At 38.2% G+C, this 58,417-nt stretch overlaps 2 protein-coding genes across 2 annotated transcripts; one reads left to right on the top strand and one right to left on the bottom strand.

The window, feature by feature from the left end:
- The first annotated feature begins 1,704 nt into the window (after nt 1-1,704).
- LOC145798852 ((E,E)-alpha-farnesene synthase-like) lies at nt 1,705-3,458 on the top strand. Its single transcript, XM_082888061.1, has 2 exons — nt 1,705-2,282; nt 2,973-3,458. The coding sequence occupies exons 1-2, from the start codon at nt 2,013-2,015 to the stop codon at nt 3,267-3,269; spliced, it is 567 nt and encodes a 188-aa protein (XP_082744187.1). The 5' UTR covers nt 1,705-2,012; the 3' UTR covers nt 3,270-3,458.
- A 25,376-nt stretch (nt 3,459-28,834) lies between these two features.
- On the bottom strand, nt 28,835-31,160 carry LOC145799910 (uncharacterized). The gene is made up of 3 exons (XM_082889558.1): nt 29,980-31,160; nt 29,225-29,880; nt 28,835-29,182 (listed from the first exon to the last, which is right to left on the bottom strand). Exons 1-3 carry the CDS (start codon nt 30,176-30,178, stop codon nt 28,835-28,837), a joined length of 1,203 nt encoding a protein of 400 aa, XP_082745684.1. The 5' UTR covers nt 30,179-31,160.
- Between the last annotated feature and the right edge of the window lie 27,257 nt (nt 31,161-58,417).

Genomic DNA, 58,417 nt, shown 5'->3' with positions numbered 1-58,417 from the left:
AAACATATTTTTTACCCAAACAAACAGAGCGTTAAAAAGGAAAATTGAATGTCTCCTATGGCAAAGCTACATCCTCTCTCGGCCACTTCTTATTCATGTACTTGTGTATTCATTTTGTACTCCTCAAATGTGTTTCTTAAATTAATAATATTCTCTCTATTACTCATCAAAAATAAATAAATAAATAAATAAAAATTGGCTGCCAAGTTTATAGAATTAAACAAAGTGGTGACATGTTTTGTGTGGATATTAATAAAAGGACTAAATTTTACAATATTTTCTTACTATTGAAGTATGCTTTGCTTCATATTTTAAAATTTATTTATTATATAACACATAATAAAGTAAAATTTGTTAGCCTGTATCATAGTGCAATTGTTGGATAAATATTTTGAAATTAAATTTAGCGACTGCTAATTTGTGGACGAGAGAGACATAAATTATCACATTGGTTTGAAAAATTAGGTGAATGCCTAATCAATGGTATATTTTAGAATTTGCTCTCCATTATTTTTATATTTTAAAAAAATGCTCATCACATTCAAAGAGGCTTAATCAAAAGATATTTTAATAACAAACAAATACCATAATCTGATTCATTAGTGTGTAATATCTTGATTGTATATCATTAACTGACAGAGATTTCAAAAGTATCATTTCTAATTTATAAGGCTAGTACCATAAGCATTGGTTGTAGCATTCAACTAGTCAATGAACAGATTGTAATTGGAGTTATATCTACCTACATAACAAAACAACTCAACTCATCGCAGCTTCTTCTCAATGGCTTCGTTGAAATGGCAATCAAAATATAGCAGTGAGCTCCCAAACTTCAAATTGATGCAAACTTGCAGGACCTGCATAGAATAGGCCAAACTCTCAAATAGATTACCAATTAAAAATTATCCAATGATAGATTAATTTAATAGATTGCAATTTAATGTGTCAATTGTAGTATCTACAGCAATCACACATAAATCATAGTACACAAAGCAACCCAAAATTCACTATCAATATTCAAGAGTGAACAAAGATTAAACTAAATCAACTTGCTACAAAAATTTGAAAATAATTACTCCTAGATAGACACAGTATGTATTGATGTTGTGAAAACAAGATGAAGAATGGTTGCCTATTTACTCCTCAACTCAGTCATCAAAGCAATTTTGAGGCCAATTGAAAATTAGTAATCTATTTAATTTCCAGACCTAATCTCAAAAACTTTCCTGCATTAGAATTTAGATACATGGACACATTTATGGTGCTTGCTTTGTTTCTGAAGCCTCTCATGTAATCAAAGATATTAGTCAAACCCAGAGAAAAGCCATATCATTGTAAATATTTTCAGCTTCCTCTTGTTTCAATGTTATACATAATCAACAATATATTGATAATGAACAGACTGATATCACAATCCAGAATGGTCAAGTAATATAAGCAAAAGTCAACCAACAATATAGTGCTTTAATTATTAATTCCAAATATAAAAAAAGCAACAATGTTGAGTAGGTTCTCAACAATATTGATTGAAATTCAGCAATTAACAATCATGGGTATGTCAAAGCAAACAATTAGCATTTGAAGAATAAACAAACCTTGATTTTGTCTCTAAAAATTTATCTTTAAAATCTTAATTTCTTGTAGTGACCCAAAGGTCGAGCAAGAATTTTTTGTTTTAATTTAAAAACCGAACAAAATAAACTAATAATTAAAGTCCGTATGGCCCATCTTAATTACAAGAATATAAATATGAAGAAAAAATATCAATTAAATTAATATATAAATATAAAATAGTCTTGGTTGACATTTTGCTTTGCACCTTGAAGTGTCTACACCTACCATTGCCACCATTGCTACCACAACTACTACCACCCCCGGCTCTCTAAACACCACTTCTGTCACAACCACTGTCATCTCATTTTCAAGCTCGCAAAAAATTAATAACATTCTGTGTGGAAGTCATATTTTGGGAAAATATTTTTCTACAAAGCAAATCGAGTTTGAGTTTGTCAATGAAAACCCTTGTTCAGTGGGCAGACTTTTGCAAAGCATTACTTGTGGAAGCAAGGTGGTACAACAAGAGTTACACACCAACCCTAGACGAGTATCTTGAAAATGGGTTGGTTTCATCATCTGGGCCTGTTCTTTCTCTGCTTGCATTTTTCTCTGTTATGGAAGAGACAACAAGAGAAGAGCTTGTAGATCTTTTGGCAAAGAGTGATGTTCTTGTGCATTGTACATCAATGATCATTCGACTTTGCAATGACCTTGGAACTTCTGCGGTAATTATTCTCTTCATTAATATCTACTCGAAAACTATTTTAATGCAAAAATGAAAATGATATTTGAATCTTTCATTCTTTTGTTTTTGAAAAAACAAGAAAAATAAAAATAGAACCAAACAAGCCCCATGGAACTGTTTGGCTACAATTTTGTTTGTTTTGTTTTGTTCTGTTTATTTATTGATTTTTTGGTGTATTTGTTTACAATTTTTTATGAACACATACTTGTTCAATATATTGTTTCTGAAAGAAAAAAAAAATAATTGAAAACAATCGAGTTTCAAGAAACACGTTTCTTTGAAATTCAAAAAAATTTTTGCAACAAAAAATTGAACTTGGTGGGTATTTTCAAACTTTTAATTGTTTTCTTTATGAAAATACAAAGAATTAAAAAAGAAATTCATATTTAAGTACAATCCATATCAACATGGTAAATTGAATTTTAATTTCTTGCCCAAAATACAAATTTTGGGCTCTGAGTGAAATTGTTTCTTTTATAAGGAACTCACCATCTAATACATATGATCACCTATGTTTCTACGTGGTTAATCACATGATCACTATCTAACACAAAACATTTTTAGATTTTTATTCTTTTCCTGCACTTTTTCACCTCTTTCACCATAAATAAACTCCGTTTTTTTAGGATATTAGTGCCATGCTTTTTGAACATTATCGATTTAACTGCAGGCAGAACTGGAGAGAGGAGATGCTCCATCATCAATCCTTTGTTTCATGAGAGAAGCCAATGTCTCAGAGGAGATAGCCAGGAAGAAGATTAGAACCACAATAAAGGATACATGGAACAAAATTAACCATGAATTCATCACCCAATCTCCTTTTTTGCAACCATTTGTCAAATACACTGTCAACACAGCTAGAGTGGCTCATTTTATTTACCAACATGGAGATGGTTTTGGTAATCAAGACCGCGAGACTCGAGCCCAAGTCCTCTCTATGCTTATCGAGCCTCTCAAGATCAATTGAAATGTCGGTTTTCAGAGTAATTGCTCAACAGTTTCAGAGTACCAACTCAATATTTTAAGCAATTTAATGGTGCTTGTTTAAGTAGAATAATCAGCTTCTTTCTAGTTTGGGTATAGACTGGAGAGGTTCAGTTCAACCTATCGGACCCTCCACAGGTCTCACCAAATAATTTGAGTCTTTTTAGAGTAATTATTGAGTAGTTTTGAATTTTCAGTATAGTTTGAGTGTGTTTATTTAGTTTAAATTAATGACAGATGTGTGTATGTTTGCATAATAAATAAACATTGTGCTCCTGTCCAAAAAAAATAAACATTGTGTTCGATTCTATAATTTAATTACGTCCTAATAAAAAAAAAAACTAATATCATGCACATGTGGAAATTAAAGGAAAATAGGTTATCTCTTACATCAATAATATTCTCTCTTTTGCCAATAAAAATAATTAAAAATTGAGAAAAGTTTGATACACACAATTTCCTCCCCATGATTTTCACAAATGAGGTGGCGATATACTGCAAGTTCTATACCAATTAGAATGTAGGTCAACTTTCAAAATTTTACTTGTCACCTCATTTGTTAGGATTGTGAGGGAGGAACTTATGTGAATGTACCAAATTTAAAAAATTAAACAAAGTGGTGAAAGTGTTGTTTTGTTTGGATATTAATAAAAGGACTAAATATTACAATATTTTCTTACTCACTGGTATGTCACTTATCAGATTATTGAAATTTTGCTTCAAATTTCAAATTCATTTATTACATAACACATCACTTAGTAAGAATAAAGTAAAATCCGTTCACATGTATGACTTCTTTTTTTTCTAATAAGAACATGCATTGGGCAACTGTTGAATAACTATTTTGCTATTGTAAATAAGAGAGAAAATAAATTATCACATTGGTCAAAAAAATTACGTGAATGCCTAATCAATGGTATTTCTTATAATTTGCTCACCATTATTTTTATTCTTTAACCATATAAACATATAATTCATTATTATTAGTTGAGCACACCAAACCAAAGCAGTGTAATTTACTCATCTTTGGTTATTGGTTTGAAGCATCGTTCTAGTAGAATTGGCAAAACAGCGACAGATGGGCCAAATTAGAAAAATAAAAAAATAATAATAAATTATTTTTCCTGTATAGAGTACAAAATATCAGGTTGTCCTGATTAAACATTGCTGTAACTTTATATGAAAAATTATGGTTCAATCGTTAAGGAATGGATCAATGGTTAAATGTTCTATTTCTTTTTGCGTCTTGAGTTTAGGCTCAATAATAATTACTTAATATGATATATGTAGAACAAAGAGATTATAGTATTCGAGAAAGTCAATCCGTACTCTTTTTAAAGTAAAATTGAAGAGATTATGGAAGAGATTATAGTATTCGAGAAAGTCAATCCGTACTCTTTTTAAAGTAAAATTGAAGAGATTATGGTACTCGAGAAAGTCGATCCATACTCTTTCTAAAATGAAATTAATGAAAAAATAAACAAAAGAATACAAGATGAATCTCATTTACTAAGGTGCCGTTTGGTAACACTTACGTTTTCAGTTTTCTGTTTATATTTATAAAAATTTAAAAAACTCAAATAAAAACTTGTTTGGTAAAATATTTGATTTATAAATCAGTGGTCTCAGTTTATAAATTTGGCCAAAAAATGAAAACACAAAAAATGTGTTTCTGTTTTGAATTTTGAGTTTTTTTTTTTTTTATCACCCAACACTAGCCACCACCCGTCACCATTTTCCACCACCGTCTTCCGGCACCACCACCCACCAGCCACCACCCGCCACCACCACCCACCAGCCACCCACTCGCCACCACCACCCACCCCTCGCCGCCGCCGCCGCCGCCGCCACCACCACCACCACCATCACCCACCACCCACCTGCCACCCACCTGCCACTACCACCTACTACTTGCCACCGTCACCCACCCAACCACCACCACCACCACCACCACCACCCGCCATCCGCCACCCACTTGCCACCACTACCCACCACCTGCCACTACCACCGCCACAACCACCTACCACCTGCCACCGTCACCTACCCAACCACCCGCCATCCGCCACCCACCTGCCACCACCACCCACCATCACCACCATCCACTCGCTACCACCCACCACTCGCCACCGTCACCCACCCACCCACTACCACCATTCACCCGCCATCCGCCATCTACTTGCCACCACCACCCGTCACTACTACCATCACCACTCACTCGCTACCACCCACTACCCGCTACCGTCACCCACCCACCCACTACCACCACCCGCTACCTACCCGCCACCACCACCCATCCGTTATCCGCCACTCACTTGCCACCACCACCAACCACCCGTCACCACCACCACCACCCACTCGCTACCACCCACCACCGTCACCCACCCACCCACCCACCCACCAGCACCACCCGCCACCGCCACCACCTACTCGCTACCACCCCCCACCACCCGCCATCCACTACCCACCTGCCACCACCACCAACCACCCACTACCATGACCACCACCCACCACCATCACCCACCCAACCACCACCACCACCCACCCGCCACTACCCACCACCACCAGCTACCCACCACCCACCGTCACCACTTTCCACCACCGTCTTCCGCCGCCACTTGCCACCACTTGCCATTTCTCACTCTTTTTTATATTTTAAATTTTTTAAAAACATTTTGTCAATTACCAAACGCGTTTGTAGTTTATGTTTTTTTAAAAATAAACAAAAAATAAACAAAAACCAGTTTATAAAATTTTTGTAAATATAAACTGAAAACGTAAACGTTACCAAATACACCCTAAGGCTTTGGTTTAAGGATTTGGAAAAAGATTTAAAAATTGAAAGGAGAAAGATAGGTGAAATATAAATAAAATGTACCTATATTTCACTTAATTTCACACATTTTTCCTTTCTTCTTTTTTTTTTTTTTCTAATTCTGTCTTCAAATTTATAAATCAAACACAGGCTAAATATATGGACTAGGGTTTTGGATAAGGCGGATCAAGCCCCCACTAGCCAACCCAAAACTAAGTCCAGGATCAGTACAGCCCATTAACTGACCAACCGATCCAATTACTATATATATTGGGCTAATGAGGTCGTTGACAACTAAAAATTTCATACACAAACAAAAGGCCTTTTAAATAAGATTGGATTCGCTTTGGTTTAAATTTGGATATGAAAAAATTTGTGAGATTCTTAAAGTTTACAACCAGTCTCATTTTGATAATTTAAATAATTTATTTTGTAAAATCCTAAGTGTTTATCATTTGGAAAAAACAAAAAAAAATTAGTCCGATAACTGTAACATTTTTATTTGATTATGTTTTTCTTTGAAAAAATAGACAACAAGTATATATGTTTTAGAAAATAGATCATTCATATTTTTGAGACAAACATAATGAAATGAAAAAACTAACACATTATAATATATTTTTTCCCCTTACTCATTCTAAGCTAGATCTAAAAGTAAAAGAAAAGAAAATCACCCTACGCTCCGCGATGGGACTTGAACTTACAACATTTACTATAAGAATTGGAAGGCATATCACAATGACACAAAATCAAGGATTATTTACTTGAATTTGAATCTTGCTCGTACTATTGTTGTTTTCCTTTCTTATTGTTTTTTTTATCGATTGTAAAAATAAGTGATGATTATTGCAGACAACATAATAATTAAATAAGAATATAAGAATGATAATTGTAAAGAAAATTAAAAATTAATTAAAACACAATAACAAATTGCATCTAATGTCATTTTGTTTTTTGGGTTCCTCTTTAGTAGAGAAGTCAAAAGGTTTAAATTTTGAGTTTTCAATTCATCAGGTGACTGTGTTTCTCACCAGGAGGTCCTCCATAGATTTTATACATATATTTATTGAGTAAATTACACTATGAAAAATGTTAAAGATACAAAAAAAATTATCAAAATTTTTATTGAATATTTTATATGAGTGTGTAACCTACACTATGTGGGTCCCACTTTCATATGATACATTTGATAAAAAAAATTTTGATAAATTTTAGAGTATCTAACATTGTTCATACTATTGGTCCACTAACTTGAGTAAAGTTTCACTTTGATATTTGTAGTTTTAATTTGAACAATTTGAACCTTCCACTTTTTATTTTGTTACAATGTGATCTTTTTGTTACGTGTCATCAAGATTTTCAAAGGAGAAACACTACGTGCAAAACTAAGGTGACAAAAGTGGTATTCAAAAGAAACTATAAGGATCACTGGTATAATTTATTAATTATACTGGTGATCCTTATAATTTGCTTTGAATTCCATTTTAGTTTTCTAATTATGCATGTGATCTTTCTCCATTCAAAAGTTTTAACAGGAAATGATAGATAAACTACATTGCAACAAAATTAAAAATTAGGGTTCAAATTGAAATTATGAAAATTAAAATGATACGTCACTTAAATTACAGAAACTACTGATATAATTTATCCTAAATTTATTTTCTCCCTTGGTATGTATGGTTTTTTTTATTTTTAGAATAAAAAAATATAGCTTATAATAAATTTATGTTTTTCTATTATTTCTCAAACATCCAATATAAATGTAGTGGATCATATTATTAAAATTAATCACAATATATATATATATATATGACATGACATATCCGTATAACAAAATGAGGGTATTTGTTTGGATTTTTTTTAGTCAACTTATAACTTATACTTTGGAAAAGCTATTTTAGACTGTTTGGTTAAACTTATGTTAAACAGTTTTTTATTTTAACAATTTATTTTTAATTCAAAAAAGTTGATTCTGAGAAGCTTCTCATCTCTTGCTTCTGATTATCAACTTCTGCTGTGGACATGTTAATTTATGATTATACTTTTAGATTTTGTTATTTTTTATTTTTTTAGAAAATAAAAAAAGACTCAAATAGACTATAGATTATTATTATTATTATTATTATTATTATTATTATTATTATTATTATTATTTATGAGAAATGTAAACGAATAGTGAATAACAAAAAATAAAAGTTAATTGAAAAAGTTACTTCACAATTTATTTAACAAACATTATTCAACAACTGAAATTTATAATTCAATAGTTACACCAAACAGATTAAGCTTCTGATTAAATTTATAATTTACAATTAATTAAATTATAATTTATAATATATTTTAACAGTCACACCAAACGAGACCAATTACTCCTAAAGAACCCAATTTGACCGAATTCGCATGACCGTGTTTCTAGCTGAGTCATCCTAGGCGGACCATCGGCCCACAAGAACAGCCTCACTTGATATTTTTACAGTTCTATTCCAGCTCAACTCGTTTATTTATAAAATATTAATTATCATTTTATATTATTTTAATTTTGCAATAAAGTATATATACTTTTTCTAAAGTTTAAATTAAAACAGTTGTTAAAATTTATATTTATTTTATCATTGAATTTTATTAACATTTTAAATTTAAATGATAAATAAAAAGATCTAAATAGTTTAATATCCATTCAAGCTAAAATAAAATAAAATAAATAAATAATGGCTCATATCTATTAGGTTAAGTGGGTAAATTTATAATTTTAATAATTTTTAAAATTGAATTTAAAATGATTAGATTAGATCTGATGTCAAGCTAAGCTAAATTTGGAAGGACACATATCAGCTTATTATATAATATAAATCCAGCCCTTGCTTTGTCCACCCTAATTGATCCCCCATAAATTATGTACATAAATTTATCCTCTCTCTTGCTGTGTAATTTTTAATTTTTTAAGGTGAAGAAAATGCAATCTATGTTGTTTTTTGGCAATTAGTTTTTTTAGTTGGCTTTTCGGTTTTTTTTTTTTTCACTAAGAAGTTCATTTATGTTGGCTTTTTTAATTTTATAAGAGAAAAAATGAAATGATTATGATTTGAATATGACATTTTATTTTGTTAACTTTTTAGTCTATTTTGTCTTAGTGACTAATTTAGCCCCAACTTTTTTTGCCAAACAAAGTCGTAGGGAAGAACTCTTTTAGCCTGACTTTTTGGCTAATTTAGCTTGACTAAATTAACTCTGTTTGAGAAAACTTTTTAAACTTTGATTTTTTTCTGAGAGGAAATGTGAAATGATTTATTTTGGGAATATGGTTAAAAGCAACTTTTTGGCCTTTTTAGTTGTGTCCCCTCCCTACTTTTTGGCATTTTTTTTTTTTAAATAAAGTTAAAAAAGGGCAAATTATATTAAACCTACTCAAACTATTGACCATTTACACTTTATCCCTCTAATGTTTAAACCCAACAATTACCTCCCAAACTATTTAAATTTGAACATTAAATCATTCTGTTAGTCATCTGTTAGATATTTAGATAAAAAATTATCAAGTGTTATGCACATAATGATTATATTAAATTTTATGACCAAATTGTCCCATTTTATCTTTTGTAAGAATTTAATATAATCATCATATGTACAGCAATTGACAATTTTTCATTCAAATATCTAACAAATGACTAACAGAAGAACTTATTGTTCAACATTAGGGTGTAAACATTATCCACCACACCAGTTTCTTGAATCAGGATCTTCTTTTACTCTCTCTCTCTTTGCTTTCCTACTTGCTGGGCCATTGGACTTACTTTTGGGCCCAATTTTGATGATCCGAACCATTTACATTTTAAAATTTGTTGAGTATATCATACCTGTAAAAAATCAGGTTAATCGATATCAGAAAACATATGTTTAGAAAACTATTTATTAAATTTTAAAAAAAATTGGCTTTTAGTTCGATGATCCTAACACGTAGTTTTTGATATCCGATCAACTTAAATTTTTACAAGTATAATATACTTAACAAATTTTAAAATGTAAACAGTTAAAATAGGCCCAATAGCCCAACAAGTAAGAACGTAAGAAAAGAAAGCAAATAGAAAATCTTGATTCAAGAAACTGGTGTGATGGATAATCAATAAAAATCAAGATCATCTCCTTTCTCTCCTTGCTTTCTTATTTGCTGGGCGATTGAGCCTAATGTCTACAACCTAGATATTCTTAGGGATAGTTTGGGAAGAGGTTAAAAAAATTAATTTTTTGATTTTTTAATTTTTTTTAGTCAAAAAAGTCATTTTTTTACCTCAAAGAACCTAATTTTTTGCCAAAATAGCCACTAAAAAAATCAAAAAATTTAAAAATTATTTTTTTATCAACTTTTCAAAACACCCCTTAATAGACTTTTTGACAATTGAGTCCCTTGAGTTTAGTACGTCTAAAATTGCTGATGCAACACCTTTATTCATTTAAAATGTGGTTTGTGTTTCATCTCTTGCCACGTGGGATGCTAAGCATAACCTTAGGGCCCCGTTTGTTTGGGTTATGGAGAGGGGATTGAGTTTGATAGTGAGGAGTAGATTGAGAATGGGGTGTTTATTTTAAGAGATAGTGAGGGGACTAGTAATCCCTTGGTATTAGTAAGAAGGAGGAAGGAGGATTGGTAAGAAGGAGATAGAGATAGTATTGGAAAAATAGTGAGGGGATTAGAAATTTTTTTATTTTTTTTAGTTTTTATATATTGGGAATTTTTTTTAAATATAATGTTTATTATTTTTATTTTTTTAGTTATTTTATTATTTTATATAAAAATAATTTAACAATTCCTCACTATTAATCCCCTCACTATTAATCCCTCACTATCAATCCTCTCCATTCTATCTCCCAAAACAAACAGGCCTAGATGTTCTCCTATAGGAAGCGGGGTCACTGTAGTGATGCCCAGTGTTGTGTTTCCTATTGTGTCTAAAACAATACAGTTTTGGCTTTTTTTTTTTTCTTTTTTTTTCTGTATTTTTATTATGTTTTTTGGAATGATAAATTACACTTCCTTTTTTTTTTTTTTTTTAATTTAGGGTTTAGGGTTTAGGTTTAATTCTTAAAATTTATTTTTATTTTTTATTTTAGAGTTTAGGGTTTAAACTTTAGGATTTAGAGTTTAATTTTTAAAATTTATTTATTTTTATTTTTAGGATTTAGAATTAAATTCTTAAAATTTATTATTATTATTTTTATTTTAGGGTTTAGAGTTTAGGATTTAATTCTTAAATTTTTTTATTTTATTTTAGGGTTTAGGGTTTAATTCTTAATTTTTTTTTTCAATTTTAGGGTTTAGGGTTTAATTCTTAAAATTTATTTTTTTTTATTTTAGGGTTTAGGATTTAATTCTTAAAATTTATTTATTTTTTATTTTAGGGGTTTTATGATTAAAATTTTAAATTTTGTTTTTTTATTTTAGAATTTAGGGCTTAGGACAAAGTGTACTTTATCACGCCAAAAAAAACATAGTGTGAACATGAAAAAAAAAAAAAAAAAACACCTAAAACTGAGCCGTTTTAGGCACAGTAGGGAACACAGTAAATGTGTCCGTTTTTCTAAAAATTGTGCATTTGAAAAACAACGTGTATCCCATGATTTGGATTGGATGTCGACACTGTTGTTCATCATGAATTTTATTTGATGATTTAAATTGTTCATTTTGTCAGGTTATTCGTATATATCATCAGAAAAATGTTTGGTAGCTTGAATTTGTGTGACCCAAATGACTCGAATGTCTCAAAATAACATGATTTTGAGACATTTGAGCCTGTAGACACCCCATTTTTAACCGACCTTAAGACTCAGACGTCACCAACTGAGCGCTCGGTGATGTTGCATATTATGCTCGTTTTGAGGTTGCGGAGTCTCGGCTACGAGCCTTGCCTCCGGATTTCGAAACTCTTTTGTGCTTTGTCTCGGTTTGCGAACCAGGTCTTGTTTTCTTTTCCCGAAGGGAGGGAGAGGTCTCGTAGACCATCTCTCAGTGGCCGTAGGTTACGTTTCATGGTCGTAGGCCATTTTTCCCGTTTGGAGCCTAGTTTTCGATTTTCGAAGCCGTCGGCCGTGTGCCTCGGTTCGAGACCGCTTAACTACCTCCGTTTGCTCCGGTTTTTGGCACACACCTTGCTTCTTCCCTTTTAAGGGACACTGTGGCCTAGGAGACCACCTTCGCGGTCATACGCCACTTCTGATGCCTAAAAGTCTACTTTCGGGGCCCCGAACCGCGCGTTTTGGCCCCCGAACCTACGTTTTGCATCCGTCTTGGTCCATTTTTGGTAGGGACCCTATTTTCATTGCTAGGGAGGTGGTAGGATGGTGGGAGGCCACCTTTTCCCCTGAAAAACCATTTTTCTCTTTTTCTCTCTCCAAAAGCCAGTTTTTCTGACAGAAAGCTAGTTTTTCTCACTTTTAAGCCACAATTTCTGGCTTTTCATACCACCATTGTGTTGTGCTCATCTGGGAGGCCACCAATATGGGTAGGCCGACTAGTATTTCCACTTGACCTTTTTGAACCCCCTTTAAAAAGCTGGTTTTTCTCTTTCTTGGGTCACATTTTCTGGTTTTTAACCACACAGCTGTATTCTACTCATCTGGGAGGCCACCTTTCTGGGTAGGCCGACCAGCAATTTTGCTTGACTCTTTTGACCCCTGGTTGGCCGACCAGGGGGGAGTGGCCGGCTGGCCACCTTAGCTGGTCGGCCAGCTTTCTGCTTTTTGCTCTTCTCAAGTGCAACACAGCTATGCCAACTGTGAAGCATTTGACCCACTGTCTGAGGGTTTTGTCCTTGTTTTGGTCCTTAAAAGGGGGTTTTGACCCCTTTGCTTGGTTGGTAGGAGGAGTTTGACCCTTTTGGTCAAGTTTCTTGAGGAAGCTTGTCTAGCTTCTTCACGAAGCTTGACCCCTTTTGTCAAGCTTCTTTTAGAAGCTTTGAACCTCTCTCTTGGCTTCTCCAAGAAGCCTTACTTCTCTCCCTATATATAACCAACCCTCCATCTCATTTTGCAAGGGTCAGACATTTTGGTTAAGGCATACATACTCCATCCTCCATAGCCTTCTTCTCCAAGCTCCAAACCTTAATATTCTTGGCCATTTTACACTACACCTCTAAGCCTAACACCTTCACCATCCATTCTAGCACCTTGGAACTCATTTTCAGAGGTTCAAAGCTCACCAACTTGGTCCAGAAGCTGCTGGAGGTTGGCTCTACAAGGGCAAGTCTTCATTTCCCCCTTTCTAGCCTTATTTTGCTTCATTACTTAGCCCCATTTGCAAGCATTTCTGGGCCTCAACCTAAACTGTAAAGTGTCTTATTTTGAGCTCCTCGTCGACTTTGTTTAAGGACACTTTGCTGTTTGAGGTCATCTACTTCCCCTTACCTTCTATCTCTCTTTTAGGGCTTTTTTTGCATCATATTTTAGACTTACTTGTGGACATTTTTGAGATTTTTCATAAACTGAAAAAGATCTTGTTTTAATCTCCTCTTCAAGTTTGGTTAAGGTCTCTTTTTTGTTTGGGGTCATCTTCCCCCTATGCATGCTTCATCTCTTCATGATTAGGGCTATACATTAGAGCACTTGCATTGGCCATGGTTTGGCCTCTTAGCCACTGAAATTCAGTGGATTTTCAGTGGCTTAGATGCATTTTTGAGAGCCAAAATCAGAGGGGAGTGACCCCCTCTCTCCTTGTCTTGTTTGGTGGTCTTGTTGGCCTTCCAAAGAGACCCTTTTTTGCATGCTTTGAAGTAATGTTCCAGGCCTCATTCTGAGGGATTTTAGGTCTGCCTTATCTCTCTCCAAGGCCCTTTTGACCATATTTTATGTCCCTCATGCATTTGTGGAACAACCCTCTTCAAGGCCTTTCAAGAGGACCTTTCATTGTATGCTTTATTGATTAATTTTAGGCCCTTTTTGGTGAGTTTTAGGGCCGTCATAACTCATTTCCAGAGGTGGTTTTTCCATGTTACATGTCTATCTTGTATGTGCTTAATAACCTCTTGTATGGCCCTCTAAAGGAACTCATCATTTTTGCATGCATTGGTTGCATTTCTATGGTCATTTGGGCATATTTTGATATGTTTTATTCACTGTTTTTGGCTGGTTTGATGAGTTCTCATACGCTTCATATACATGCCATGTAAACCATGCTTGCTAGCCAAATTTGCATGCTATTTTAGTCCATCATGTTAGCACTTTTTGGCCATGCTTTAAACTAGAAATATGCATGTTTTGGGACTGCCTTGGCTCTATCTTTGTACTTCATGGCCAAATAATGCTTGCTTTGCATAGTTATAATTCAATACATGTGCCTAGCTTTGAGTTTCGGGGCTTATTTCATGCATCGGGTGCCATATTTCCATGTTTCGGGACCATTTAGTATCATGTTTCAGTGCTGGAAATTACATGTTTGTATGCCATCTTTCATCCCTTACCATGCTTTGGTAGAGTGACATTTTATGCCTTAGATTCGGTCCTCGGTATACGTACACGTGTGCACGCATTTCGGTTCTCTCATTTCCATCACATGGTCACTGATGTGAGTGTGGCTGAGGTCCACTCATGTCAGTGTAAGTCCATCGTGCATTGTGTATGTCATTTCGGTCCATAGCATTGCATATGCTAGGTCGCATGTTAGAGCATTGTGTATGTCCTTTCATAGCATTGTGTATGCTAGGTTGTATGTTAGTCGCATTGTGTATGCCATCTCATTTGCATTGTGTTTGGGATAGGAATTAGCCCAAGCACGGGAAACGAGGGACGTTTCGTGCTCCGAGTGACGGAACGTGTCTTAATTCCCGGTTGCCGACACTCCGGATTATCCATAATGGAGTTTAGGTCTTGTTGCGTTTTCGTGTGCATTCATTTCACATCGAGTCGTGTAATTCGACTCCTCGGCCATCATGCATCGAGATGCGTGATTGGTGGCACGAGGATCGAGGACTACACTCCCTGAAGAGTAGTCATGCATACATATGTGAAAATATTTTGCCATGCCCCTTTCTTGATCTCTGTTGCAGCAAATCAGAAATCAACAGCCTTCTGGAGCTTCGCACAGCATTCTGGGATTAAGTGTAAACAGAGGCGAATCGGGGCATCGCGATAGATTTCCGCACCAGGCAACTCAAGCATGCATCTTTCATCATTCGGAACAGAGCTGAGGCGGTCTGTAAGCTTGCATGCTAGTTTATCCACCTTTCTAGTTAATTTGTTAATTAATTAGGATTTTATAATTATTTATTCGGACTGTATTATTCTTTCGGGCCCTCGAACTGGGGCATCGTAATGGATTTCTGCGCAAGGCAACTCAAGCATGCATCATTCATCATTTGGAACAGAGCTGAGGTGGTCCATGGATTTGCGTGCTAATTTACTTGCTTTCCTAGATTAATTTGTTAATTAATTAGGATTTTATATTTACTTGGACTATACTATTTATTCGGACTGTATATTATTTATTCGGACTCTCCGAGCGAGGGCACAATTGTAATAAGTGTACGTGCGTGTGATGTATGTCTTCCAACCTCACGTCTTTCTCCCTTTTATTTACCAGCTTATGATGGTTAGATTAGGGCATGTTTCAATTAGCATACAATATGATAGCATGTTTGCATTCATTCATCTGTCTTGCATACACCGGGCTCGGTGCATCATACTAACCGCATTTGTATTTCAATTCCGAGTTGAATACTTGTTAGTTGTAGCATTTCACATGCCATCTTTAGAATAGCCGAGCCTATCTTAGTTGCATTTTGCATGTGTTGCATTAGGCATTTCTGTATAGTTAGGATCATGCATGGATTTCTAACATAGCTTTTGTTTTGGCTTGGAGTACTTGGTAAGTTTTATGTTTTAGCATCCTTGCATGCGTGTGAGTGACTGCCATGATAGCATGCTTACATTGAGGCTATTTGCTTATGTGATATACCTGCCTGAATACCTGTGGGTGAAGGTTGGGTTATTTGGATTGGAACAATTCATCAATTGTGAGTTTTAAGCCCACTTGAGAATGGAAAATCATCATGTTTTTCTAAGCCCACCTGAGGGTGGCATATCCACATTTTAGCCTACTTGCGAGTAGCAAACCATTTTTCGAAACAAATATGAAATGTTTCGTTCCAATTCAGGCGATCCAGTCTATACTTGTATGCTGTGAGTATCACATAGTAAATCTAGGCTAATAACCGGAATAAGAACGCATAATGTTTTCAAAACTAGATATCATGGTTAGTAGAGGCCGATCTTTGATCGGGCGAGTGGGGGTGCTCACGAAGTGACCTTCCCCAATCGTACCCAAGTTCCCGAGCCGAGGCAACTTTGGTGATGACGGACACGTGGCCTTAGGCAACGAGTCAGGGTTTCCTAAATTTTCCAAAATAAAATATTTAGGTGGCGACTCTGTATTTGGCAAAGCAGTCCATGTTTGGCACTTCTTTCAAAAAAATCTGTTTTCAAAAACGATTTGCCGGATTTGGACTCTTTGATGATTCATCAGTCTTGCATTGCACTCTGCGAGATTAGATACCGGACCGTGACAATTTGAGTCCGAACTGTAGTGAGGCCCAAGGGCGCGCCTACAGAGCCATGAAAATTCGAGCTACCAAGCATTGTTGATATCATTATCACAAAAAATTAAATCAATCTGATATCTGTAATTTATTTAATTTATCGCATTTATTAGTAACAATATGGATGTAATACAATCTTAATTAGGTAGGGTGTTTCATTAATTTACCATACTTATTGTCTTTTATTTTATTTTTATAATCATTTCGAAGACTAAATACATTTCATTTAAATACTTTAGAGACTTAATAAATGTGAAACTTACGTATAGGTCTTAATAGGTGGGTTTGTTGTCTAATAGGTCTTGTGAGAATTAATGGCGTCTTTCATCAAACACTATTAACAAATATCACTAATTATTAATTTTCAACAATAATTTAAAAATTTTATCACAAAAAATGTTACTAATTATGAGTTTTAACGCCAATTTAAAAAAATTGTTACAAAAGAACACCACTAATTTTCAACTTTCAGCTATACTTTAAAAAATTTGTCACAGAAAAGTGACTAATTTTAAGTTTTAGATACATTTTATAAAAATCGTGACAAAAAAATTAATAATTGATAATTTATAATGATATACACAAAGAATTATCAATATATATATATATATATATATATTTTTGACAACGATTTTATGATTCAACTTTGCTAGGGATACCTAGTAAACTCTCACCTCTACCACCCCTACACACATGTGGGGGTTGGTCATTGGCTCAAAAAAGAAAAAAAAAAAAAAGGAGGGCAAATTACATATACCTCTCTCGAGTTTTAGCAAAATTAAAGATATTTCTTGAGATTTGAGAAATTATAGATACCCCTGACGGTACTATTTGCATAACAAATTAGAGGGTAAATTATTATGAAAATATAAATCTCATTGGACAATTTGTTATAAAAATATAAACCTCAAGAGGATATCTATAATTAGAATATCTATAATTTAATTAAATCTCAAATAAAATATATATAATTTGTCAAAAAAAAAAGAAAAAAATTATCCAATCAGAATCCACTGAAGGTCTTGGGGGAACCCCAGTGGGGACTGCCTCTTTGTCCTTTATGATTAATAGCCTTTTTGATTATCTTTTACTAGTGGTCTTAGCCTGGTCATCTTAAGTACACCTATGATTGATAGTCCTTTATTAGTCGTGCTACAGACTCGCACAACCACCATACATTTGTCACACATTTGTCACAGAGAGGAGGAGAGAGTGAGGGAGAAAAAAATAAAATTAAAAATAAAAATAATGAATGGACCAATCAATTGGGGGTCATGGGGTCACAAAGTTTACGAGTCTCAACCATTTTTGTTATGATTAATAGCCTTTATGGTTATCTTACATCAATATTTCTCACAAATGTAGACACAAATTATTCACAGAAAAATAAAAACACTTCACAAGAACCAATGGAATATTCACATGAAAAGAAATTATTATTAGTTTTGATTTTCTGGATTAAATTTTTATTTTTCATATTTTTTTTATTTTTAGTGAATATTTTTAAAATTTTAATTTTTTTACTTAATATTTGTGAAAAAATATTTTAAAAAATTAATAAATATACAAAAATATGAAAAATATATTGAGTTTTTTTTTTTATATTTTTGGTATTTAGTGAATCTATTAAATATTTTTTTCACAAAAAATATATATTTTTAAATATATTTATGTTAAGTGTGTCTAAAAATTAAAAAATTGCTTAAAATATTAAAAACAATTAGTAAAAACACAAATACGAAAAACGAGAAATTAGAATTTTCTGAAAAATATTTTCAAAAAACTAAAACCAAACATGTTGAAATATCTATTTTTTATTTCTTTTAATCAAAATAGTTTCTATTTAAAAAAATAGAAAATACATTCTAAAGAAAAAAAGAAGAGCAAATTGCACTAACAGTCCCTATAATTTGAAATTCGTGTCACTTTGGTCCCTGACTTTTCAATTGTGACACATTTGACCCTGAATTTTGAATCTTGTTTCAAATAAGGACAATTGAAGATACCATTGTTTAATTTCAAGGGCAAAATCGTCAATTTAATAAAATATAAACTAATTTGACAAAAATAAATGTCAAAAAAATATTTTTAATTTTTAAAAAATTATTTTTATCCATCAATGATAAAATTATGTAAAATTGATAAAAATTACATAATTAATTTTTAAAAATTAATTTTACATGATCATCATCCAAACACATAATAAAAATTAATTTGGTAAATAAATAAATAAATGTCTAAAAGATTTATTAATTTTACATAATTTTATTTTTAGTGGGTACAAATAATTTTAAAAAATTCAAAAATATTTGTTTGGCATTTATTTTTGTCAAATTAATTTATATTTTATCAAATTGACGATTTTACCCTTGAAAAATCTAATAATATTTTCAATTGTCTTTATTTAGAACAAGATTCAAATTTCAGGGTCAAATGTGTTACAATTGAAAAGTCAAGTATCAAAGTGACATAAGTCTCAAACTATAGTGACTATTAGTGTAATTCACCCAAGAAAAAAACAACCAGAGTTAGCTCTAGGCCTGCTGTGCCACCCTTAACGAGACTTAAGGTGAAATTTCAAATTGCAACAGGGGGATCTTCTATATTTAAATTTTAATTAATTTTTTCATTTAAAATTTAATTTTCTATTATAAAATTTGTTAAATTTATTTACAACCTTTACTATTGGAGTTTTAGTCACGGATTTAATATTATTATTAATTTTTTGCTCAGCTTTTGTGTAATGAGAATTTTTTCTAAACCTTTAGATACATGACGTGGCGTTAGCTGTGATTATCTAATTAATTTAATTTTTTATAAATATAATATATTTAACAAATTTTAAAACAAAAATAATTTAAAATATCGAAATTAAACTTAAAAGTAAGTTCAATAACCCAATAAATAAAAAAGTAAAAAGAGATTAAGAGAGGATCCTGATTCCCATTCTCCATTGCCTATTGATTGAAAGACACTTATGTGGCAAATTTCCATTGGCCATTGGTGGAGCCACTCCGTCTATTCGTTATCCACCACGCCAGTTGAAGGATCCTGATTCTTCTTGTGCCGATGTGCCTGTTTGGCAGAACTTAAAAGCAGTTTATTTCAGCTTTCAGTTTAATTTAAGTTATTTTGATGTGTTTGGTTTAACTTATAACTTATAACTTATAACTTTTTAGAAGTCAGAAATCAGCTTATTCTTTGAGTGGGGCAGGAGATGCTTAATTTATAAGTCAGAAATCAGCTTATGTTCATAGTTATAAACTATAAGCTGTTTAGGCATAAGTTATAAGCACTTTCCCACAGTTCTACCAAACAGAAAAAATGTTTACAACCTTGATATTAGTAGACTTTTTGACAATTGAGACCCTTGAATTTAGTACATCTAAAATTGTTGATGCAATACCTTTATTCATTTAAAGTGTGGTTTGTATTTCTTCTCTTGCCACGTGGGATGCTCTGATGCATAACCTAAGATGTTTTTCTAATTTATGATTTGAAATTTATATAGAGATTATAAAAAAGATGGAGAGTGATTTAAAAATTTATAATAAATAAATAAATTAGTGTACTTATAGTGTATTGTCAAATAACTCTTAAAATTGTGCATTTGAAAAGCGACATGTATCTCATGATTTGGATTGGATGCCGTTGTTCATCATATATTTTATTTGATGATTTAAATTATTTATTTTGTCACGCTTTTTATATATATCATTAAAGAAATATTTGACAGCTTAAATTTGTGTAGCTTAAATGACTTAAATATATTAAAATGACGTCGTTTTACTCCAAAACGACGTCGTTTTGAGATATTCGAGTCATTTAAGTTATGAAAATTCAGGCTACCAAGTATTGTTAATATCATTATCACAAAAAATTAAATCAATCTGATATTCGTAACTTATTTAATTTATCGCGTTTATTAGTAACAAAATGAATGTAATACAATCTTAATTAGGTAAGGTCTTTCTTTAATTTACCATAGTTATTGACTTTTATTTTATTTTTATATTCATTTCGAAGACTAAATAGGTTTCAATTAAATACTTTAGAGACTTAATAGATATGTGGCTTACGTGTAGGTCTTAATAAGTGGATTTATTGTCTAATAAGTGATGTGAGAATTAATAGTGTTCTTCATCAAATACTATTAACAAACATCACTAATTATTAATTTTTAATGATAATTTAAAAAATTTGTCATAAAAAGTGTTATTAACTGGAATTTCACCTTCAGTCTAAAACTCATAATTAGTAACACTTTTTATGACAAATTTGAAATTTCACCTTGTGTTTTCGTGTTCTTTTTTTTTTTTTTTTTTTTTTTTTTGATTTTCTAGCTCATTAGAGTTGGTTTAGTAGTGTAAAATTAGTGGTACCAATCATTGCTGTTATGATTAGAGAAATGTCTCAGACCCCTAATCCAAGAGCACTAATAGCTCTAATGTTGGTATGGGTCTCATATGATGGGATGTTTTGCTCAAGTTCTTTTTTTTTTTTTTTCCCAACTCATTAGAGCTGGTTTAGTGGTGCAAAATTAGTGGTACCAATCACTGCTGTTATGATTAGAGAAATGTCTCATACCTCTAATCTAAGAGCACTAATAGCTCTAATGTTGGTATGGGTCCTATATGATGGGATGTTTTACTCTTTTGTTTTTTTTGTTTTTTTTTTGAATTTTCCAACTTATTAAAGCTGGTTTACTGGTGCAAAATTAGTGGTACTAATCACTGTTGTTATGATTAATAACCTTTTTGATTAGAAAAAAGTTCGGAAAGCTCTATATTAAAAACTCTAATAGCTCTAATTGATGTATAAGTCTCATGTAATGTGATGTTTTGATTTTAATTTTTTTTAATTCTTTTATATCATTAATATTCTTTTAAAACTCGCAAATTAGTCAGAGGTATGATTTCTGTTTTGATTATCTTTCACTAGTGGTCCTAGTCTGGTCATCTTTTAAGTGTACCTATGATTGATAGCCTTTTATGATTAATAGCCTTTTTGGTTGCCTTCCATATTTCTCACAAAAGTAGACACAAACTAATCCTAGAAAAATTAGCGGTAACATGTGCGATGCACGAAAAAATAAACTATATACATTTTGTGTAATATATAAATTATTTTAATCTTGAATTATATTTTAATAGCAGCAAGCCATGATATTAGGCCATCTTGATTGATGTTAACAATAATTAATCTACAAAATTTCACAATAAAAATTTGATATACATAAAAAATTGTTAATTATAAAGATTGTTAGGATAATAGTATTACAATCACTTGCTAACATAAATAATTTGTATCAGACTATAGTGTCATGCAAAAAAAAAAAAAAAAAAAACAAAAACAAAAAAAAAACAAAAACAAAAACAAAAACAAAGCATTAAAAGAAATAAATTATATAAGTTATCATAAATTTACTTATTTTAAATCAATGATTTATATTATTATTGTGGGACCAAATTATGAATAAATCTCAACTTTTAATTATAATTTGTAAGTAATCATTCTCCATAACTTGAATAATACTTGCATAGTTTCTACAACATTTAAAAAAAAAATCAAGATAAGAATTTTGTAGGATTATAAAAATTATATATGAAAATAGTTTAATCCATTTTATTTGTAAAAAAAAAATGATGACAAATTATTTGAATTGTATTTGAAGAAATATAACAAATGATAGCTTTAATCATTATATACCCCAAAAAAAAAATTATATAGGTTACTCAACAACAAAATGGTCGAATATAACTAAAGTCATGAATATTGAATTAAATCATATGGACTCTAAATTGATAATATAATCTAATAAATCAACTAATAATAAAAGAGAGATATCAACAAAAAGTAGACACAAACTAATCATAGAAAAATAAGGACACTTTGCAAAAACAAATGAAATATTCTTAAGAAAAATATGTTTGATTTAAAGTTTCGAATTAAGTTTTTTATTTTTTTATTTTTAGTAAATATTTGTAAAATTTAAATATTTTTTATATTTTTTTATATGTATCTTATTTAGATGTATTTAAAAAATAAAATATTTGTAAAAAATATATTTTAAAAATTTAATAAATACAAAAAATACTGAATTTTTATTTTTATTTTTCTTGATATTTAGCGAAATTTTTTTAAAAAAATTATAAAAAATATACTTTTTAAATATATTTATATTAGATGTGTTTAACAATTAAAAAAATTGTTTAAAATATTAAAAAATAGTAAAAAATAAAAAAATACGAAAAATAAGAAATTAGAATTTTTTGAAAAATATTTTCAAAAAACTAAAACTAAACAAGTTAAAATATCTATTTTTTATTTCGCTTAATCAAAATAGTTTCTATTTAAAAAAATAAAAAATACATTCTAAAGAAAAAAAGAAGGGCGACTGACCCAAAGGTCCAAGCCCAACATATCATACCCCATTTAGACCCAAAACAAATTTAATACTCCATTAAGTCCTCAAATTAAAAATAAGACGAAAATACTCACAATATATCATCCAATTTACACGCGCGCAACCATCTCCCACGTCCCCATCATCTCAGTCCGAACACTACACTGTCACGTCTCCGCCACTCGAAATCGACTCCTCAGTCCTCCATCTCTCTTCCGTTCAACTCCATCCCCTCTGAAACCCTAACCCTAACCAGAAAACGTAACCGTTCATCTTCATCACCCACAATCATCTCAGTCTGATCAGTACACTGTTACATCTCCGCCGCTCGAAATCGCATTCTCAATCCTCCATCTCTCCTCCGTTCGACTCCATTCTCTTTGAAACCCTACCCTAACCACAAAACCAAACCGTTCATCTTCAACACAACACCAAGCCGTTCATATTCTCCAATCGGCGACTCTCAACAACACGAAGAACTATCACCACTCTGAAGAGATTTCATAGTTCCTGACTTCCGATTCACAAAAATAGGGAAAAAAAGTAACATCTCTCTTTACCTATTCATTATTTTTCATTCACATTTGTACATCATTCTTTCATATTTCTTATATACACATTTTACATACTTCCAAATGTACAAACCCTCTTTTCATATATATATAGTCCCCTGTTTTTCAACATTCTAAACACTGTTTTTACACATAAATCCCTGTTTTTACACATTCAACACCTTATTCTTATTCTTGTTGTTCAATATTGGCTTCTCTTATTCTTATTTTTGAATTTTTAATCTTCTTGTTGTTATTGTTGCTTTTTACAAAATACAATGGGCTGTTCCTATTGTTCATACTGTTTCCTTATAAAAACTGCAACATCATAGTGTTTCATTTCATCACTATACAAATAACATATCTAAATTTATTAAAACTGCAAATGAAACTGCAAAATTACACAATTTAACCACTACTCAAAACAAATAGCTAACTTATTATAAAGTGCAAATCAAACTGTCAAATTATACAGTTTCCTAACTGTTACCAACAAAATACATATAACTTCATATTAAACTGCATATAAAACTTCAAAATTATACAGTTTTGTCATTATATTACTCATACCCTGCTGTCACTTTCATTTTTTCAGAAACAGCTATTGGAAAATATTGGAAGAAACAAACCCGTATGCCCACAAATCCAATCAGGGATTTAACCATCTCCCCTTTTGAAAGTCCATCTCCTGTATCCACTAAAATGCCACTACCATCTCCCCATCCACAAAAAACCAAACCACCACACCCAAAAACAACCAAACCCAACAGACCCCACCAAAAAACCCACAAAACAACCACACCACCTACAAGAAAAAGCCCAAGAACTACACCACAGACCCCACCCACCCAACAAACACCAACCACACCTCCAACCCCAACAAAAACAAACAAAAGAAAGCCAACAAAAAACCAAGAAGCTCCTCTAACCAAAAAAAGAAAGCTCCAAGAAAGCCAATCAACTCCCAAAACAAAAACCAAGGCATCAAAAGAAAAAAAAGCAGAAGTCCCTGCAAAGAGAGTCCAACAATTTAATTATCGTTCCAACATCGGAACGTTAATCAAACTGTTGAAGGGGGTCAAATTCACAAAAGCCCAACAGACAGAGCTGCAAAAAACCCCATTTTGGCCCCTTATAAATGCTCTCTCCTCAACACAACTGAAGGCCTCTTGGTGCAGATGCTACAATTCCATTGTAGCAGAAATGACAACACTCTACAACAAAAGAAAAAGATCATTTGTACTTGGCAAAAAGGAAATGAAACTCAGAAGCAGTGATGTCAAGCTCATTTTTGGTATCAACTGTGGAGAAGACAGCATCATCACCAAATCCTATGCAAGACCAAAGGATTTTGAGCTTCCATTTTACAAACGAAGATGCAAATCAGTCAAGAGATTGGATGGCAAGTCTTTGACCAAAATGTTTCAACAAACAAAAAAAGGAACATCAACCAATGATCGTCAAGATCTTGCAAGGGTAATCACCTTTTACTTGTGCTTGAAACTTCTCATGCCCACAACAGGCCATACACTCAGTTGGAGTTTCCTCAACTATGTTGACAATCTCAACAACATCAAGAAATACAATTGGGTTGAGGCAATAAAAGACACACTGATGAATTCAATAGCAAATGCAAACAACAACCCAAGGCATGTCACTGGATGCGTCATGTTACTCTTGGTAAACACATTACTCAACTACTTCCCACAAAAATATCAGACATCCACATATTTCTAACTATCTAACTTTTTTTTTTATTTTATTTATTTATTTTTTTTACAGTACTGGTACTGTGAGCACAGTAAACTCCTCCGACCATCCAACAAAGAAGGCTTCCCAAGGTTTATGAAATGGAACCTTGGCAAAATGTACTCCAAGTGGAAACACATCAGCCTTGCTTACTTTGAAAAGGTATTCAAACTCTTCTATACTATCCTAGCACAAATCTATTCAACACTCCTTTCATATTCATTGTAGTACAAATCATATTATGAAACTGTGAAAATTTTCAGTTTCAAAGCACACACTTCTTTAACATCACTCATGTTATGAAACTGTAACATTTTTCAGTTTCATAAAACATATTTCGACACTTAACCCACATTACTCACAGTACAACTCATCTTATGAAACTGACCAAATTTACAGTATTACTGATATATGCCACATTGTTCCAATGCAGGTTAACCAAAGTGCTTTAACCCCAACTGAACAAGAAATACAGTTATTGCATATCAATCAAAGCACATCAACAGACTCTTCAGCAAAGAAACAAGACCACAAAAAGGATAATAAGCAAAAAAAGAAAACAAAAGCAACAAAAAAAAGAACACTTCTACACAGTGATGAGGATGACTTTCTCGAAGAAGAACATCATTCAGAATCAAAATCACAATCAGAACAAGAAGAACAACAAAAAAAAAAAAGAAAAAAAAAAGAAAGCAAAAAACACAAGAAGAACCAGAAAGTGATGAACAAGAAGAAAAGAGTGATGATGAAAAAAATCAAGTGACTGATGAAGAAAAAACTGATGAAGAAGAAACTGAAGAAGAAGAAGAAACTGAAACTGAAGAAGAAGAACAAGAACAAGAACAAGAACAAGAACAAGAACAAGAACAAGAAGAAGAAGAAGACCTTGATGAAGAACAAGACCAACAAGAAGAACAAGAAGAACAACAAACAAACCAACACGAAGAAGTCAATGAACAAGAACTGACAAACCAACAAGAAGAACTGCAAGAGAAATCTGACATATTTCATGCACAAGGTAAACTATTGTCTAATACTAAAGCATACTGCAAAATTTCATTAAACTAACCAAAACACAATCCAACATTTTTATAGGTCATGACCAGCCACAAACACCAACCAAAGAGGACGACAAGGACAAGCTCATATCAGCCCTGAGAGCACAAATGCAAGAAATGGAACAAAAATTCATGGCTGAATTGCGTAAAAAAGAAGATCAATTGAAGGAAATGTCCACCAAAAAAACTGGCAGTCCCCAACAAAGATCCATGGTCAAGAGAATCAAACAAAAATCAAGAAAACAAGCACATGACCCAGATTTTGAATACCAACCAATGACCAAACCCAAAGAAGATGCAAGAAACAAAACACAAACTGCTGCTGATGTACCCAAACCAACACAGGGTACCGATGACGAAAAAGAGAAGAAGAATGACAACAAAAAAGAGGGTGCTCATGAAGCAGTTGCTGCTGAAACAAACCCAAAAGAGCATGCCAATCAAAAGAAGACAAAACTTCAGGTATTGGAAAGTGATGATGATTTCCAGGAAGAATCAATCCCAAACAAGCCACTCACCATTTCATGCCGCAAAACAAACAAGGTTTGGCATAGCCTATCCAAAAAAGACCAAAACCAAATTCAACTCATCAACAACACACAATCAAGTGCTTGTGTCTGGTCTGGCAGCGAAAATGAAAACTGCGTATACTTTTCAGATATATGCAGATTGACCAACAGGGAACCCTTATATGGGAATGTAGGTCTCCAACTGCACAATTTTACAGTTTCTGTACATATTCAATAACCTATTCCACAAACCTAACACATTCTCATGTATAACATGTTTCAGGTCATTGATGCCTTCTCAGAAAAGCAATTGGCACTCCAACCAACCGTTGAAGAATTTGAGAAAAACGATCTAGTCTTTGCAAGCAATCCATACGCAGGAAGATCTTATGTTTTCTCAACACTCATCAATGTAAGCAAAACTTAAACATACCTTACAACTGCAAAATTTTCTACTTTCTCAACATGTATTACTACATAGTTTTATAACATATTTCAAACATATATATAACTTACAGACTCCACTACAAAACCAAGATCAAGCACTGAGAGAAAAACTGATGGACAGCCATTTTCCAGAAGCAATGAAAAACAGATATATCCATTTCCCAATCAACCACGACAACCATTGGACAATTGTGGTCTTTGACAATGCTGATGGAATTTGGAGACACTATGACTCTTTGAGACCAGCAAAAGATTGCCACAACAAACACTTTGAAATTGCAAAGCAAATTGTAAGTTAAAATAAAATTCCATACTTAGTTCCATTCCTTTACAAACATCTCAACTTATCACTATAACTAACAAAAACACCCACTAACTATTTTGTAGCAACAACATCAACTGAGATGGAATAAAGCATTACTCAGCAAACAGGGAAACATGTTTTTATCTCAAGAGTGCGAGACAGAAATTGCATCAATTGAGGAATGCCCACAACAAACCCCACACTCGTAAGATACAAAATCCATAAACTAATCTTCCAATATGCTAAATTTTGCAGTTTCACCTAACTAATTAACTTCATCTCAAACACTGCAGGAATGATTGTGCAATTGCCGTCTGCAATGTTATCAACCAATATCTCAACTAGCAACCTGTGCAGAAAAAACTTCGTCCAACTGAGTGGGTCAAATTTCGAGCACAAATCATCAATCAATTCCTCAATGATGAGAACCAATCCTGGAAACTCGAGCACTACCAAATGTTGACAAAACATACCAAACTATAGAAACAATGAACAAACTTCTTGACAATACAAATATTCAAGGGAACATATCTTTGAACCTTTTTTTTATTTTTCTTTTTTAACACATGTGACAAGTACTTTATATACTTTTGGGAATGATCTTTTTCTGGTTATTATGGTTATGGTGAAAATGATTGATGTTGTTGTTGCTCTTCTTCTTCTTATTATTATTGTGGTTCTTCTTCTGATTGTTTGTCTACTTGTTTGTGGTTGCATATATTTTCATACAGTAAATGTTGTTTCTAATAATTCTTCAAACTGCAAAATTTTTCAGTTTCATCAGCTTGTTTCTAATAATTTTTAAAACTGTAAAATTATGCGGTTTCATCAGGTTGTTTCTAATAATTCTTAAAACTGTAAAATTATACAGTTTTCTCGCTATGAAATATGAACTGCATTTCCATATTATACTGTTTCAATAAGAAATTTTCAACAACCTTCTCTGCATTCCATAAAAATAAAAAACAAAACCAGACTGTTACAAAACAACTTCAATAAGTAAAAAACACATCAACAAACAAAAAACAATTCAACCAACTTTATTCATTACTTCCATAATATCAAGTATCACATTTTTTATTATCATAATTCCTCAAATTCAAATACAAATCCAAAAGAATAGATTGTGGCCTCAAATAGTAGCCTTGCACGTCTTCTTATTGTGATTCCCATATTTCAAGCACCTCCCACACTTGATTTGCTTCACATTCTCACCCCTAGAAGGTATCCTCTTCTTCTTGTTCCGCCCGGGCTGCTTCTTCGTTATAGGAGGTTTGATAACCGAACTACTGGCACCATCAAAGTCAAATCTCTCACTTGAAGGCACTGGATAAACAGATTCCTTGTATGACTCTCTAAAACAATCTACATGAAAAAAAGGATCAATGAAACCATACACATCTCTACCACTACTACGCAAAGCATGCACAGCATGACAACAAGGAAAACCATTCAATTGCCATTCATGGCAAGAACAAGTCTGTCTACCAATATCAACATAAAAAGAAATAGAAGAATGAACCTCAAGCATAGTATCACTAGCAACAATCACATCCCAAGACTTAGCTAGCTCCAAAGAGTCCACCAACTTCTTTTCCATAACTGGACACAATTTCGTAGTCCATCTTCTAGATTCAGCTCTTCTATCCGACAATTGAGTCATGATTTGAACCCTAATCATATCAACCATACAAGTAATAGGCAACTCACGAGCCCCACCAATCCAATTATTGTAAGACTCGGCAGCATTAGATGACATCTCACCATATTGTTTCTCTCTAAAAAATGCATTGGCCCACTTATCATTTTGCAAACCATCTAACATACTATCAACTCTACCATTCCCGGCAATACGCCTCAATTTCTCCATATAATGTTGGAAAGAAGCAACCGTTGGCGCATAAGCACATTTAACTAATATTTTCATCAAACACAGCTTATAGTTAGTACGAAGTCCCACCAATTTGTCAATCAAATTTCTCTTCAAATGATTCAAGCAATAAGCATGATGTGCATTGGGGAAAACCACTGAAAGAGCGTCTAGCAATCCATGTTGACGGTCCGACACAAAAGTCAATCTCCGGTCTGAACCAACAGCCTTCAACAACTGACTTAAGAACCACATCCAATTATCTTGATTTTCAGCGTCAACAATCGCAAAAGCCAAAGGAAACAAACCTGCAAACAAAACCACATGAAACTGCAAAAATTAGCAGACTCACAATACAATAACACACTGACAAACTAAACCAATACTAACTGCAAATAAATACATACCTTGATTACCATCCTTTGATGTTGCTGCAAGCAAATGCCCCTTGTAACGCCCCTTCAAAAATGTACCATCAACAAACAACAACGGACGACAAAATTGAAAGCCATACAAACATCCATGAAATGCCACAAACAACCTCCGAAAACACCCACTACTTTCATCCACATCTAATTCAAACACACTTCCCGGATTTGTTCTCATAGCCGTCTCAAGGTACCATCGAAGCTGGTCAAAAGAAGTTGCAAAATCACCAAACAACCCACCTCTTGCCTTATCAACTCCTAACCATGCAACCCGATAAGAAACATCTATACCATATTGCTTCTTCAATTTTTTTTTTAACTTCAATAGGACGAGTCAACGGATTATCACTAATATCATTTTGCACAATATCAGACACAAGTCTAGAACCAACCATTTTGCTACAAGATCTACGAGCAACAACCCCACAAGTATGCACATTATCCAACTTCATTATAAAAAAAACACCAGAATCCATCAACACCCTTCCATGCACAAACCATTTACAACCCGTAGACGACTTCATCATACATTCAGCGGTTACTCTTGTTCATCGTTCTTCAAATAATTCACTGCAAAACCACACTGAACTGCATACTTAGCCAATGCAATGCGGAACCCCGGCACTCCACCTTCAAATTCTTGACCAACACTATGTATAATCCCCTTCCAACTAGCAGACAACAAAACTCTCTCTGGTTCTGGATAAAAACTACGCAACAAACCACCAACATCATCACAATCATTCACAAAAGAACTCTCACAAGTTACAGAATCAATCCTACAAGAATTACCATCATCAACCTCCACAACTCTCTTATCTCCCACAATAACATCAACAACATGACAACCACTACCACCTACCATTGACAGCATATTCCCCAAATCATCATCACATTCAACAAAACAATTAGAATATCCAGGAACAGAGAAAAACAAACAAAAGTTACCAACACTCAACTCCTTGAACTTCGCACATATTTTCTCAACAACTTCATCATAACTACATCCGTCACTAATCTTAATAGCAGCACAACAATTACTGTATTTGCACATTAACATGAAACACCGCTCCATACTACAAAATCACAAACCAACAAACAATTGTTCACAGATTCCAAACTGCAAAATTATTCAGTTACAACATATCAATACCAACAGTGCACAATTTACAATTCCAAACTACAAAATTATACACTTACAACATATCAGTATCAAAACACCAGAATTCACAATTCCAAAATATAACTTCAAAACACATTACACTATACGACAAACAAAATCAACAAAATCAAAATCAAACAAACAAAATTCGCCAAACACAAACCACATATCACGCAAATTTGCTTATCTATATATACATACATATATATCGACAAATACAAACCACATACACACACACACACACATATATATATATACATATATATGTATATCTATGTATCAACAGATACATACATACACATACATATATCTATCACCAGAGAGAGAGAGAGAGAGAGAGAAAGAGAGAGACAACGTACGCAGATATCGCCTGTACACAGAGATTCAAATCGCACAACCAGATCCACCTCACAGCACAATGAGATCGACCACACAGCACAATGAGATCGCCACAACGAAGAGAAATCGAGATCGCGGAGACGAAGATTTGATTTCCTTTTTTTCAACGGAGCAAAAATTTGATTTTTCACGTACATATAGATCTCAAAATAAAGGGTAATACAGTCATTTAAAAATATGAAAATAAAAAACGGGACCTCTGGGTACAAAACTTAAAAAACTGTGGACATATTGATCTATTAAAAATAAATTGGGATTAGAAGGGAAATAGATCCCCTACATAGGACTACATGGTAATTTTCCCAAAAAAGAACAACCAGAGTTAGCTCTAGGCCTGAGCAACCCTTAACGAGACCGAAGGTGAAATTCCAAATTGCAACAGGGGGATCTTTTATATTTAAATATTAATTAATTTTCTTAAATTTTATTTAAAATTTATTTTACTATATAATAAATAAAATTAATTAGATTTATTTACAACCTTTACTATTGGAGTTTTAGTCAAGGATTTATTATTATTATTAATTTTTTGCTCAGCTTTTGTATAATGAGAATTTTTTTCTAAACCTCTATTTTTTATTTATAGGAATAAGGTTGTTAATGAATGATGTCGACAAAAAAAAAATAGTTATTAAAAGAGAAAATTATTAAAAAGTTCAAAAGGTAAGCAGGGTATAAGATATTAGGTCTAGTTAATCGTGGACAAATATCGGGCCGAGTCAACACTACATAATAAGGGATTTTGTGTTTGTTCAAACCCGGTTCGGCCCTAACATCGAGCCTCTATATCTACCTAAGCCTAGTCTAAAAAATAATTATAAATCTCAAGTCCACCAATCGGACTATATGTTAGAAAAATATTTAAAATACTTCATATTAAATTCAATCGTACATTATATTTCTTTTTAGTAAATATATTAGTATCATGATAAATTGAAAGATTTTGTGCATAAATTGAAGAATTTTTTTAAATAAATTTAATCACACATCACCATAAATATGAGTTTTAATAAAATTAACAAAGATAGAGTCTAGATCCCAATATATATATATATATATTATTTAATGTTTTATAAATAAATAATTAGTGGGTCAAATCGGGCTAGACTGAGTTGAAAGTAATAATTCAAACCCAACCCATTAATATTTTAGGTTGAAAATATTGGCCTAACCCAACTCTATGGGCTAAAACAACCTTCCCAAGTCTTAGAAAAATGGGGCTGAGCTAAGTGGGTTGGGCAGGCCAACGGCCCAATGTCCACCCCTAGGTCTAGCGGATATTTTTTGCTCGTGAGAGGTTAAACATTTGTGAAATAGTTTGGTAAGAATTCTTTTTGTTGGTTTTGGAGGATATTTTGTTTCAATTTTACCCTATAATTTATCTATTGACTTTTTTCTATCTGTTGACTTTTCGTTGACTATCTATTCAAATTTTTTCCTATCTATTCAAATTTATATCTCTCTATTCAATTTTTTCCATTATCTATTTAATTGTTTTTTACCTATCTGTTCAATATTCTTAATCTTTTCAGTTCAAATTTTGTTCTTATTTGTCAAACCAACTCTATCTATTGTCAAAATATTTTTTTTTATCTTTTAATTTTGTATCTACTTGTTAAACCTACTTTATTTTTTGAGGGGGGAGAGGTCAAATTGGAGGTTAGCAAAGTCCCCTTCTACAGCTGCCAAGTCATCTATCCTCTGACCAGATTCATCCCCCTGTATCACACAAAGCTCTGCTCCTGCCGGCAATTCCACATTTGGCCCAACCTGGCCCACTGATAGAATGTAGTGATTCGGACTGTAAACCTCCTCAGCAAAACTCCCAGATTCCTCGGATTCTGACTCAACAATCCCATTCTGCCTTGAAATGTCCCATGTTCTGTCTTCGACAGTCACCACCATTGGTTCGAGTTGGGTTCTGGAGATGTCCAACATGCACAAGTCAGTGCTGTCAGGAAGGAACACCTCCGGCTCGGGTAGGTGGGACGGGATGATATATATGCTAGGATCGTAAGATACGATCCCAATCTGGATAAAGTTGATACGTTTGGGGGGTGGAGCTTGGTTGTGCAGTGGGAGAGGGTTTGTTGTGACATTGGGTTTTTCGGGAGGCACAATCACCTGCTTGCCAACGAGATCTTGAATCTCATGATGCAATCTAAAACATTGGTCAGTGTCGTGACCATGTTGTTGGTGATATGCGCAATATTTTGCTGGGTTATGAGAGGGAGGGAGTGTGTAGACACCCCATTTTTGACCGACCTTGAGACTCAGACGTCACCAGTTGAGCACTTGGTGATATTGCATAATGTGCTCGTTCAGAAGTTTCAGAGTCTTGGCTGCGAGCCCCGCCTCCGGATTTCCGAACCCTCTTCTGTGCCTTGTCTCGGTTTGCGAACCAGATTCGGTTTTCTCTGTTTCTTTTCCTGAGGGAAGGGAGAGGTCCCGTAGACTATCTCTTAGTGCCCGTGGGCTACATTTGGTGGCCGTAGGCCATTTTTTTTTTTTTTTCTTCCCATATTTATCTAGCATTGTTATGCTCATTTGTTGCATTGTTATGCATATTTATCTAGCATTGTTATGCTCATTTGTTGCATTGTTATGCATATTTATCTAGCATTGTTATGCTCACTTGTTGCATTGTTATGCATATTTATCTAGCATTTTTATGCTCATTTGTTGCATTATTATGCATATTTATCTAGCATTGTTATGCTCATTGTTGCATTATTAAGCACCCACTTCACTAGCATTGTTATATCCATTGCATTGATTATGCACATCTATCTCGCATTATTATGCTCAATTACTTGCATTTTTATGCACCAGTTCACTTGCAATTATCTTTCTTTCTCCTCGCGCCTGCGACGGGTTAGACCTTCTTCGGTTAAAAGCATTCGGAAGAAGTCCCAATGCTCACACCATTCTGAAACGCCGGGATACGTCCCTATGTTTCTCCCTCTTCGGTTAAAAGCATTCGGAAGAAGTCCCAATGCTCACACCATTCTGAAACGCCGGGATACGTCCCTATGTTTCTCCCTCTTCGGTTAAAAGCATTCGGAAGAAGTCCCAATGCTCACACCATTCTGAAACGCCGGGATACGTCCCTATGTTTCTCCCTCTTCGGTTAAAAGCATTCGGAAGAAGTCCCAATCCTCACACCATTCTGAAACACCGGGATACGTCCCTATGTTTCTCCCTCTTCGGTTAAAAGCATTCGGAAGAAGTCCCAATGCTCACACCATTTTGAAACGCCGGGATACGTCCTTATGTTTCTCCCTCTTCGGTTAAAAGCATTCGGAAGAAGTCCCAATGCTCACACCATTCTGAAACGCCGGGATACGTCCCTATGTTCTCCTCATCGTCCTTAAAAATCTTGGGATACGTCCCTACACCTCTGGGATACGTCCCTAAACACCGAGTTACAGCTTGCTGCATTTGCATGATCATTGAGTTATGTTCGGCTTCTTGCATATCTTTTGCATTTTGCCCCCCCTTGCCTGCGGGCATGCCTGCGGGCACATCTATGTTTATCTTGTATGTTTGTCTAAGTCTTCGGCCTTGTCAAAAATGGGTCGTCTCTGGGCTTTGACATTCACTCCCGTCACTTGTGACTTCCGAGTTCTGTCAAAGAGGGGCAACTGTAGACACCCCATTTTTGACCGACCTTGAGACTCAGACGTCACCAGTTGAGCACTTGGTGATATTGCATAATGTGCTCGTTCAGAAGTTTCAGAGTCTTGGCTGCGAGCCCCGCCTCCGGATTTCCGAACCCTCTTCTGTGCCTTGTCTCGGTTTGCGAACCAGATTCGGTTTTCTCTGTTTCTTTTCCTGAGGGAAGGGAGAGGTCCCGTAGACTATCTCTTAGTGCCCGTGGGCTACATTTGGTGGCCGTAGGCCATTTTTTTTTTTTTTCTTCCCATTTCGGAGCCCGATTTTCGGTTTTCGGAGCCGTCAGGCCGTGTGCCTCGGTTCGGGACCGCCTAACCATCTCCGTTTGCTCTGATTTTTGGCATACATCTTATTTTCATCCCTTTTGAGGGACACTGGGGGCTGAGAAACCCACTTCGAGGTCGAATACCATTTTCGGTGCTTAACAACCCATTTTCGGGACCCCGAACTGCGTGTTTTGGCCCCGGAACATTCGTTTTGCAACGGTTTTCGTTCATTTTTGGCAGGTACCTCTGTTTTATCACAAGGAAGGTCACTGAAGGGTGGGAGGCCAGCAATTGTTGCAGCAACCAGTTATCTCTCCTCCCGAGCCTCCCGGCGCCCGTTTTTCGCACTTCCGGGCTAATGTTGAATACCTTGGAGCTAGTGTTGCCAACTTTGAACCACATATCTGTGATCTACACACTTGGGAGGCCCCTAAAAGTTCATGGCCGGCCATTAAGGTCACCTGACCCTTTTGACCCCTTTCTTCCGGGCTAATGTTGAACCTCTTGGACCTTTTTTCTTGAACTTTGAACCACATATCTGTGATGTACACACCTGAGAGGCCCCTAAAAGTTCATGGCCGGCCAGTAAGTCAACTTGACCCTTTTGACCCCCTCTTTCCGAGCCATTGTTGAACCCCTTGGGCCCACTTTCTTGGAATTTCAATTACATGGTTGTGTTGTACACACATAGGGCTACCTCCCCAATACCTGGCCGGCCAGAAAAGCTGGTTGACCCTTTTGACCCCTAGCCGGCCGACTAGGGGGTGTGGCCGGCCGGCCACCTCCAGCCAAAGTGAGCGGCCGGCCGTGCTCTCCTCACTGTACCCTTTCCAGCTGTGGGGCAATATCCCCCAGATATTTTCTGTATCCGGGGGATATTTTGGGAGAGAGTTTTGCTCTCCAATTCACCCCCCTTTTACACCCCTTTCTTGACCTTATAACCAGCTGAGGGTCTTCTTCATGAGGGTTAGAAAAACTCTCCTTCAAGCTTCCATAGCCAACTCCATCTTCTTCCTTCTCAATTCTTCAAAAAACCCTAAGCCCCTAACCACCATTTCTTCTACACCACCAAGCTCTACCACCACCATCTCATTTCCAGCAACAAGGAAGGATTCTTGAAGGCTAAGGAGGCTGCAAATCCATCCAAGAAGCAACAAAAGTGTGATTCTTCAAGGGTAAGTAGTACTTTTACCCTTTTGACCCTTTTTCTTGATCTATTTCTAAGCCCCACTTCTTTTTGGTTTCAAGCTCCGGCCCTAACTGAAAAGGGCCATATTTTGAGCTCATCTTCACTTCTCATTAAGGGCTCAACCCTTTTTGAGCCCTCCATAATACACTTGCTTCATTGACCCTCTTGTATGTCATGATTTTGCATGCTATTTTTGGCCCATGAGCAATTTATTTTCGAGCATGTTGTAAACTGATATAAGGCTTATTTTGAGCCCCTCTTCAACATTTGAGAAGGTCTCAACATTTTTTGGTGTCTCTATGTGTCACTTGTAGTTATATCCCTTATTTGGCCCCATTTTTGCATAAATTAGTAGCCCTCTTTGCTTCTGTTTTTGGACCTTGGTCCGAACTGAAAATGGCCTTCTTTTGGCCTATACTTCATGTTTCATTCACACTTTTTTTCTGTTTGGTGATTATTTTGTATACTTCATGTTTTAGCACCTTTTGAGCCTCATTTTGCATCATATTTTTAGCATGTTTGTATACTGATTTTGAGGCTGCCATATACTGTAAATGTTCATATTTTTGGTCCATCTTCAGTGTTGTAGAAGGAAATTTTTCAGTTTGGGTTTTGCTTATACCACTTGCTTCACTACCCCTCTTTTGGCCCCTATTCTTGCATGCTATTTTCTCCATACCTATACTTGCTTTTTGGCCATGTTTATAACTGGAAAAGTGCTTATTTTGGGACTGTCTAGCTTCTGTCTTTGCATTGCATGTCCATGTTGTGCATGTTTAGTATGGCTATAGGCCATTTCGGATGCCTAATGTTGCATTTCGGGTCATTTCCTTGCATTTCATGTCATTTCGCTTCATTTCGGGACTGTTTTCCCCCATATTTTGTTGCTGAAATTCCATTAGCATGCTTGCATATCATTTTTGCCATGTTTCATTGCATTTTATCATTGCCTCGGTTTGCGTGCCCGTGTGCACGCATTTCGAGGCACTCCGTTTTTATCCGCTGGCATCCGATGTGAGTGTGGCTGAGGCTCACTCATGTTGGTATAAACCCACTTGTCATTTCCATGCCATTTCATTGCATTTTATCACTGCCTCGGTTTGCGTGCCCGTGTGCACGCATTTCGAGGCACTTCATTTTCATCCGCCGACATCTTATGTGAGTGTGGCTGAGGCTCACTCATGTTAGTATAAGTCCATATTGCATTCTGTATGTCATATGCATTACGTATGCATTGCCTCGGTTTGCGTGCCCGTGTGCACGCATTTCGAGGCACTTCATTTTCCGCCATTGGCATCCGATGTGAGTGTGGCTGAGGCTCACTCATGTTGGTATAAGCCCATTTGTCATTTCCATGTCACTTTAGCACCGCCTCAGTTTGCGTGCCCGTGTGCACGTACTTCGAGGCATCTCATCTTCATTGCATCTGTCATCGCCTCGGTTTGCGTGCCCGTGTGCACGTACTTCGAGGCATCTCATTTTCATTGTTCTGTCATCGCCTCGGTTTGAGTGCCCGTGTGCACGTACTTCGAGGCATCTCATTTTCATTGCATTCCGTCATTTTCTCGGTTTGCGTGCCCGAGTGCACGTATTTCGAGGCCTATCATTCCATAGCATTGTGTATGTTAGGATTGTATATTAGTTGCATTTCATGCATATCATGCATATTGCATCATGTCCGGAATAGGAGTTAGCCCAGGCACGGGAAACGAGGTACATTTCGTACTCCGAGTGACGGAATGTGTCTCAATTCCCCAGTCACCGACACTCCGGATTATCCATGATGGAGTTAGGTTTTAGCTGTAGTTTCATGTGCATTCATCCTATATTGAGTGGTGCATTTCGATTCCTCGGCCATCATGCCTCGGTATGCGTGATTGGTGGCACGAGGATCGAAACATGCATATATATGTGCAAATACATTGCTGTGCCCCTTTCCTGCTCTCTGTCGCAGCAAAATCAGGAATCAGCAATTTTTCGGGATTCGGCACGCATTTCGAGGATAACTGCTAAACAGAGGCTAATTGGGGCATTCCGGTGGATTTCCGCGCAAGACGATCCGGACATGCATCATCCATCAGAAGCAAGACAGCCCCTGGCTTGCACGCCAGTTTATTTGTTTTCTAGTTAATTCATTAATTAATTAGAATTCTGTAATATTTTGGACTGTAATATTCTTTTATTTGGGGACTGTAATATTTGGACTGTATTATTTATTTGGACCCTCCGAGCGAGGGCACAACTGTAATAAGTGTGGGTGAGTGTGATGTATGTCTTCCAACCCCACGTCTTTCTCCCTTTTATTTATCCGCTTTTGATGGTTAGATTAGGGCATATTTTAATTAGCATAAAGTATGACAGCATGTTTGCATCATTCATCTGTATTGCATGCATCGGGCTCGGCGCATCATACTAACTGCATTGTACTTTCAATACCAAGTTGAATACATGTTAGTTGTAGCATTTCATATGCCATCTCAGAATAGCCGAGCCTACTATAGTTGCATTTTGCATGTGTTGCATTAGGCATTTCTGTACACTTAGGATCATGCATGATTTCTAATATAGTTTCTATTTTGGCTTGGAGTACTCGGTGAGTTTTATGCTTTAGCATCCTTGCATGTGTGTGAGTGAATGCCATGATAGCATGCTTACCATGAGGCTATGTGCTTATCTGATATATCTGCCTGAATGCCTGTGGGTGAAGGTTGGGTTATCTGAATTGGAATGAATCATCAAAATGTTTCAAGCCTACCTACGGGTAGCAAACCATTTTCAAAAGCAAACATGAAATGTTTTGTTCCAATTCGGGCGACCCGGTCTATACTTATATGCTGTGAGCATCACATAGTAACCTAGGCTAATAACCGGAATAAGAACTCACAATGTTTTTCAAAAATTGATATCATGGTTAGTAGAGGCCGGTCTATGACCGGGCGAGCGGGGGTGCTCACGAAGTGACCTTCCCCAATCGTACCCAAGTTCCCGAGCCGAGGCAACTTTGGTGATGACGGACACGTGGCCTTTTGGCACCGAGTCAGGGTTTCCTAAATTTCCCAAAATAAAATATTTAGGTGGCGACTCTGTATCTGGCAAAGCAGTCCATGTTTGGCACTTCTTTCAAAAATCAGTTTTCCTAAAACGATTTGCCGGATTTGGACTCTTTGGTTCAGATTTAGAACCGTGACAACAAAAGTCGAGTCCGAGCTGTAGCGAGGTCCCCCGCGGGCTTGTTACAGTTTCTGGCGACTCCACTGGGGATTTAGAGAACTTGACTCGAACTCTTGATATCTGTTTTTGACTACACTTGTGTGTTTCTTTGCATTGCATTTGCATTGGTGCGCCTAGGACACCGTGTTTGCCATCTGCTATTCCTGAACGGTTTGCCAGAGGCTTGTCTTGTCAAGGCATGACCATAAGGCTGACCGGTTGTGGGCTCTGCCAGTATGGGAACACAAACCCCGGTTTTACTGGGGCACCCTCTTTGACCATTCGACCTAGTGCATATTCGGATCCATAGTGACCATTCCAAATTAGGACAGGTTGCTTACCCGTTTATAGGTTGTTTGAAGCCGCTGTGTGCGTAATGAAACCCTAGCTCCTGACAAAATAGGACAGGGAAACCCTACCCCAACATAGGGGTGTTTTGGCTCTCACTTATCTGTTATGTGCTTTAGAGTGCGTCTCTACAGGAATGCATGTATCAGTATATGAGTTTGGGCATCAGGCCTGCGGGCACCAGTTTGCGAATTTTGGCATCAGGCCTGCGGGCATTACTATCAGTGTTTGGGAGTCAGCTTTACCCGTGGGTTTCAGACTCAGATTTTGAGGCCGAATTTTGGGCAGAATTCAGTAGAGGGCACACTCATTCAACTATGCTCGTATCTGTTCAGGTGAAATCAGGCTGAGGTGCTGTCTGTTTTCTCTTTTGCTAGGTAGTCTTGGAACTGTCGCTTCAGAAGGCTCCGATATCCCCCGAGGTTCATCGAACTTGTGCTTATAGACTTTGTCAGGTCAGAGATTCAGTTCAAGGGTAATCAGTGTTCTTTCGCTGAGGCAAGGTAAAGAAAAGCCGGTCAGGGCTCATATGTTCATCTAATCCGTCAGTCGCCAGTCACATCACCTTTGTTCAGACTCAACAGGCCATGATGGCACAAGGTTCGGAGGAGTTTGCGGCTATGACAGCAGCGCTAAATCAGGGAACTACCATGCAGGCTGAGACCAGTATTGAAACGCAGCGCCCATCTGAGGCATCTGCCTCACATCCAGCTTTGGGACCCCAGCCGAACTTTGATCCAATTCCACCAGTTGAAGACTTGCAGTGTCTGAATCCTCGAGAAGGCTTGGCTCAAGCTCAGGTGCTCAGACCCCTGGTGCAGCCTAATGAGAAAACTCAACCCTTTAATGTTGATGAGTTCAATCCGACTGCAGTGAAAATTGCAAACCTTGAGAAGCAATTCAAAAGGGCACAGGGCCTTAACTCCATTCCTGGCATTGAGGATGGGCACACCGAGGCTTCCATCCGGCTCCCAGACAGATTCAAAATGCCATATATCGACCGTTTCGACGGGTCTGGAGATCCAATGGTACATATCCGACTTTTCTTGGATGTCCTAAAACCGATGGGTCTGACTAAGCCACAAAAACTCTCTCTGTATGGAAGAACCCTGTTGGGTGTAGCAGCTACTTGGTATACCAAACTGGAGGATACAGTGAAGCAAAACTGGGAAGAACTGGCTGAGGCCTTTGTCGATCAGTATTCCTACAATACCCAAGTTGAAATGACCATCCAAGAGCTTGAAGCAACCCGCCAGAACCCAACAGAGCCTTTTGTGGAATTCGTTGTAAGGTGGAGAGCAAAGGCAGCACAAATGACAGATCGTCGCCCTTCTGAGAAGGATCAAGTGCAGATGATGGTCCGAAACCTCGAGCATGATATGTTGCAAAAGTTGATAGTCGTTCCACTATTCACTTTCAAAAATTTGCATGAACTGGGGGTTCAAGTCGAGAATGCGTTCAACAGCGGGATCATTCCCAGGACAAGGGAACTGACAAGGAAGGTAATTTCAAGGAGTACCAACGCTGGTAGTAGCATTCCCAAACCCACCGAAATCAATACGGTCACCACAGCCGACCCTTTTGCCAAACCAAGCTTACAAACAGCTGGCCCAGTCCGAGCTCAGGGTAGAACTTTCACCCCCCTCTATATGAGCCTGACTAGCACACTGAAAGCCTTGATGGAAAAAGGGCATCTCAAACCCCTCGATCCTCAACCTCTTCCCAACCCACTCCCAGCCAGACATAACCCCGCCAAGTATTGTATGTACCATCAGCAGCGCGGTCATGGCACCGACCGTTGCTACCGCCTTCGTCATGAGGTCCAAAATCTCATCGACAACCGGACGATAGCTCCACCTTCAGACCCCAATGACCAAACATCTCCTGCCTACCTCAATCACATCCACATACTGCCATCCACCTTTGACCCCAGTATATACATCACCCCGGCCCATCTACCCAAGCCTGAGGTGTTTATCCCAGAAAGCATGGACTTATGCATGATGAGAACACCCGAACCTCAACCATCTCAAACCCATGAACCCACTACTTCTGAGTTGATGGGAATGATTAAAGATCTTCAAAAAACCGTGATGGATCTGGCCTCCGGGACATTGGCTCCATCATCGACCACACCACATACCGGGAACTTCATGTCAAAAGACTCCCCGATGTTGGGACGAGCTGCGTTTGAGGAAGGCCAATCCCTTGGCAAAGTGGAAGCGACTGGTAAGAGCAAGGTAGGGGCAGGCATTGGTCCCCATGAACACCTTCGGTGGGATATTGAGGCTTTGAAAGCCGAAGGGCTGAACAAGCAGCAAGTACTCGCAGTTGTTGCAGAAATTGTAGATAACACTTTCGCCACTCAGCATGAGATTAGTCTGAATCAAGGGGCAATCCGGGAGAAGGGCCGCTGTACCAGGAATGTTCCTTTCAGCTCTAAACCCTTACTCGGAAGAGATCGGCAAACCAGGCCAGCACCTGCCAATCCCTTTGCTGGTGCACCCAGTAAAAATCCACAAACCTCAAAATACCCACCTCGAGGCCAGAGGGTGTTCGCACCACTATACATGTCTCTATCAGCGGCCTTTAGGATCTTGGTTAAAGAGGGGGATTTGAAGCCCCTGGAGCCGCAGCCATTACCAAAGAACCTCCCTCTCTCGCACAACCCAGCCGACTACTGTGCCTTCCATCAGCAAACCGGTCATGACACTGACATGTGCTTTCGTCTCCATCACGAAATACAAGATCTGATCGACAATGGGGTCATCCCCGCACCAGGTCCTGCAAAGTCTATCGGCACTTGATCAGTGAACTTGTAGGGGATAATGTGATGTGATTGGAGGGATGAACCACCTGCGGGCAGCGCTCAGTTTACTCCAGATATGGTGGATGGCATGCACTGTTTTGAGCATTGGCGAATGCCGGTTTCCGACTCGGGTATTGGGTCAGTCTTGTTGTTTTGTTTTGAGTCTGTCTTTTTGTTTTGAGTCAGTCTCTTTTTATTTTGGATCTGTCTTGTTGTATCGAGTCAGTCCTGTTGTACAGGAGTCGGGTGATTCCGGGGGGTGTTACCTCGGGCGTCACCATTTTGTTTTGTGTTTGTCTTTTCGTTTTGTTTTGAGTCTGTTTCTGCCAGGGAGCCAGTTGTACCAAAAGATTTGAATGAACAGCAGCAATTTTTGCACTTCTATGTTCGCTTCTGTCATGTGCTAGTTGTGACGAAATCTGAATGAAATGGCAGTGCATTCCACCTGCTCTCTTGTGCCCTAGAATCATTGCATTTAACCTAAGTTTTTCAAAACTTTTTGAACACTGCGGTGAAAACGAAGAGGAAGGAATTCCTCGGGATTCGCAAAACTTTGATCATTTGAGAGAAAGAGAGGCATGCTAAGCCCTTAATGAATGAAATCATGCTTGTTAGCGTGAGTACTGAGAAGGACCCTGGCTCGATCCAGATTGGTTCTACACTATCTTCAGCGCGAGCGATTTGTCGCTTTCTTAAAAATTTTCAAAAACAAAATGTTTTGCGCGGTCTTGCGAAGACCTGTGTGGAATCGCTCTTGAGATTGTGCAGCCTAGGATCGCTCTCAGCCTCGAGACTCAACCCCTTCGCTTCCAAACCTTGAACTTGAAATCAGAAGGTTCGACGGTCAACTACGATGTGAGGCCTGTGTGGCTAGATTTGAAGCAGCCCTCGAACAAAAGGCACCAAAGTCAGGTCAAGAAGATCAGATCTCATCAGAAGAAGCTTACAAAGCAAAACAGCAGCCATTCTCCTAGATTCAGATGACTTCAAGATCTCAAAACCATTTGGCATGGACAAAGATACACTTTTACCCTTGAGAGGCTCGCTGGGCCGAAAACCCGGAAGGGCGACCCAGGCAAAAGTTAGAGCAAGAGAGCAATACAAAAAATGCAAAAGAAAAGAAAAAAAGAGAGAAAAAAAAAGAAAGATGCAAAGAAAAGAACAAAAAAAGAAAATCAAAAAAAAAGAAGGAAAAGAAATGAAAAGAATTGAAAAGAAAAGAAAAGAAGAACAAAGCTCGCAAGGTCGAAAACCCGCAACGGGCGCCTTGGCAAAAGTTAGAGCCTAAAAAGGAGAGGTTAAATACCCGAGTGTACCTTAACCCCGAACTACGTGAGGCTTGATTCCCATCTTTGGGATACGTAGGCAACTTCATTCTGAAGTCCAGCCGTAAAACAATTCGATTGTGTCCATGCGATGGTTCTGATCATCTTCGCTTTCTCTGTATCCGAGAGTTTGGTTGTGTTCGTCACTCTGAGGACTGCATTCAATGCGCCGTGGCACCGTTCAAACAAGGGGCAGCTTCCCGTTGCCATTCAATGCGCCGTGGCGCCGTTCAAACAAGGGGCAGCTTCCCGTCGCCATTCAATACGCCGTGGCGCCGTTCAAACAAGGGGCAACTTTCCGTTGCCATTCAATGCGCCGCGGTGCCGTTCAAACAAGGGGCAACTTTCCGTTGCCATGCAATTCCCCTCAAGCAAGGGGCAATCTTCCTTCGAATCCGAGGTTGTGCATCTCGAGAGTGGGTTCTGTGCTCGTTGAGCAGTGGTCGTTTGCAAAAATAGTTTTTGAAAATTTTTACTGAGGTTGACTAACCTTCTCGAAAAGTATTCCATTTTTAAAACTGGACCATTTCTCGGACCCAAAAGAGGAAAATTTTCAGTGCTCACAGCCTAACTTGCATGATTTTAAATCAGAAAATTGAACAAGCATGTTAATCTAACTCTCATTCTGGTCAATTTTTTTTTTAGGAGAAAACTAAAACAAAAAATGGTCAAAATGATGAACTAAGGGCACAGTTGAGTCAGGCTTCCTGTCTTTTCCATTGTCAACATACTTGCCAAGAAGGGCACTCTACTTGCCAGAAAGGCACCGTATTCGCCAGAAAAAGGCACAACAAACGGCTGAAGGTTCCCTCATCCTCCAAGCAGCGAGGTATCAAGTCGAGTGCGAAGCACGAATTGGAATGGATCGAGATGCTCCATTCCCTCATCCGGCGCATCGACAGATGTCACCGAAGGAAATAGCCGCGAGCTGATTATGTTGGGCGTGAGCCCGCAACTTCCTGTTCATCCATCAACCACCCAGGGGAGGGATGAAAAATGAGAGATTGAAGAATAGAGAGATGTGCGATGAGAGAAAAAGTGAGAAAAGGGTTTTTTTCAGAAAAATAGAGCTTGAGGGCCGAGTGATGTGAGGATCACAAATGAGAGAGGGTGGGGAACACTACCCGGTGAAACAGGCTCCCTGTGCACATTTGAGTGCCGTGTCTTTTTGTTTCATCTCGATTCTTGTTTTGAGTCGTTTCGAGTGTTACTCGATGTGTCTAGGTTGTGTGCCTTTTATTTCTTTGTTGAGTCGTTTCGTTGTGTTCAGTCGCAGGCTCGATACCCGGTCAAAAGCTCATTTATCAAATTCAAAAATAAAATCGTTTTGCGCTCCGAGTGCCGTGCCGTTCTCCACATCTGTGCAAAACAAGATTCGTTCTTTCATAAAACCGCAGGGTTCAACCCAGGTCATGCGAGAACAGTAGAACTAGGACCTATTTGAAGCTATATGGGTTCCAGACTACAAAGCAAAAGAAAAGAGGAAATGTCGGGCATCTGAGTTTGTTTCAACTTCAGTAAGTTCCGAGACTACATTCTGTGTGTACCTCTTCAAGTCTTGCCAAAGCTCCGAAGTATGAGTGTGCCTCCACCTCAAGCTCAAGATCAAGTCTGTTTCAAGCCAAAATGGTAATCAGAAGTGCTCTCCCTGAGTACCATTCCCCGCCAGAGGCATCTTGGCTGTGTTCGCAATGAGTTCCTAGGAGACCAACTGCGACGGTGGAAACTAGAGTTCGAGTGGCTGATGCCTAGGACGCAAAGGTTCGGGATTTCCGAGACTAAAGTCTGGTTTAAATACCCAGAGGCGTGTCCTCGGCTTGAAGTCTGTATGGAAGCCCCATAGGTTGAGATAGCATGTATGCACCTCAATTCTGGATACTGAACCAACCTAGTCTGTCACCCCGTTGGAGAATAGGGAAAGTTGTGAACATAGCCAGAAAGGAAAGGTAGTAACTGCGGTTTGGAAGTACAGTCAAGAAAGCGCAAGAAGGACCTACTCTTTTCAGCTCAAAATGTTTCTGCGGGATTTTTCAAACTCATGTCTTCGATGTGTAGCTCATTGTCAGTCGGCATGCACGAGGTGTATCCTTTTTGGAATGTATCGTGAACCCTCCGAGAGGTAAATCGGAGGTTGCGTTTGGAAATTGGTCTACTTAAGGCTAGTATTCCCTTGTTCGGTATTTTGTTTCAAATATGCGTTGTCACGCACACTCCACCTGCATTGTTATGCTCATTTGTTGCATTGTTATGCATATTTATCTAGCATTGTTATGCTCATTTGTTGCATTGTTATGCATATTTATCTAGCATTGTTATGCTCATTTGTTGCATTGTTATGCATATTTATCTAGCATTGTTATGCTCATTTGTTGCATTGTTATGCATATTTATCTAGCATTGTTATGCTCATTTGTTGCATTGTTATGCATATTTATCTAGCATTGTTATGCTCACTTGTTGCATTGTTATGCATATTTATCTAGCATTTTTATGCTCATTTGTTGCATTATTATGCATATTTATCTAGCATTGTTATGCTCATTGTTGCATTATTAAGCACCCACTTCACTAGCATTGTTATATCCATTGCATTGATTATGCACATCTATCTCGCATTATTATGCTCAATTACTTGCATTTTTATGCACCAGTTCACTTGCAATTATCTTTCTTTCTCCTCGCGCCTGCGACGGGTTAGACCTTCTTCGGTTAAAAGCATTCGGAAGAAGTCCCAATGCTCACACCATTCTGAAACGCCGGGATACGTCCCTATGTTTCTCCCTCTTCGGTTAAAAGCATTCGGAAGAAGTCCCAATGCTCACACCATTCTGAAACGCCGGGATACGTCCCTATGTTTCTCCCTCTTCGGTTAAAAGCATTCGGAAGAAGTCCCAATGCTCACACCATTCTGAAACGCCGGGATACGTCCCTATGTTTCTCCCTCTTCGGTTAAAAGCATTCGGAAGAAGTCCCAATGCTCACACCATTCTGAAACACCGGGATACGTCCCTATGTTTCTCCCTCTTCGGTTAAAAGCATTCGGAAGAAGTCCCAATGCTCACACCATTTTGAAACGCCGGGATACGTCCTTATGTTTCTCCCTCTTCGGTTAAAAGCATTCGGAAGAAGTCCCAATGCTCACACCATTCTGAAACGCCGGGATACGTCCCTATGTTCTCCTCATCGTCCTTAAAAATCTTGGGATACGTCCCTACACCTCTGGGATACGTCCCTAAACACCGAGTTACAGCTTGCTGCATTTGCATGATCATTGAGTTATGTTCGGCTTCTTGCATATCTTTTGCATTTTGCCCCCCCCTTGCCTGCGGGCATGCCTGCGGGCACATCTCTGTTTATCTTGTATGTTTGTCTAAGTCTTCGGCCTTGTCAAAAATGGGTCGTCTCTGGGCTTTGACATTCACTCCCGTCACTTGTGACTTCCGAGTTCTGTCAAAGAGGGGCAACTGTAGACACCCCATTTTTGACCGACCTTGAGACTCAGACGTCACCAGTTGAGCACTTGGTGATATTGCATAATGTGCTCGTTCAGAAGTTTCAGAGTCTTGGCTGCGAGCCCCGCCTCCGGATTTCCGAACCCTCTTCTGTGCCTTGTCTCGGTTTGCGAACCAGATTCGGTTTTCTCTGTTTCTTTTCCTGAGGGAAGGGAGAGGTCCCGTAGACTATCTCTTAGTGCCCGTGGGCTACATTTGGTGGCCGTAGGCCATTTTTTTTTTTTCTTCCCATTTCGGAGCCCGATTTTCGGTTTTCGGAGCCGTCAGGCCGTGTGCCTCGGTTCGGGACCGCCTAACCATCTCCGTTTGCTCTGATTTTTGGCATACATCTTATTTTCATCCCTTTTGAGGGACACTGGGGGCTGAGAAACCCACTTCGAGGTCGAATACCATTTTCGGTGCTTAACAACCCATTTTCGGGACCCCGAACTGCGTGTTTTGGCCCCGGAACATTCGTTTTGCAACGGTTTTCGTTCATTTTTGGCAGGTACCTCTGTTTTATCACAAGGAAGGTCACTGAAGGGTGGGAGGCCAGCAATTGTTGTAGCAACCAGTTATCTCTCCTCCCGAGCCTCCCGGCGCCCGTTTTTCGCACTTCCGGGCTAATGTTGAATACCTTGGAGCTAGTGTTGCCAACTTTGAACCACATATCTGTGATCTACACACTTGGGAGGCCCCTAAAAGTTCATGGCCGGCCATTAAGGTCACCTGACCCTTTTGACCCCTTTCTTCCGGGCTAATGTTGAACCTCTTGGACCTTTTTTCTTGAACTTTGAACCACATATCTGTGATGTACACACCTGAGAGGCCCCTAAAAGTTCATGGCCGGCCAGTAAGTCAACTTGACCCTTTTGACCCCCTCTTTCCGAGCCATTGTTGAACCCCTTGGGCCCACTTTCTTGGAATTTCAATTACATGGTTGTGTTGTACACACATAGGGCTACCTCCCCAATACCTGGCCGGCCAGAAAAGCTGGTTGACCCTTTTGACCCCTAGCCGGCCGACTAGGGGGTGTGGCCGGCCGGCCACCTCCAGCCAAAGTGAGCGGCCGGCCGTGCTCTCCTCACTGTACCCTTTCCAGCTGTGGGGCAATATCCCCCAGATATTTTCTGTATCCGGGGGATATTTTGGGAGAGAGTTTTGCTCTCCAATTCACCCCCCTTTTACACCCCTTTCTTGACCTTATAACCAGCTGAGGGTCTTCTTCATGAGGGTTAGAAAAACTCTCCTTCAAGCTTCCATAGCCAACTCCATCTTCTTCCTTCTCAATTCTTCAAAAAACCCTAAGCCCCTAACCACCATTTCTTCTACACCACCAAGCTCTACCACCACCATCTCATTTCCAGCAACAAGGAAGGATTCTTGAAGGCTAAGGAGGCTGCAAATCCATCCAAGAAGCAACAAAAGTGTGATTCTTCAAGGGTAAGTAGTACTTTTACCCTTTTGACCCTTTTTCTTGATCTATTTCTAAGCCCCACTTCTTTTTGGTTTCAAGCTCCGGCCCTAACTGAAAAGGGCCATATTTTGAGCTCATCTTCACTTCTCATTAAGGGCTCAACCCTTTTTGAGCCCTCCATAATACACTTGCTTCATTGACCCTCTTGTATGTCATGATTTTGCATGCTATTTTTGGCCCATGAGAAATTTATTTTCGAGCATGTTGTAAACTGATATAAGGCTTATTTTGAGCCCCTCTTCAACATTTGAGAAGGTCTCAACATTTTTTGGTGTCTCTATGTGTCACTTGTAGTTATATCCCTTATTTGGCCCCATTTTTGCATAAATTAGTAGCCCTCTTTGCTTCTGTTTTTGGACCTTGGTCTGAACTGAAAATGGCCTTCTTTTGGCCTATACTTCATGTTTCATTCACACTTTTTTTCTGTTTGGTGATTATTTTGTATACTTCATGTTTTAGCACCTTTTGAGCCTCATTTTGCATCATATTTTTAGCATGTTTGTATACTGATTTTGAGGCTGCCATATACTGTAAATGTTCATATTTTTGGTCCATCTTCAGTGTTGTAGAAGGAAATTTTTCAGTTTGGGTTTTGCTTATACCACTTGCTTCACTACCCCTCTTTTGGCCCCTATTCTTGCATGCTATTTTCTCCATACCTATACTTGCTTTTTGGCCATGTTTATAACTGGAAAAGTGCTTATTTTGGGACTGTCTAGCTTCTGTCTTTGCATTGCATGTCCATGTTGTGCATGTTTAGTATGGCTATAGGCCATTTCGGATGCCTAATGTTGCATTTCGGGTCATTTCCTTGCATTTCATGTCATTTCGCTTCATTTCGGGACTGTTTTCCCCCATATTTTGTTGCTGAAATTCCATTAGCATGCTTGCATATCATTTTTGCCATGTTTCATTGCATTTTATCATTGCCTCGGTTTGCGTGCCCGTGTGCACGCATTTCGAGGCACTCCGTTTTTATCCGCTGGCATCCGATGTGAGTGTGGCTGAGGCTCACTCATGTTGGTATAAACCCACTTGTCATTTCCATGCCATTTCATTGCATTTTATCACTGCCTCGGTTTGCGTGCCCGTGTGCACGCATTTCGAGGCACTTCATTTTCATCCGCCGACATCTTATGTGAGTGTGGCTGAGGCTCACTCATGTTAGTATAAGTCCATATTGCATTCTGTATGTCATATGCATTGCGTATGCATTGCCTCGGTTTGCGTGCCCGTGTGCACGCATTTCGAGGCACTTCATTTTCCGCCATTGGCATCCGATGTGAGTGTGGCTGAGGCTCACTCATGTTGGTATAAGCCCATTTGTCATTTCCATGTCACTTTAGCACCGCCTCAGTTTGCGTGCCCGTGTGCACGTACTTCGAGGCATCTCATCTTCATTGCATCTGTCATCGCCTCGGTTTGCGTGCCCGTGTGCACGTACTTCGAGGCATCTCATTTTCATTGTTCTGTCATCGCCTCGGTTTGAGTGCCCGTGTGCACGTACTTCGAGGCATCTCATTTTCATTGCATTCCGTCATTTTCTCGGTTTGCGTGCCCGAGTGCACGTATTTCGAGGCCTATCATTCCATAGCATTGTGTATGTTAGGATTGTATATTAGTTGCATTTCATGCATATCATGCATATTGCATCATGTCCGGAATAGGAGTTAGCCCAGGCACGGGAAACGAGGTACATTTCGTACTCCGAGTGACGGAATGTGTCTCAATTCCCCAGTCACCGACACTCCGGATTATCCATGATGGAGTTAGGTTTTAGCTGTAGTTTCATGTGCATTCATCCTATATTGAGTGGTGCATTTCGATTCCTCGGCCATCATGCCTCGGTATGCGTGATTGGTGGCACGAGGATCGAAACATGCATATATATGTGCAAATACATTGCTGTGCCCCTTTCCTGCTCTCTGTCGCAGCAAAATCAGGAATCAGCAATTTTTCGGGATTCGGCACGCATTTCGAGGATAACTGCTAAACAGAGGCTAATTGGGGCATTCCGGTGGATTTCCGCGCAAGACGATCCGGACATGCATCATCCATCAGAAGCAAGACAGCCCCTGGCTTGCACGCCAGTTTATTTGTTTTCTAGTTAATTCATTAATTAATTAGAATTCTGTAATATTTTGGACTGTAATATTCTTTTATTTGGGGACTGTAATATTTGGACTGTATTATTTATTTGGACCCTCCGAGCGAGGGCACAACTGTAATAAGTGTGGGTGAGTGTGATGTATGTCTTCCAACCCCACGTCTTTCTCCCTTTTATTTATCCGCTTTTGATGGTTAGATTAGGGCATATTTTAATTAGCATAAAGTATGACAGCATGTTTGCATCATTCATCTGTATTGCATGCATCGGGCTCGGCGCATCATACTAACTGCATTGTACTTTCAATACCAAGTTGAATACATGTTAGTTGTAGCATTTCATATGCCATCTCAGAATAGCCGAGCCTACTATAGTTGCATTTTGCATGTGTTGCATTAGGCATTTCTGTACACTTAGGATCATGCATGATTTCTAATATAGTTTCTATTTTGGCTTGGAGTACTCGGTGAGTTTTATGCTTTAGCATCCTTGCATGTGTGTGAGTGAATGCCATGATAGCATGCTTACCATGAGGCTATGTACTTATCTGATATATCTGCCTGAATGCCTGTGGGTGAAGGTTGGGTTATCTGAATTGGAATGAATCATCAAAATGTTTCAAGCCTACCTACGGGTAGCAAACCATTTTCAAAAGCAAACATGAAATGTTTTGTTCCAATTCGGGCGACCCGGTCTATACTTATATGCTGTGAGCATCACATAGTAACCTAGGCTAATAACCGGAATAAGAACTCACAATGTTTTTCAAAAATTGATATCATGGTTAGTAGAGGCCGGTCTATGACCGGGCGAGCGGGGGTGCTCACGAAGTGACCTTCCCCAATCGTACCCAAGTTCCCGAGCCGAGGCAACTTTGGTGATGACGGACACGTGGCCTTTTGGCACTGAGTCAGGGTTTCCTAAATTTCCCAAAATAAAATATTTAGGTGGCGACTCTGTATCTGGCAAAGCAGTCCATGTTTGGCACTTCTTTCAAAAATCAGTTTTCCTAAAACGATTTGCCGGATTTGGACTCTTTGGTTCAGATTTAGAACCGTGACAACAAAAGTCGAGTCCGAGCTGTAGCGAGGTCCCCCGCGGGCTTGTTACAGAGTGGATTTGGCAATGGCCTCGGCTCCAGGAGCTTTAAGTGCCCTTTCCTGAGTAATACCCCCAGAGCCTTGGGCAGGGGCATATATAATGTGGTGAAGGTCCTCTGGTCTCGAGGTTGGTATTTGGTGGTTTGTGTGTTGCTTCCGGATGCGCCAAAGAAAGGTGTAGCTGCCATAGGTCTTGGAGGGGAAATGGTGGTGACCATGCTTACTTCAGAAGCTCTAGCATTTGCGGCATTACTGGTGCCTGTATTGTTGTTGCGGTTGAAGGTTCTTCTGGGTTACTCTTTGTCATTATTAATCAAGCCCTGTTTCAAGGCATCCTCAATCTGTACTCCCATCTCGTGCAGATCTGAAAAGATAGGGAAGCGGAGTACGATCATTTTCTACATCAGCTTAGGCTGGAGATTGCGCACAATCATCCGAATTTGGTCTTTATCAGTAGGCCTTAAGGTCATCATTGAGGCCTTTGCCCTCCACCGGGCTACGAATTCAGAGAAGCTCTCCTTAGGCTCCTTCCTTGTCGTCTCAAGATCACGGGTCGTAATCTCGATTTGCGTGTTATAAGAGTACTGTGCAATGAACGCCTCGGCCATCTCATCCCAGTTTCTCTTGACACCATCTTCTAATTTTGCGTACCAGATAGCGGCCACACCTGACAGGATCCGGCCGAATAATGAAAGCTTCTACGGTCTGGTGAGGCCCATCGGCCGTAGTATATCTGAGAACAACCAGAGATGAAACATGGGATCCCCAGATCCGTCAAAGCGGTCGATTTGTGGCATTTTGAACCTATCTGGCAGCGTCACAGCCACGTCGGTATACCCGTCCTCAATGTCCGGGATAGACTTCACCCCTTGGGATTTCTTGAACAACTTCTCAAGCTTGCTCAATTTCAACACTGTAGGGTCGACCTCGAACTCGAAGGGAGAGTCCGGTAGATTGGTAGGCGTTTTGGGTAGCTGGGGTAAAATTGGGAGCGGAGCCGGCCCTACCGAAATGTCCGTACCTTCCTGGACATTAGGTGTTTCCCCGGGTGTCTGAACCCCTGTTGGTGGAGGAGCTTGATGCGAAGCAGATGCTCCGTTTTGCTGTTGCAACCTAGTAATTAGCTTGGCCTGCTGGGCCATCATTGCAGCATGTTGCTTGGAAAATTTCGCTTGGCGGACAGCGTCTTGCTGCATGAGTTTCATACTCTCTTGGAGTTGACGCATCATTGCCACCATTCCTGACGTGTTCTGCTGATCCATTTGACTGACTTGTATATCTATCTCTATGGCAACAATTGAGACCTCAGCCCGACTGTCCACTGATGTAGACCACTGCTCTGGCAACCTCTGCTCAGATACACTGCGTTTTCTCGGCCTCCGTCTGATAACCGGGGGTAGAGAGTGGAACACTGGTTGTCCGTCGACCAGATCATCAGATCGATTGAGTCGGCGACCTCTTGTCCAGAGTGCTCGGGGAATATCTGCTTAGTCTGAAGCAATTGTGCTAAACTACCTAGCAAAAAGATAAATAAAGCAATAATAAGGAAATAAACAACCAGACAAACAGACAGCATAATGGCTTTAAATAAATACACAACACAGTTGGGCATCACAACACACAGTCGATAAGCTGAAAATACTGTTCTCAAACACTGATCATTATCCCTAAATTGCTGCCCTCAAAAAACTGAATCTGATACCCGCAGATAACTGATTCCCAAAATACTGAACTGGTGCCCGTAGGCTTGATGCCCAAACTTGCAAACTGATACATGCATTCCTGTAGAGACGCACTCTAAAAGCGCATAACAAGCAAGTGAGAACCAAAACACCCCTATGTTGGGGTAGGGTTTCCCTGTCAAATTTTGTCAGGAGCTAAGGTTTCACTACGCACGCAGCGGTTTCAAACAACCTATGATCGGGTAAGTAACCTGTCCTAGCTTGGAATGGTCACTATGGATTCTGAATATGCACTAGGTCGAATGGTCAAAAAGGGTGCCCCGACAAAATTGGGGTTTGTGTTCCCGTTGTGGCAGAGCCCGCAACCGGTCAACCTTATGGCACTGTAGACGTCCCCGAACGTCCTGGGAGGATGAATCCCGTTTTGTTCATGATGGGCTCACTACAGTTCAGGACTCAATGTCATGGTCCTGTATCTAATCTCGCAAAGTGCAATGCAAGACCGATGAATCATCAAAGAGTCCAAATCCGGCAAATCGTTTTTGAAATTTTTTTTTTTTAAAAGAAGTGCCAAACATGGACTGCTTTGCCAGATACTAAGTCACCACCTAAATATTTTATTTTTGGAGAATTTAGGAAACCCTGACTCGTGCCTAAGGCCACGTTTCCGTCATCACCAAAGTTGCCTCGGCTCGGGAACTTGGGTACGATTGGAGAAGGTCACTTCGTGAGCACCCCCACTCGCCCGATCAAAGATCAGCCTCTACTAACCATGATATCTAGTTTTGAAAACATTATGCGTTCTTACTCCGATTATTAGCCTAGATTTACTACATGATGCGCACAGCATACAAGTATAGACTGGATCGCCTGAATTGGAACAAAACATTTCATGTTTGTTTTTTAAAGCGGTTTGCTACTCGCAAGTAGGCTAAAAATACAGATTTTGCCACCCTCGGGTGGGCTTATAATAGATGGTTTTGCCACTAGCTAGTGGGCTTAAAACTCACAGTCAATGTATTATTCCAATTCAGATAATCCAACCTTCACCCACAGGCATTTAGGCAGGTATATCACGTAAGTACATAGCCTCATGGTAAGCATGCTATCATGGCAGTCACTCGCACACATGCAAGGATGCTAAAGCATAAAACTTACCGAGTACTCCAAGCCAAAACAAAAGCTATGTTAGAAATCCATGCATAATCCTAACTATACAGAAATGCCTAATGCAACACATGCAAAATGCAACTATAGTAGGCTCGGCTATTCTAAAGATGGCATGTGAAATGCTACAACTAACAAGTATTTAACTCGGAATTATAATACAATGCAGTTAGTATGATGCGTCGAGCCTGGTGCATGCAACACAGATGAATGAATGCAAACATGCGAGCATAAGTATGCTAATTGAAACATGCCCTAATCTAACCATCATAAGCTGATAAATAAACGGGAGAAAGACGTGGGGTTGGAAGGCATACATCACGCACATGCACACTTATTACAATTGTGCCCTCGCTCGGAGGATCCGAAAGAATATTACAAACTATCTAGCTAATCTAAGCTAAATAACAAATTACGGCTAATTATTACACAACATTAATTAATCAACAAATTAACTAAGTAAGCAATAAACTAGCATGCAAACTAAATACAATGGACTGCCTCAGCTCTGTTTCGGATGGCGAAGGGTGTATGCATGCTCGAGTCGCCTTGTCGGTAAATTCCATCGCGATGCCTCGCCTCTGTTTGCAATTGATCTCAGAAACTTGCACAAGGCTCCAAGAGGCTGAAACTCCACCCTGGGAAGGCTGCCGACCAGCTATTGGCTTGGGAAACACCTGCCGACCACCCTTTGTGGAGGATACCAAAAAAGGTGGTCGGCCTGCCAGAAAACCTAGTCGGCCGACCACTTTCTGCCCCTGGATCCTGGTTTTCTGCAACACAAAGCAAGAGAGAGACATTGCAAGGTATTTTCAACAAATGTGTACACGACCACACTCCCCGTCCTTGCACAAGCTCAAGGGAGTGTAGACCTCGATCCTCGTGCCACCAATCACGTATCTCGATGCATGATGGCCGAGGAGTCGAATTGCACGACTCGATGTGAAATGAATGCACGTATAAACACAACAAGGCCTAGACTCCATCCTGGTTAATCCAGAGTGTCGGCAACCGGGAATTGAGACACGTTTCATCACTTAGGGTACGGAATGTCCCTCGTTTCCCGTGCTTGGGCTAACTCCTATCCCAAACACAATGCAAATGAGATGGCATACACGATGCGACTAACATGTAACTTAGCATACGCAATGCTATGAACTAAGATGGCATACACAATGCATGCGATGTAACATGGCATACACAATGCTCTAACATGCAACCTGGCATACGTAAAGGCTATGGACTAAAATGGCATACACAATGCACGATGGACTTACACCAACATGAGTGGACCTCAGTCACACTCACATCAGTGGCCATTAGATGAAAATGAGGCAACCGAAATGCGTGCACATATACACGAATACCAAGGACCGAACCTAAGGCATCAAATGCCACTCTACCAAGGCATGGTAGGGGATGAAAGATGGCATGCAAACATGCAATTTCCAGCACTGAAATATGATGCGCAATGGTCCCAAATCATGGAAACATGGCACCCAATGCATGAAAGAGGCCCCGAAACTCAAAACTAGACAAATGCATTGAACCACAAGTATGCAGAGCAAGCATTATTTGGCCATGAGGCATGAAAACAGAGCCAAGGCAGTCCAAAATAAGCACAACATCAGTTCCAAGCATGGCCCAAAAGTGCTAACATGAAGGGCTAAAACAACATGCAACCTAGGCTAGTAAACATAGTTTACATGGCATGTATATGAAGCATAAGAGAGGTCACCAAACCAGCCCAAAATAGTAACATGGCATGTCAAATAAACCCCAAATAACCACTGAAATGCATCCAATGCATGCAAAAATGATAAGCTCCTTTGGAGGGCCATGCAAGGGGTTACTCAACACATACAACAAGAACACTTAACATGGAGAAACCAACTCTGGAAATCAATTATGAAAGCCCTAAAACTAACTAAAAAGGCCCTGAAATGGGTCAAGGAAGCATGCAATGAAAGGTCCTCTTGAAAGGCCTTGAGGAGGATTGTTCCACACATGCATGAGGGACGCAAAATATGGTCAAAGAGGCTCTGGACAGAGCTAAGGAAGACCTTGAAACTCACCAAATTGGGCCTAAAAAGTGACTTGACAACATGCAAGTAAGGGGCCTTTTGGAAGGCTAAAAGGGCCAACAGACAAGACAAGGAGAGAGGGGGTCACCCCCCTCTAATTTTAGCTCTCAAAAACACATCTAAGCCACTAAAAATCCACTGGATTTCAGTGGCTAAGAGGCCAAACCAAGGCCAATGTGAATGCTCTAATGCATAGCCCTAATCATGAGGAAATGAAGCATGCCAAGAGGAAGATGACCCCAAACAGAAAAATTCCCTTAATCAAACTTCAAGAGGGGCTCAAAATAAGACTTTTTTTAGTTCATGGAAAATCTTGAAAATGCTTGCAAGTAAGGCTAAGATATCATGCAAAATAAGCCTTGAAAGAGAGATGAAGCATACAAGGACGTAGGAGACCTCAAAAAGAAAAGTATCCTTAATTAAACTTCAAGAGGAGCTCAAAATAAGATAATTTACAGTTTATAACAAAACCCAGAAATGCTTGAAAATAGGGCTAAGCTATGGAGCAAAATAATGCAAGAAAAGGGGAAATGAAGACTTACTCTTGTAGCACAGCAATGCAGCAACTTATGGACCAAGTTGGTGAACCTTCAACCCCTAAAAATCAGTCCCAAAGTGCTGGAATGGATGGTGGAGGTGGTAGGCTATGAGGTGTAGTGTAAATGACCAAGAACAAGGGTGTTTTGAGCTTGGATGAGAGAGATATAGGGAGTTGTATGTATATGCCTCAGTTGTTTTTTTCTAACCCTTGCAAATGGAGGAGGAAGCTTGGTTTTATAGAGGAGAAGAGCTAAGGCTTCTTGGAGAAGCCTCAAGAGAGGGTCAAAGCTTCTCAAAGAAGCTTAACCAAAAGGGTCAAGCTTCTTGAGGAAGCTAGACCAAAAGGGTCAAGCTTCCTCAAGAAGCTAGACAAAAGAGTCAAGCTT

This window comes from Camellia sinensis, chromosome 9 (assembly GCF_055761805.1).
Source record: "Camellia sinensis isolate YWXY chromosome 9, ASM5576180v1, whole genome shotgun sequence".
Taxonomy (NCBI): Eukaryota; Viridiplantae; Streptophyta; class Magnoliopsida; order Ericales; family Theaceae; genus Camellia; species Camellia sinensis.
This window is presented reverse-complemented; position numbering and strand designations above follow the sequence as displayed.

What these genes read in the sequence shown, in the direction of transcription:
- LOC145798852 (XM_082888061.1), top strand. Translation starts at nt 2,013, where the DNA reads ATGAAAACCCTTGTTCAGTGGGCAGACTTTTGCAAAGCATTACTTGTG. An exon ending in ATGACCTTGGAACTTCTGCG is followed by an intron (nt 2,283 to 2,972) that starts GTAATTATTCTC and finishes ATTTAACTGCAG; the next exon opens with GCAGAACTGGAGAGAGGAGA.
- LOC145799910 (XM_082889558.1), bottom strand. Translation starts at nt 30,178, where the DNA reads ATGAGAACAAATCCGGGAAGTGTGTTTGAATTAGATGTGGATGAAAGT. An exon ending in ATCAAAGGATGGTAATCAAG is followed by an intron (nt 29,881 to 29,979) that starts GTATGTATTTAT and finishes TTTTGTTTGCAG; the next exon opens with GTTTGTTTCCTTTGGCTTTT. An exon ending in CTAGTGATACTATGCTTGAG is followed by an intron (nt 29,183 to 29,224) that starts GTTCATTCTTCT and finishes ATTGGTAGACAG; the next exon opens with ACTTGTTCTTGCCATGAATG.